General features: G+C 49.2%; 1 long non-coding RNA gene across 5 annotated transcripts; it reads left to right on the forward strand.

Moving 5' to 3' along the window:
* Positions 1 to 1,442: 1,442 nt before the first annotated feature.
* LOC125774348 (uncharacterized) lies at positions 1,443 to 32,849 on the forward strand. 5 transcript variants are annotated; one of them, XR_007420828.1, is made up of 3 exons: positions 1,443 to 1,485; positions 24,320 to 25,145; positions 32,454 to 32,849. It is a non-coding gene; the product is annotated as an uncharacterized LOC125774348 (long non-coding RNA). The 5 variants fall into 5 exon arrangements; XR_007420829.1 differs by lacking the exon at positions 1,443 to 1,485 and adding an exon at positions 1,681 to 1,723; XR_007420830.1 differs by lacking the exon at positions 1,443 to 1,485 and adding an exon at positions 4,019 to 4,061.
* Positions 32,850 to 56,959: the final 24,110 nt, after the last annotated feature.

The raw sequence follows: 56,959 nt of genomic DNA on the forward strand, positions 1-56,959 counted from the left end.
GGTGTCTTGGCTAATGTGTCTTGGCTAAGGTGTCTTGGCTAAGGTGTCTTGGCTAAGGTGTCTTGGCTAAGGTGTCTTGGCTAAGGTGTCTTGGCTAATGTGTCTCGGCTAAGGTGTCTGGGCTAAGGTGTCTTGGCTAAGGTGTCTTGGCTTAGGTGTCTTGGCTTAGGTGTCTTGGCTAAGGTGTCTTGGCTAAGGTGTCTTGGCTAAGGTGTCTTGGCTAAGGTGTCTTGGCTAAGGTGTCTTGGCTAATGTGTCTCGGCTAAGGTGTCTGGGCTAAGGTGTCTTGGCTAAGGTGTCTTGGCTAAGGTGTCTTGGCTAAGGTGTCTTGGCTAAGGTGTCTTGGCTAAGGTGTCTTGGCTAAGGTGTCTTGGCTAAGGTGTCTTGGCTAATGTGTCTCGGCTAAGGTGTCTGGGCTAAGGTGTCTTGGCTAAGGTGTCTTGGCTAAGGTGTCTTGGCTAAAGTGTCTTGGCTAAGGTGTCTTGGCTAAGGTGTCTTGGCTAAGGTGTCTTGGCTAAGGTGTCTTGGCTAAGGTGTCTTGGCTAATGTGTCTCGGCTAAAGTGTCTGGGCTAAGGTGTCTTGGCTAAGGTGTCTTGGCTTAGGTGTCTTGGCTAAGGTGTCTTGGCTAAGGTGTCTTGGCTAAGGTGTCTTGGCTAAGGTGTCTTGGCTAATGTGTCTTGGCTAAGGTGTCTTGGCTAAGGTGTCTTGGCTAAGGTGTCTTGGCTAATGTGTCTCGGCTAAGGTGTCTTGGCTAAGGTGTCTTGGCTAAGGTGTCTTGGCTAAGGTGTCTTGGCTAATGTGTCTCGGCTAAGGTGTCTTGGCTAAGGTGTCTTGGCTAAGGTGTCTTGGCTAAGGTGTCTGGGCTAAGGTGTCTCGGCTAAGGTGTCTGGGCTAAGGTGTCTTGGCTAAGGTGTCTTGGCTTAGGTGTCTTGGCTAAGGTGTCTTGGCTAAGGTGTCTTGGCTAAGGTGTCTTGGCTAAGGTGTCTTGGCTAAGGTGTCTTGGCTAATGTGTCTCGGCTAAGGTGTCTGGGCTAAGGTGTCTGGGCTAAGGTGTCTTGGCTAAGGTGTCTTGGCTAAGGTGTCTTGGCTAAGGTGTCTTGGCTAAGGTGTCTTGGCTAAGGTGTCTTGGCTAAGGTGTCTTGGCTAAGGTGTCTTGGCTAAGGTGTCTTGGCTTAGGTGTCTTGGCTAAGGTGTCTTGGCTAAGGTGTCTTGGCTAAGGTGTCTGGGCTAAGGTGTCTTGGCTAAGGTGTCTTGGCTAAGGTGTCTTGGCTAAGGTGTCTTGGCTAAGGTGTCTTGGCTAAGGTGTCTTGGCTAAGGTGTCTTGGCTAAGGTGTCTTGGCTAAGGTGTCTTGGCTTAGGTGTCTTGGCTAAGGTGTCTTGGCTAAGGTGTCTTGGCTAAGGTGTCTTGGCTAATGTGTCTCGGCTAAGGTGTCTGGGCTAAGGTGTCTTGGCTAAGGTGTCTTGGCTAAGGTGTCTTGGCTATGGTGTCTTGGCTAAGGTGTCTTGGCTAATGTGTCTTGGCTAAGGTGTCTTGGCTAAGGTGTCTTGGCTAAGGTGTCTTGGCTAAGGTGTCTTGGCTAATGTGTCTCGGCTAAGGTGTCTTGGCTAAGGTGTCTTGGCTAAGGTGTCTTGGCTAAGGTGTCTTGGCTAATGTGTCTCGGCTAAGGTGTCTGGGCTAAGGTGTCTTGGCTAAGGTGTCTTGGCTAAGGTGTCTTGGCTATGGTGTCTTGGCTAAGGTGTCTTGGCTAATGTGTCTTGGCTAAGGTGTCTTGGCTAAGGTGTCTTGGCTAAGGTGTCTTGGCTAATGTGTCTCGGCTAAGGTGTCTTGGCTAAGGTGTCTTGGCTTAGGTGTCTTGGCTAAGGTGTCTTGGCTAATGTGTCTCGGCTAAGGTGTCTGGGCTAAGGTGTCTTGGCTAATGTGTCTCGGCTAAGGTGTCTGGGCTAAGGTGTCTTGGCTAAGGTGTCTTGGCTAAGGTGTCTTGGCTAAGGTGTCTTGGCTAAGGTGTCTTGGCTAAGGTGTCTTGGCTAAGGTGTCTTGGCTAAGATGTCTTGGCTAAGGTGTCTTGGCTAAGGTGTCTTGGCTAAGGTGTCTTGGCTAAGGTGTCTTGGCTAAAGTGTCTTGGCTAAGGTGTCTTGGCTAAGGTGTCTTGGCTAAGGTGTCTTGGCTAAGGTGTCTTGGCTAAGGTGTCTTGGCTAATGTGTCTCGGCTAAGGTGTCTGGGCTAAGGTGTCTTGGCTAAGGTGTCTTGGCTAAGGTGTCTTGGCTAAGGTGTCTTGGCTAAGGTGTCTTGGCTAATGTGTCTTGGCTAAGGTGTCTTGGCTAATGTGTCTTGGCTAAGGTGTCTTGGCTAAGGTGTCTTGGCTAAGGTGTCTTGGCTAAGGTGTCTTGGCTAAGGTGTCTTGGCTAATGTGTCTCGGCTAAGGTGTCTTGGCTAAGGTGTCTTGGCTAAGGTGTCTTGGCTAAGGTGTCTTGGCTAAGGTGTCTTGGCTAAGGTGTCTTGGCTAAGGTGTCTTGGCTAATGTGTCTCGGCTAAGGTGTCTGGGCTAAGGTGTCTTGGCTAAGGTGTCTTGGCTAAGGTGTCTTGGCCAAGGTGTCTTGGCTAAGGTGTCTTGGCTAAGGTGTCTTGGCTAAGGTGTCTTGGCTAAGGTGTCTTGGCTAATGTGTCTCGGCTAAGGTGTCTGGGCTAAGGTGTCTTGGCTAAGGTGTCTTGGCTAAGGTGTCTTGGCTAAGGTGTCTTGGCTAAGGTGTCTCGGCTAAGGTGTCTGGGCTAAGGTGTCTTGGCTAAGGTGTCTTGGCTAAGGTGTCTTGGCTAAGGTGTCTTGGCTAAGGTGTCTTGGCTAAGGTGTCTTGGCTAAGGTGTCTTGGCTAAGATGTCTTGGCTAAGGTGTCTTGGCTAAGGTGTCTTGGCTAAGGTGTCTTGGCTAAAGTGTCTTGGCTAAGGTGTCTTGGCTAAAGTGTCTTGGCTAAGGTGTCTTGGCTAAGGTGTCTTGGCTAAGGTGTCTTGGCTAAGGTGTCTTGGCTAAGGTGTCTTGGCTAATGTGTCTCGGCTAAGGTGTCTGGGCTAAGGTGTCTTGGCTAAGGTGTCTTGGCTAAGGTGTCTTGGCTAAGGTGTCTTGGCTAAGGTGTCTTGGCTAATGTGTCTTGGCTAAGGTGTCTTGGCTAATGTGTCTTGGCTAAGGTGTCTTGGCTAAGGTGTCTTGGCTAAGGTGTCTTGGCTAAGGTGTCTTGGCTAAGGTGTCTTGGCTAAGGTGTCTTGGCTTAGGTGTCTTGGCTAAGGTGTCTTGGCTAAGGTGTCTTGGCTAAGGTGTCTTGGCTAAGGTGTCTTGGCTAAGGTGTCTTGGCTAATGTGTCTCGGCTAAGGTGTCTGGGCTAAGGTGTCTTGGCTAAGGTGTCTTGGCTAAGGTGTCTTGGCTAAGGTGTCTTGGCTAAGGTGTCTTGGCTAAGGTGTCTCGGCTAAGGTGTCTTGGCTAAGGTGTCTTGGCTAAGGTGTCTTGGCTAAAGTGTCTTGGCTAAGGTGTCTTGGCTAAGGTGTCTTGGCTAAGGTGTCTTGGCTAAGGTGTCTTGGCTAATGTGTCTCGGCTAAGGTGTCTGGGCTAAGGTGTCTTGGCTAAGGTGTCTTGGCTTAGGTGTCTTGGCTAAGGTGTCTTGGCTAAGGTGTCTTGGCTAAGGTGTCTTGGCTAAGGTGTCTTGGCTAAGGTGTCTTGGCTAATGTGTCTCGGCTAAGGTGTCTGGGCTAAGGTGTCTTGGCTAAGGTGTCTTGGCTAAGGTGTCTTGGCTAAGGTGTCTTGGCTAAGGTGTCTTGGCTAAGGTGTCTTGGCTAAGGTGTCTTGGCTAAGGTGTCTTGGCTTAGGTGTCTTGGCTAAGGTGTCTTGGCTAAGGTGTCTTGGCTAAGGTGTCTTGGCTAAGGTGTCTTGGCTAATGTGTCTCGGCTAAGGTGTCTGGGCTAAGGTGTCTTGGCTAAGGTGTCTTGGCTAAGGTGTCTTGGCTAATGTGTCTCGGCTAAGGTGTCTGGGCTAAGGTGTCTTGGCTAAGGTGTCTTGGCTAAGGTGTCTTGGCTATGGTGTCTTGGCTAAGGTGTCTTGGCTAATGTGTCTTGGCTAAGGTGTCTTGGCTAAGGTGTCTTGGCTAAGGTGTCTTGGCTAAGGTGTCTTGGCTAATGTGTCTCGGCTAAGGTGTCTTGGCTAAGGTGTCTTGGCTAAGGTGTCTTGGCTAAGGTGTCTTGGCTAATGTGTCTCGGCTAAGGTGTCTGGGCTAAGGTGTCTTGGCTAAGGTGTCTTGGCTAAGGTGTCTTGGCTATGGTGTCTTGGCTAAGGTGTCTTGGCTAATGTGTCTTGGCTAAGGTGTCTTGGCTAAGGTGTCTTGGCTAAGGTGTCTTGGCTAATGTGTCTCGGCTAAGGTGTCTTGGCTAAGGTGTCTTGGCTTAGGTGTCTTGGCTAAGGTGTCTTGACTAATGTGTCTCGGCTAAGGTGTCTGGGCTAAGGTGTCTTGGCTAATGTGTCTCGGCTAAGGTGTCTGGGCTAAGGTGTCTTGGCTAAGGTGTCTTGGCTAAGGTGTCTTGGCTAAGGTGTCTTGGCTAAGGTGTCTTGGCTAAGGTGTCTTGGCTAAGGTGTCTTGGCTAAGATGTCTTGGCTAAGGTGTCTTGGCTAAAGTGTCTTGGCTAAGGTGTCTTGGCTAAGGTGTCTTGGCTTAGGTGTCTTGGCTAAGGTGTCTTGGCTAATGTGTCTCGGCTAAGGTGTCTGGGCTAAGGTGTCTTGGCTAAGGTGTCTTGGCTAAGGTGTCTTGGCTAAGGTGTCTTGGCTAAGGTGTCTTGGCTAAGGTGTCTTGGCTAAGATGTCTTGGCTAAGGTGTCTTGGCTAAGGTGTCTTGGCTAAGGTGTCTTGGCTAAGGTGTCTTGGCTAAGGTGTCTTGGCTAAGATGTCTTGGCTAAGGTGTCTTGGCTAATGTGTCTCGGCTAAGGTGTCTTGGCTAATGTGTCTCGGCTAAGGTGTCTGGGCTAAGGTGTCTTGGCTAATGTGTCTCGGCTAAGGTGTCTGGGCTAAGGTGTCTTGGCTAAGGTGTCTTGGCTAAGGTGTCTTGGCTAAGGTGTCTGGGCTAAGGTGTCTTGGCTAAGGTGTCTTGGCTAAGGTGTCTTGGCTAAGGTGTCTTGGCTAAGGTGTCTTGGCTAAGGTGTCTTGGCTAAGGTGTCTTGGCTAAGGTGTCTTGGCTAAGATGTCTTGGCTAAGGTGTCTTGGCTAAGGTGTCTTGGCTAAGGTGTCTTGGCTAAGGTGTCTTGGCTAAGGTGTCTTGGCTAAAGTGTCTTGGCTAAGGTGTCTTGGCTAAGGTGTCTTGGCTAAGGTGTCTTGGCTAAGGTGTCTTGGCTAATGTGTCTTGGCTGAGGTGTCTGGGCTAAGGTGTCTTGGCTAAGGTGTCTTGGCTAAGGTGTCTTGGCTAATGTGTCTTGGCTAAGGTGTCTTGGCTAAGGTGTCTTGGCTAAGGTGTCTTGGCTAAGGTGTCTTGGCTAAGGTGTCTTGGCTAAGGTGTCTTGGCTAAGGTGTCTTGGCTAAGGTGTCTTGGCTAAGGTGTCTTGGCTAAGGTGTCTTGGCTAAGGTGTCTTGGCTAAGGTGTCTTGGCTAATGTGTCTTGGCTAAGGTGTCTTGGCTAAGGTGTCTTGGCTAAGGTGTCTTGGCTAATGTGTCTCGGCTAAGGTGTCTTGGCTAAGGTGTCTTGGCTTAGGTGTCTTGGCTAAGGTGTCTTGGCTAATGTGTCTCGGCTAAGGTGTCTGGGCTAAGGTGTCTTGGCTAAGGTGTCTTGGCTAAGGTGTCTTGGCTAAGGTGTCTTGGCTAAGGTGTCTTGGCTAAGGTGTCTTGGCTAAGGTGTCTTGGCTAATGTGTCTTGGCTAAGGTGTCTTGGCTAAGGTGTCTTGGCTAAGGTGTCTTGGCTAAGGTGTCTTGGCTAAGGTGTCTTGGCTAAGGTGTCTTGGCTATTGTGTCTCGGCTAAGGTGTCTTGGCTAAGGTGTCTTGGCTAAGGTGTCTTGGCTAAGGTGTCTTGGCTAAGGTGTCTTGGCTAAGGTGTCTTGGCTAAGGTGTCTTGGCTAAGGTGTCTTGGCTAAGGTGTCTTGGCTTAGGTGTCTTGGCTAAGGTGTCTTGGCTAAGGTGTCTTGGCTAAGGTGTCTTGGCTAAGGTGTCTTGGCTAAGGTGTCTTGGCTAATGTGTCTCGGCTAAGGTGTCTGGGCTAAGGTGTCTTGGCTAAGGTGTCTTGGCTAAGGTGTCTTGGCTAAGGTGTCTTGGCTAAGGTGTCTTGGCTAAGGTGTCTTGGCTAAGGTGTCTTGGCTAAGGTGTCTTGGCTAAGTTGTCTTGGCTAAGGTGTCTTGGCTAAGGTGTCTTGGCTAAGGTGTCTTGGCTTAGGTGTCTTGGCTAAGGTGTCTTGGCTAATGTGTCTCGGCTAAGGTGTCTGGGCTAAGGTGTCTTGGCTAAGGTGTCTTGGCTAAGGTGTCTTGGCTAAGGTGTCTTGGCTAAGGTGTCTTGGCTAAGGTGTCTTGGCTAAGGTGTCTTGGCTAAGGTGTCTTGGCTAAGGTGTCTTGGCTAAGGTGTCTTGGCTAAGGTGTCTTGGCTAAGGTGTCTTGGCTAAGGTGTCTTGGCTAAGATGTCTTGGCTAAGGTGTCTTGGCTAATGTGTCTCGGCTAAGGTGTCTTGGCTAATGTGTCTCGGCTAAGGTGTCTGGGCTAAGGTGTCTTGGCTAATGTGTCTCGGCTAAGGTGTCTGGGCTAAGGTGTCTTGGCTAAGGTGTCTTGGCTAAGGTGTCTTGGCTAAGGTGTCTGGGCTAAGGTGTCTTGGCTAAGGTGTCTTGGCTAAGGTGTCTTGGCTAAGGTGTCTTGGCTAAGGTGTCTTGGCTAAGGTGTCTTGGCTAAGGTGTCTTGGCTAAGATGTCTTGCCTAAGGTGTCTTGGCTAAGGTGTCTTGGCTAAGGTGTCTTGGCTAAGGTGTCTTGGCTAAGGTGTCTTGGCTAATGTGTCTTGGCTAAGGTGTCTTGGCTAAGGTGTCTTGGCTAAGGTGTCTTGGCTAAGGTGTCTTGGCTAAGGTGTCTTGGCTAATGTGTCTCGGCTAAGGTGTCTGGGCTAAGGTGTCTTGGCTAAGGTGTCTTGGCTAAGGTGTCTTGGCTAAGGTGTCTTGGCTAAGGTGTCTTGGCTAATGTGTCTTGGCTAAGGTGTCTTGGCTAATGTGTCTTGGCTAAGGTGTCTTGGCTAAGGTGTCTTGGCTAAGGTGTCTTGGCTAAGGTGTCTTGGCTAAGGTGTCTTGGCTATTGTGTCTCGGCTAAGGTGTCTTGGCTAAGGTGTCTTGGCTAAGGTGTCTTGGCTAAGGTGTCTTGGCTAAGGTGTCTTGGCTAAGGTGTCTTGGCTAAGGTGTCTTGGCTAGTGTGTCTCGGCTAAGGTGTCTTGGCTAAGGTGTCTTGGCTAAGGTGTCTTGGCTAAGGTGTCTTGGCTAAGTTGTCTTGGCTAAGGTGTCTTGGCTAAGGTGTCTTGGCTAAGGTGTCTTGGCTAAGGTGTCTTGGCTAATGTGTCTCGGCTAAGGTGTCTGGGCTAAGGTGTCTTGGCTAAGGTGTCTTGGCTAAGGTGTCTTGGCTAAGGTGTCTTGGCTAAGGTGTCTTGGCTAATGTGTCTTGGCTAAGGTGTCTTGGCTAATGTGTCTTGGCTAAGGTGTCTTGGCTAAGGTGTCTTGGCTAAGGTGTCTTGGCTAAGGTGTCTTGGCTAAGGTGTCTTGGCTAAGGTGTCTTGGCTAAGGTGTCTCGGCTAAGGTGTCTTGGCTAAGGTGTCTTGGCTAAGGTGTCTTGGCTAATGTGTCTTGGCTAAGGTGTCTTGGCTAAGGTGTCTTGGCTAAGGTGTCTTGGCTAATGTGTCTTGGCTAATGTGTCTCGGCAAAGGTGTCTTGGCTAATGTGTCTTGGCTAAGGTGTCTTGGCTAATGTGTTTCGGCAAAGGTGTCTTGGCTAAGGTGTCTTGGCTAAGGTGTCTTGGCTAAGGTGTCTTGGCTAAGGTGTCTTGGCTAATGTGTCTTGGCTAAGGTGTCTTGGCTAAGGTGTCTTGGCTAATGTGTCTTGGCTAAGGTGTCTTGGCTAATATGTCTCGGCTAAGGTGTCTTGGCTAAGGTGTCTTGGCTAATGTGTCTTGGCTAATGTGTCTTGGCTAAGGTGTCTTGGCTAAGGTGTCTTGGCTAAGGTGTCTTGGCTAATGTGTCTCGGCTAATGTGTCTCGGCTAAGGTGTCTTGGCTAAGGTGTCTTGGCTAAGGTGTCTTGGCTAAGGTGTCTTGGCTAAGGTGTCTTGGCTAATGTGTCTTGGCTAAGGTGTCTTGGCTAAGGTGTCTTGGCTAAGGTGTCTTGGCTAAGGTGTCTTGGCTAAGGTGTCTTGGCTAAGGTGTCTTGGCTAATGTGTCTTGGCTAAGGTGTCTTGGCTAAGGTGTCTTGGCTAATGTGTCTTGGCTAAGGTGTCTTGGCTAAGGTGTCTTGGCTAAGGTGTCTTGGCTAATGTGTCTCGGCTAATGTGTCTCGGCTAAGGTGTCTTGGCTAAGGTGTCTTGGCTAAGTTGTCTTGGCTAAGGTGTCTTGGCTAAGGTGTCTCGGCTAAGGTGTCTTGGCTAAGGTGTCTTGGCTAAGGTGTCTTGGCTAAGGTGTCTTGACTAAGGTGTCTTGGCTAATGTGTCTCGGCTAATGTGTCTTGGCTAATGTGTCTTGGCTAAGGTGTCTTGGCTAAGGTGTCTTGGCTAAGGTGTCTTGGCTAAGGTGTCTTGGCTAAGGTGTCTTGGCTAAGGTGTCTTGGCTAAGGTGTCTTGGCTAAGGTGTCTTGGCTAATGTGTCTTGGCTAATGTGTCTTGGCTAAGGTGTCTTGGCTAAGGTGTCTTGGCTAAGGTGTCTTGGCTAAGGTGTCTTGGCTAAGGTGTCTTGGCTAAGGTGTCTTGGCTAAGGTGTCTTGGCTAATGTGTCTCGGCTAAGGTGTCTTGGCTAAGGTGTCTTGGCTAATGTGTCTCGGCTAAAGTGTCTTGGCTAATGTGTCTTGGCTAAGGTGTCTTGGCTAAGGTGTCTTGGCTAAGGTGTCTTGGCTAAGGTGTCTTGGCTAATGTGTCTCGGCTAAGGTGTCTTGGCTAAGGTGTCTTGGCTAAGGTGTCTTGGCTAAGGTGTCTTGGCTAAGGTGTCTTGGCTAAGGTGTCTTGGCTAAGGTGTCTGGGCTAAGGTGTCTTGGCTAAGGTGTCTTGGCTAAGGTGTCTTGGCTAAGGTGTCTTGGCTAAGGTGTCTTGGCTAAGGTGTCTTGGCTAAGGTGTCTTGGCTAAGATGTCTTGCCTAAGGTGTCTTGGCTAAGGTGTCTTGGCTAAGGTGTCTTGGCTAAGGTGTCTTGGCTAAGGTGTCTTGGCTAAAGTGTCTTGGCTAAGGTGTCTTGGCTAAGGTGTCTTGGCTAAGGTGTCTTGGCTAAGGTGTCTTGGCTAAGGTGTCTTGGCTAATGTGTCTCGGCTAAGGTGTCTGGGCTAAGGTGTCTTGGCTAAGGTGTCTTGGCTAAGGTGTCTTGGCTAAGGTGTCTTGGCTAAGGTGTCTTGGCTAATGTGTCTTGGCTAAGGTGTCTTGGCTAATGTGTCTTGGCTAAGGTGTCTTGGCTAAGGTGTCTTGGCTAAGGTGTCTTGGCTAAGGTGTCTTGGCTAAGGTGTCTTGGCTATTGTGTCTCGGCTAAGGTGTCTTGGCTAAGGTGTCTTGGCTAAGGTGTCTTGGCTAAGGTGTCTTGGCTAAGGTGTCTTGGCTAAGGTGTCTTGGCTAAGGTGTCTTGGCTAGTGTGTCTCGGCTAAGGTGTCTTGGCTAAGGTGTCTTGGCTAAGGTGTCTTGGCTAAGGTGTCTTGGCTAAGTTGTCTTGGCTAAGGTGTCTTGGCTAAGGTGTCTTGGCTAAGGTGTCTTGGCTAAGGTGTCTTGGCTAATGTGTCTCGGCTAAGGTGTCTGGGCTAAGGTGTCTTGGCTAAGGTGTCTTGGCTAAGGTGTCTTGGCTAAGGTGTCTTGGCTAAGGTGTCTTGGCTAATGTGTCTTGGCTAAGGTGTCTTGGCTAATGTGTCTTGGCTAAGGTGTCTTGGCTAAGGTGTCTTGGCTAAGGTGTCTTGGCTAAGGTGTCTTGGCTAAGGTGTCTTGGCTAAGGTGTCTTGGCTAAGGTGTCTCGGCTAAGGTGTCTTGGCTAAGGTGTCTTGGCTAAGGTGTCTTGGCTAATGTGTCTTGGCTAAGGTGTCTTGGCTAATGTGTCTCGGCTAAGGTGTCTTGGCTAAGGTGTCTTGGCTAAGGTGTCTTGGCTAAGGTGTCTTGGCTAAGGTGTCTTGGCTAAGGTGTCTTGGCTAAGGTGTCTTGGCTAAGGTGTCTTGGCTAAGGTGTCTTGGCTAATGTGTCTTGGCTAAGGTGTCTTGGCTAAGGTGTCTTGGCTAATGTGTCTTGGCTAAGGTGTCTTGGCTAATGTGTCTCGGCTAAGGTGTCTTGGCTAAGGTGTCTTGGCTAATGTGTCTTGGCTAATGTGTCTTGGCTAAGGTGTCTTGGCTAAGGTGTCTTGGCTAAGGTGTCTTGGCTAATGTGTCTCGGCTAATGTGTCTCGGCTAAGGTGTCTTGGCTAAGGTGTCTTGGCTAAGGTGTCTTGGCTAAGGTGTCTTGGCTAAGGTGTCTTGGCTAATGTGTCTTGGCTAAGGTGTCTTGGCTAAGGTGTCTTGGCTAAGGTGTCTTGGCTAAGGTGTCTTGGCTAAGGTGTCTTGGCTAAGGTGTCTTGGCTAATGTGTCTTGGCTAAGGTGTCTTGGCTAAGGTGTCTTGGCTAATGTGTCTTGGCTAAGGTGTCTTGGCTAAGGTGTCTTGGCTAATGTGTCTCGGCTAATGTGTCTCGGCTAAGGTGTCTTGGCTAAGGTGTCTTGGCTAAGTTGTCTTGGCTAAGGTGTCTTGGCTAAGGTGTCTCGGCTAAGGTGTCTTGGCTAAGGTGTCTTGGCTAAGGTGTCTTGGCTAAGGTGTCTTGACTAAGGTGTCTTGGCTAATGTGTCTCGGCTAATGTGTCTTGGCTAATGTGTCTTGGCTAAGGTGTCTTGGCTAAGGTGTCTTGGCTAAGGTGTCTTGGCTAAGGTGTCTTGGCTAAGGTGTCTTGGCTAAGGTGTCTTGGCTAAGGTGTCTTGGCTAATGTGTCTTGGCTAATGTGTCTTGGCTAATGTGTCTCGGCTAAGGTGTCTTGGCTAAGGTGTCTTGGCTAAGGTGTCTTGGCTAAGGTGTCTTGGCTAAGGTGTCTTGGCTAAGGTGTCTTGGCTAAGGTGTCTTGGCTAATGTGTCTCGGCTAAGGTGTCTTGGCTAAGGTGTCTTGGCTAATGTGTCTCGGCTAAAGTGTCTTGGCTAATGTGTCTTGGCTAAGGTGTCTTGGCTAAGGTGTCTTGGCTAAGGTGTCTTGGCTAAGGTGTCTTGGCTAATGTGTCTCGGCTAAGGTGTCTTGGCTAAGGTGTCTTGGCTAAGGTGTCTTGGCTAAGGTGTTTTGGCTAAGGTGTCTTGGCTAATGTGTCTTGGCTAAGGTGTCTTGGCTAAGGTGTCTTGGCTAAGGTGTCTTGGCTAAGGTGTCTTGGCTAAGGTGTCTTGGCTAATGTGTCTTGGCTAAGGTGTCTTGGCTAAGGTGTCTTGGCTAAGGTGTCTTGGCTAATGTGTCTCGGCTAATGTGTCTCGGCTAAGGTGTCTTGGCTAAGGTGTCTTGGCTAAGGTGTCTTGGCTAAGGTGTCTTGGCTAAGGTGTCTTGGCTAAGGTGTCTTGGCTAATGTGTCTCGGCTAATGTGTCTTGGCTAAGGTGTCTTGGCTAATGTGTCTTGGCTAAGGTGTCTTGGCTAAGGTGTCTTGGCTAAGGTGTCTTGGCTAATGTGTCTCGGCTAAGGTGTCTTGGCTAAGGTGTCTTGGCTAATGTGTCTTGGCTGAGGTGTCTTGGCTAAGGTGTCTTGGCTAAGGTGTCGTGGCTAAGGTGTCTTGGCTAATGTGTCTCGGCTAAGGTGTCTTGGCTAAGGTGTCTTGGCTAAGGTGTCTTGGCTAATGTGTCTTGGCTAAGGTGTCTTGGCTAAGGTGTCTTGGCTAATGTGTCTCGGCTAAGGTGTCTGGGCTAAGGTGTCTTGGCTAAGGTGTCTTGGCTAAGGTGTCTTGGCTAAGGTGTCTTGGCTAAGGTGTCTTGGCTAAGGTGTCTTGGCTAATGTGTCTTGGCTAAGGTGTCTTGGCTAAGGTGTCTTGGCTAAGGTGTCTTGGCTAATGTGTCTTGGCTAAGGTGTCTTGGCTAAGGTGTCTTGGCTAAGGTGTCTTGGCTAATGTGTCTCGGCTAAGGTGTCTTGGCTAAGGTGTCTTGGCTAATGTGTCTTGGCTAATGTGTCTCGGCTAATGTGTCTTGGCTAAGGTGTCTTGGCTAATGTGTCTTGGCTAAGGTGTCTTGGCTAAGGTGTCTTGGCTAAGGTGTCTTGGCTAAGGTGTCTTGGCTAATGTGTCTCGGCTAATGTGTCTTGGCTAAGGTGTCTTGGCTAAGGTGTCTTGGCTAAGGTGTCTTGGCTAATGTGTCTTGGCTAAGGTGTCTTGGCTAAGGTGTCTTGGCTAATGTGTCTTGGCTAAGGTGTCTTGGCTAAGGTGTCTTGGCTAAGGTGTCTTGGCTAATGTGTCTCGGCTAAGGTGTCTTGGCTAAGGTGTCTTGGCTAATGTGTCTCGGCTAAGGTGTCTTGGCTAAGGTGTCTTGGCTAATGTGTCTTGGCTAATGTGTCTCGGCTAATGTGTCTTGGCTAAGGTGTCTTGGCTAATGTGTCTTGGCTAAGGTGTCTTGGCTAAGGTGTCTTGGCTAAGGTGTCTTGGCTAAGGTGTCTTGGCTAATGTGTCTCGGCTAATGTGTCTTGGCTAAGGTGTCTTGGCTAAGGTGTCTTGGCTAAGGTGTCTTGGCTAATGTGTCTTGGCTAAGGTGTCTTGGCTAAGGTGTCTTGGCTAAGGTGTCTTGGCTAATGTGTCTTGGCTAAGGTGTCTTGGCTAAGGTGTCTTGGCTAAGGTGTCTTGGCTAATGTGTGTTGGCTAAGGTGTCTTGGCTAAGGTGTCTTGGCTAAGGTGTCTTGGCTAATGTGTCTCGGCTAAGGTGTCTTGGCTAAGGTGTCTTGGCTAATGTGTCTTGGCTAATGTGTCTCGGCTAATGTGTCTTGGCTAAGGTGTCTTGGCTAATGTGTCTCGGCTAATGTGTCTTGGCTAAGGTGTCTTGGCTAAGGTGTCTTGGCTAAGGTGTCTTGGCTAATGTGTCTTGGCTAAGGTGTCTTGGCTAAGGTGTCTTGGCTAAGGTGTCTTGGCTAATGTGTCTTGGCTAAGGTGTCTTGGCTAAGGTGTCTTGGCTAAGGTGTCTTGGCTTATGTGTCTCGGCTAAGGTGTCTTGGCTAAGGTGTCTTGGCTAAGGTGTCTTGGCTAAGGTGTCTCGGCTAAGGTGTCTTGGCTAAGGTGTCTTGGCTAATGTGTCTTGGCTAAGGTGTCTTGGCTAATGTGTCTCGGCTAAGGTGTCTTGGCTAAGGTGTCTTGGCTAAGGTGTCTTGGCTAAGGTGTCTTGGCTAAGGTGTCTTGGCTAATGTGTCTCGGCTAAGGTGTCTTGGCTAAGGTGTCTTGGCTAAGGTGTCTTGGCTAAGGTGTCTTGGCTAAGGTGTCTTGGCTAAGGTGTCTTGGCTAAGGTGTCTTGGCTAAGGTGTCTTGGCTAAGGTGTCTTGGCTAATGTGTCTCGGCTAATGTGTCTTGGCTAAGGTGTCTTGGCTAATGTGTCTTGGCTAAGGTGTCTTGGCTAAGGTGTCTTGGCTAAGGTGTCTTGGCTAAGGTGTCTTGGCTAAGGTGTCTTGGCTAAGGTGTCTTGGCTAAGGTGTCTTGGCTAAGGTGTCTTGGCTAAGGTGTCTTGGCTAAGGTGTCTTGGCTAAGGTGTCTTGGCTAAGGTGTCTTGGCTAAGGTGTCTTGGCTAATGTGTCTTGGCTAAGGTGTCTTGGCTAAGGTGTCTTGGCTAAGGTGTCTTGGCTAATGTGTCTCGGCTAAGGTGTCTTGGCTAAGGTGTCTTGGCTTAGGTGTCTTGGCTAAGGTGTCTTGGCTAATGTGTCTCGGCTAAGGTGTCTGGGCTAAGGTGTCTTGGCTAAGGTGTCTTGGCTAAGGTGTCTTGGCTAAGGTGTCTTGGCTAAGGTGTCTTGGCTAAGGTGTCTTGGCTAAGGTGTCTTGGCTAATGTGTCTTGGCTAAGGTGTCTTGGCTAAGGTGTCTTGGCTAAGGTGTCTTGGCTAAGGTGTCTTGGCTAAGGTGTCTTGGCTAAGGTGTCTTGGCTATTGTGTCTCGGCTAAGGTGTCTTGGCTAAGGTGTCTTGGCTAAGGTGTCTTGGCTAAGGTGTCTTGGCTAAGGTGTCTTGGCTAAGGTGTCTTGGCTAAGGTGTCTTGGCTAAGGTGTCTTGGCTAAGGTGTCTTGGCTAAGGTGTCTTGGCTTAGGTGTCTTGGCTAAGGTGTCTTGGCTAAGGTGTCTTGGCTAAGGTGTCTTGGCTAAGGTGTCTTGGCTAAGGTGTCTTGGCTAATGTGTCTCGGCTAAGGTGTCTGGGCTAAGGTGTCTTGGCTAAGGTGTCTTGGCTAAGGTGTCTTGGCTAAGGTGTCTTGGCTAAGGTGTCTTGGCTAAGGTGTCTTGGCTAAGGTGTCTTGGCTAAGGTGTCTTGGCTAAGTTGTCTTGGCTAAGGTGTCTTGGCTAAGGTGTCTTGGCTAAGGTGTCTTGGCTTAGGTGTCTTGGCTAAGGTGTCTTGGCTAATGTGTCTCGGCTAAGGTGTCTGGGCTAAGGTGTCTTGGCTAAGGTGTCTTGGCTAAGGTGTCTTGGCTAAGGTGTCTTGGCTAAGGTGTCTTGGCTAAGGTGTCTTGGCTAAGGTGTCTTGGCTAAGATGTCTTGGCTAAGGTGTCTTGGCTAAGGTGTCTTGGCTAAGGTGTCTTGGCTAAGGTGTCTTGGCTAAGGTGTCTTGGCTAAGATGTCTTGGCTAAGGTGTCTTGGCTAATGTGTCTCGGCTAAGGTGTCTTGGCTAATGTGTCTCGGCTAAGGTGTCTGGGCTAAGGTGTCTTGGCTAATGTGTCTCGGCTAAGGTGTCTGGGCTAAGGTGTCTTGGCTAAGGTGTCTTGGCTAAGGTGTCTTGGCTAAGGTGTCTGGGCTAAGGTGTCTTGGCTAAGGTGTCTTGGCTAAGGTGTCTTGGCTAAGGTGTCTTGGCTAAGGTGTCTTGGCTAAGGTGTCTTGGCTAAGGTGTCTTGGCTAAGATGTCTTGCCTAAGGTGTCTTGGCTAAGGTGTCTTGGCTAAGGTGTCTTGGCTAAGGTGTCTTGGCTAAGGTGTCTTGGCTAATGTGTCTTGGCTAAGGTGTCTTGGCTAAGGTGTCTTGGCTAAGGTGTCTTGGCTAAGGTGTCTTGGCTAAGGTGTCTTGGCTAATGTGTCTCGGCTAAGGTGTCTGGGCTAAGGTGTCTTGGCTAAGGTGTCTTGGCTAAGGTGTCTTGGCTAAGGTGTCTTGGCTAAGGTGTCTTGGCTAATGTGTCTTGGCTAAGGTGTCTTGGCTAATGTGTCTTGGCTAAGGTGTCTTGGCTAAGGTGTCTTGGCTAAGGTGTCTTGGCTAAGGTGTCTTGGCTAAGGTGTCTTGGCTATTGTGTCTCGGCTAAGGTGTCTTGGCTAAGGTGTCTTGGCTAAGGTGTCTTGGCTAAGGTGTCTTGGCTAAGGTGTCTTGGCTAAGGTGTCTTGGCTAAGGTGTCTTGGCTAGTGTGTCTTGGCTAAGGTGTCTTGGCTAAGGTGTCTTGGCTAAGGTGTCTTGGCTAAGGTGTCTTGGCTAAGTTGTCTTGGCTAAGGTGTCTTGGCTAAGGTGTCTTGGCTAAGGTGTCTTGGCTAAGGTGTCTTGGCTAATGTGTCTCGGCTAAGGTGTCTGGGCTAAGGTGTCTTGGCTAAGGTGTCTTGGCTAAGGTGTCTTGGCTAAGGTGTCTTGGCTAAGGTGTCTTGGCTAATGTGTCTTGGCTAAGGTGTCTTGGCTAATGTGTCTTGGCTAAGGTGTCTTGGCTAAGGTGTCTTGGCTAAGGTGTCTTGGCTAAGGTGTCTTGGCTAAGGTGTCTTGGCTAAGGTGTCTTGGCTAAGGTGTCTCGGCTAAGGTGTCTTGGCTAAGGTGTCTTGGCTAAGGTGTCTTGGCTAATGTGTCTTGGCTAAGGTGTCTTGGCTAATGTGTCTCGGCTAAGGTGTCTTGGCTAAGGTGTCTTGGCTAAGGTGTCTTGGCTAAGGTGTCTTGGCTAAGGTGTCTTGGCTAAGGTGTCTTGGCTAAGGTGTCTTGGCTAAGGTGTCTTGGCTAAGGTGTCTTGGCTAATGTGTCTTGGCTAAGGTGTCTTGGCTAAGGTGTCTTGGCTAATGTGTCTTGGCTAAGGTGTCTTGGCTAATATGTCTCGGCTAAGGTGTCTTGGCTAAGGTGTCTTGGCTAATGTGTCTTGGCTAATGTGTCTTGGCTAAGGTGTCTTGGCTAAGGTGTCTTGGCTAAGGTGTCTTGGCTAATGTGTCTCGGCTAATGTGTCTCGGCTAAGGTGTCTTGGCTAAGGTGTCTTGGCTAAGGTGTCTTGGCTAAGGTGTCTTGGCTAAGGTGTCTTGGCTAATGTGTCTTGGCTAAGGTGTCTTGGCTAAGGTGTCTTGGCTAAGGTGTCTTGGCTAAGGTGTCTTGGCTAAGGTGTCTTGGCTAAGGTGTCTTGGCTAATGTGTCTTGGCTAAGGTGTCTTGGCTAAGGTGTCTTGGCTAATGTGTCTTGGCTAAGGTGTCTTGGCTAAGGTGTCTTGGCTAAGGTGTCTTGGCTAATGTGTCTCGGCTAATGTGTCTCGGCTAAGGTGTCTTGGCTAAGGTGTCTTGGCTAAGTTGTCTTGGCTAAGGTGTCTTGGCTAAGGTGTCTCGGCTAAGGTGTCTTGGCTAAGGTGTCTTGGCTAAGGTGTCTTGGCTAAGGTGTCTTGACTAAGGTGTCTTGGCTAATGTGTCTCGGCTAATGTGTCTTGGCTAATGTGTCTTGGCTAAGGTGTCTTGGCTAAGGTGTCTTGGCTAAGGTGTCTTGGCTAAGGTGTCTTGGCTAAGGTGTCTTGGCTAAGGTGTCTTGGCTAAGGTGTCTTGGCTAAGGTGTCTTGGCTAATGTGTCTTGGCTAATGTGTCTTGGCTAAGGTGTCTTGGCTAAGGTGTCTTGGCTAAGGTGTCTTGGCTAAGGTGTCTTGGCTAAGGTGTCTTGGCTAAGGTGTCTTGGCTAAGGTGTCTTGGCTAATGTGTCTCGGCTAAGGTGTCTTGGCTAAGGTGTCTTGGCTAATGTGTCTCGGCTAAAGTGTCTTGGCTAATGTGTCTTGGCTAAGGTGTCTTGGCTAAGGTGTCTTGGCTAAGGTGTCTTGGCTAAGGTGTCTTGGCTAATGTGTCTCGGCTAAGGTGTCTTGGCTAAGGTGTCTTGGCTAAGGTGTCTTGGCTAAGGTGTCTTGGCTAAGGTGTCTTGGCTAAGGTGTCTTGGCTAAGGTGTCTGGGCTAAGGTGTCTTGGCTAAGGTGTCTTGGCTAAGGTGTCTTGGCTAAGGTGTCTTGGCTAAGGTGTCTTGGCTAAGGTGTCTTGGCTAAGGTGTCTTGGCTAAGATGTCTTGCCTAAGGTGTCTTGGCTAAGGTGTCTTGGCTAAGGTGTCTTGGCTAAGGTGTCTTGGCTAAGGTGTCTTGGCTAAGGTGTCTTGGCTAAGGTGTCTTGGCTAAGGTGTCTTGGCTAAGGTGTCTTGGCTAAGGTGTCTTGGCTAAGGTGTCTTGGCTAATGTGTCTCGGCTAAGGTGTCTGGGCTAAGGTGTCTTGGCTAAGGTGTCTTGGCTAAGGTGTCTTGGCTAAGGTGTCTTGGCTAAGGTGTCTTGGCTAATGTGTCTTGGCTAAGGTGTCTTGGCTAATGTGTCTTGGCTAAGGTGTCTTGGCTAAGGTGTCTTGGCTAAGGTGTCTTGGCTAAGGTGTCTTGGCTAAGGTGTCTTGGCTATTGTGTCTCGGCTAAGGTGTCTTGGCTAAGGTGTCTTGGCTAAGGTGTCTTGGCTAAGGTGTCTTGGCTAAGGTGTCTTGGCTAAGGTGTCTTGGCTAAGGTGTCTTGGCTAGTGTGTCTCGGCTAAGGTGTCTTGGCTAAGGTGTCTTGGCTAAGGTGTCTTGGCTAAGGTGTCTTGGCTAAGTTGTCTTGGCTAAGGTGTCTTGGCTAAGGTGTCTTGGCTAAGGTGTCTTGGCTAAGGTGTCTTGGCTAATGTGTCTCGGCTAAGGTGTCTGGGCTAAGGTGTCTTGGCTAAGGTGTCTTGGCTAAGGTGTCTTGGCTAAGGTGTCTTGGCTAAGGTGTCTTGGCTAATGTGTCTTGGCTAAGGTGTCTTGGCTAATGTGTCTTGGCTAAGGTGTCTTGGCTAAGGTGTCTTGGCTAAGGTGTCTTGGCTAAGGTGTCTTGGCTAAGGTGTCTTGGCTAAGGTGTCTTGGCTAAGGTGTCTCGGCTAAGGTGTCTTGGCTAAGGTGTCTTGGCTAAGGTGTCTTGGCTAATGTGTCTTGGCTAAGGTGTCTTGGCTAATGTGTCTCGGCTAAGGTGTCTTGGCTAAGGTGTCTTGGCTAAGGTGTCTTGGCTAAGGTGTCTTGGCTAAGGTGTCTTGGCTAAGGTGTCTTGGCTAAGGTGTCTTGGCTAAGGTGTCTTGGCTAAGGTGTCTTGGCTAAGGTGTCTTGGCTAATGTGTCTTGGCTAAGGTGTCTTGGCTAAGGTGTCTTGGCTAATGTGTCTTGGCTAAGGTGTCTTGGCTAATGTGTCTCGGCTAAGGTGTCTTGGCTAAGGTGTCTTGGCTAATGTGTCTTGGCTAATGTGTCTTGGCTAAGGTGTCTTGGCTAAGGTGTCTTGGCTAAGGTGTCTTGGCTAATGTGTCTCGGCTAATGTGTCTCGGCTAAGGTGTCTTGGCTAAGGTGTCTTGGCTAAGGTGTCTTGGCTAAGGTGTCTTGGCTAAGGTGTCTTGGCTAATGTGTCTTGGCTAAGGTGTCTTGGCTAAGGTGTCTTGGCTAAGGTGTCTTGGCTAAGGTGTCTTGGCTAAGGTGTCTTGGCTAAGGTGTCTTGGCTAATGTGTCTTGGCTAAGGTGTCTTGGCTAAGGTGTCTTGGCTAATGTGTCTTGGCTAAGGTGTCTTGGCTAAGGTGTCTTGGCTAATGTGTCTCGGCTAATGTGTCTCGGCTAAGGTGTCTTGGCTAAGGTGTCTTGGCTAAGTTGTCTTGGCTAAGGTGTCTTGGCTAAGGTGTCTCGGCTAAGGTGTCTTGGCTAAGGTGTCTTGGCTAAGGTGTCTTGGCTAAGGTGTCTTGACTAAGGTGTCTTGGCTAATGTGTCTCGGCTAATGTGTCTTGGCTAATGTGTCTTGGCTAAGGTGTCTTGGCTAAGGTGTCTTGGCTAAGGTGTCTTGGCTAAGGTGTCTTGGCTAAGGTGTCTTGGCTAAGGTGTCTTGGCTAATGTGTCTTGGCTAATGTGTCTTGGCTAATGTGTCTTGGCTAAGGTGTCTTGGCTAAGGTGTCTTGGCTAAGGTGTCTTGGCTAAGGTGTCTTGGCTAAGGTGTCTTGGCTAAGGTGTCTTGGCTAAGGTGTCTTGGCTAATGTGTCTCGGCTAAGGTGTCTTGGCTAAGGTGTCTTGGCTAATGTGTCTCGGCTAAAGTGTCTTGGCTAATGTGTCTTGGCTAAGGTGTCTTGGCTAAGGTGTCTTGGCTAAGGTGTCTTGGCTAAGGTGTCTTGGCTAATGTGTCTCGGCTAAGGTGTCTTGGCTAAGGTGTCTTGGCTAAGGTGTCTTGGCTAAGGTGTTTTGGCTAAGGTGTCTTGGCTAATGTGTCTTGGCTAAGGTGTCTTGGCTAAGGTGTCTTGGCTAAGGTGTCTTGGCTAAGGTGTCTTGGCTAAGGTGTCTTGGCTAATGTGTCTTGGCTAAGGTGTCTTGGCTAAGGTGTCTTGGCTAAGGTGTCTTGGCTAATGTGTCTCGGCTAATGTGTCTCGGCTAAGGTGTCTTGGCTAAGGTGTCTTGGCTAAGGTGTCTTGGCTAAGGTGTCTTGGCTAAGGTGTCTTGGCTAAGGTGTCTTGGCTAATGTGTCTCGGCTAATGTGTCTTGGCTAAGGTGTCTTGGCTAATGTGTCTTGGCTAAGGTGTCTTGGCTAAGGTGTCTTGGCTAAGGTGTCTTGGCTAATGTGTCTCGGCTAAGGTGTCTTGGCTAAGGTGTCTTGGCTAATGTGTCTTGGCTGAGGTGTCTTGGCTAAGGTGTCTTGGCTAAGGTGTCGTGGCTAAGGTGTCTTGGCTAATGTGTCTCGGCTAAGGTGTCTTGGCTAAGGTGTCTTGGCTAAGGTGTCTTGGCTAATGTGTCTTGGCTAAGGTGTCTTGGCTAAGGTGTCTTGGCTAATGTGTCTCGGCTAAGGTGTCTGGGCTAAGGTGTCTTGGCTAAGGTGTCTTGGCTAAGGTGTCTTGGCTAAGGTGTCTTGGCTAAGGTGTCTTGGCTAAGGTGTCTTGGCTAAGGTGTCTTGGCTAATGTGTCTTGGCTAAGGTGTCTTGGCTAAGGTGTCTTGGCTAAGGTGTCTTGGCTAATGTGTCTTGGCTAAGGTGTCTTGGCTAAGGTGTCTTGGCTAAGGTGTCTTGGCTAATGTGTCTCGGCTAAGGTGTCTTGGCTAAGGTGTCTTGGCTAATGTGTCTTGGCTAATGTGTCTCGGCTAATGTGTCTTGGCTAAGGTGTCTTGGCTAATGTGTCTTGGCTAAGGTGTCTTGGCTAAGGTGTCTTGGCTAAGGTGTCTTGGCTAAGGTGTCTTGGCTAATGTGTCTCGGCTAATGTGTCTTGGCTAAGGTGTCTTGGCTAAGGTGTCTTGGCTAAGGTGTCTTGGCTAATGTGTCTTGGCTAAGGTGTCTTGGCTAAGGTGTCTTGGCTAATGTGTCTTGGCTAAGGTGTCTTGGCTAAGGTGTCTTGGCTAAGGTGTCTTGGCTAATGTGTCTCGGCTAAGGTGTCTTGGCTAAGGTGTCTTGGCTAATGTGTCTCGGCTAAGGTGTCTTGGCTAAGGTGTCTTGGCTAATGTGTCTTGGCTAATGTGTCTCGGCTAATGTGTCTTGGCTAAGGTGTCTTGGCTAATGTGTCTTGGCTAAGGTGTCTTGGCTAAGGTGTCTTGGCTAAGGTGTCTTGGCTAAGGTGTCTTGGCTAATGTGTCTCGGCTAATGTGTCTTGGCTAAGGTGTCTTGGCTAAGGTGTCTTGGCTAAGGTGTCTTGGCTAATGTGTCTTGGCTAAGGTGTCTTGGCTAAGGTGTCTTGGCTAAGGTGTCTTGGCTAATGTGTCTTGGCTAAGGTGTCTTGGCTAAGGTGTCTTGGCTAAGGTGTCTTGGCTAATGTGTGTTGGCTAAGGTGTCTTGGCTAAGGTGTCTTGGCTAAGGTGTCTTGGCTAATGTGTCTCGGCTAAGGTGTCTTGGCTAAGGTGTCTTGGCTAATGTGTCTTGGCTAATGTGTCTCGGCTAATGTGTCTTGGCTAAGGTGTCTTGGCTAATGTGTCTCGGCTAATGTGTCTTGGCTAAGGTGTCTTGGCTAAGGTGTCTTGGCTAAGGTGTCTTGGCTAATGTGTCTTGGCTAAGGTGTCTTGGCTAAGGTGTCTTGGCTAAGGTGTCTTGGCTAATGTGTCTTGGCTAAGGTGTCTTGGCTAAGGTGTCTTGGCTAAGGTGTCTTGGCTTATGTGTCTCGGCTAAGGTGTCTTGGCTAAGGTGTCTTGGCTAAGGTGTCTTGGCTAAGGTGTCTCGGCTAAGGTGTCTTGGCTAAGGTGTCTTGGCTAATGTGTCTTGGCTAAGGTGTCTTGGCTAATGTGTCTCGGCTAAGGTGTCTTGGCTAAGGTGTCTTGGCTAAGGTGTCTTGGCTAAGGTGTCTTGGCTAAGGTGTCTTGGCTAATGTGTCTCGGCTAAGGTGTCTTGGCTAAGGTGTCTTGGCTAAGGTGTCTTGGCTAAGGTGTCTTGGCTAAGGTGTCTTGGCTAAGGTGTCTTGGCTAAGGTGTCTTGGCTAAGGTGTCTTGGCTAAGGTGTCTTGGCTAATGTGTCTCGGCTAATGTGTCTTGGCTAAGGTGTCTTGGCTAATGTGTCTTGGCTAAGGTGTCTTGGCTAAGGTGTCTTGGCTAAGGTGTCTTGGCTAAGGTGTCTTGGCTAATGTGTCTCGGCTAAGGTGTCTTGGCTAAGGTGTCTTGGCTAAGGTGTCTTGGCTAAGGTGTCTTGGCTAAGGTGTCTTGGCTAAGGTGTCTTGGCTAATGTGTCTCGGCTAAGGTGTCTTGGCTAAGGTGTCTTGGCTAAGGTGTCTTGGCTAAGGTGTCTTGGCTAAGGTGTCTTGGCTAAGGTGTCTTGGCTAAGGTGTCTTGGCTAAGGTGTCTTGGCTAATGTGTCTTGGCTAATGTGTCTTGGCTAAGGTGTCTTGGCTAAGGTGTCTTGGCTAATGTGTCTTGGCTAAGGTGTCTTGGCTAAGGTGTCTTGGCTAAGGTGTCTTGGCTAATGTGTCTCGGCTAAGGTGTCTTGGCTAAGGTGTCTTGGCTAATGTGTCTCGGCTAAGGTGTCTTGGCTAAGGTGTCCTGGCTAATGTGTCTCGGCTAAAGTGTCTTGGCTAAGGTGTCTTGGCTAAGGTGTCTTGGCTAAGGTGTCTTGGCTAAGGTGTCTTGGCTAAGGTGTCTTGGCTAATGTGTCTCGGCTAAGGTGTCTTGGCTAAGGTGTCTTGGCTAAGGTGTCTTGGCTAAGGTGTCTTGGCTAAGGTGTCTTGGCTAAGGTGTCTTGGCTAATGTGTCTCGGCTAAGGTGTCTGGGCTAAGGTGTCTTGGCTAAGGTGTCTTGGCTAAGGTGTCTTGGCTAAGGTGTCTTGGCTAAGGTGTCTTGTCTAAGGTGTCTTGGCTAAGGTGTCTTGGCTAATGTGTCTTGGCTAAGGTGTCTTGGCTAAGGTGTCTTGGCTAAGGTGTCTTGGCTAATGTGTCTTGGCTAAGGTGTCTTGGCTAAGGTGTCTTGGCTAAGGTGTCTTGGCTAAGGTGTCTTGGCTAAAGTGTCTTGGCTAAGGTGTCTTGGCTAAGGTGTCTTGGCTAATGTGTCTTGGCTAAGGTGTCTTGGCTAAGGTGTCTTGGCTAAGGTGTCTTGGCTAAGGTGTCTTGGCTAAGGTGTCTTGGCTAATGTGTCTCGGCTAAGGTGTCTTGGCTAAGGTGTCTTGGCTAAGGTGTCTTGGCTAAGGTGTCTTGGCTAAGGTGTCTTGGCTAATGTGTCTTGGCTAATGTGTCTTGGCTAAGGTGTCTTGGCTAAGGTGTCTTGGCTAAGGTGTCTTGGCTAAGGTGTCTTGGCTAATGTGTCTCGGCTAATGTGTCTCGGCTAAGGTGTCTTGGCTAAGGTGTCTTGGCTAAGTTGTCTTGGCTAAGGTGTCTTGGCTAAGGTGTCTCGGCTAAGGTGTCTTGGCTAAGGTGTCTTGGCTAAGGTGTCTTGGCTAAGGTGTCTTGGCTAAGGTGTCTTGGCTAAGGTGTCTTGGCTAATGTGTCTCGGCTAATGTGTCTTGGCTAATGTGTCTTGGCTAAGGTGTCTTGGCTAAGGTGTCTTGGCTAAGGTGTCTTGGCTAAGGTGTCTTGGCTAATGTGTCTTGGCTAAGGTGTCTTGGCTAAGGTGTCTTGGCTAAGGTGTCTTGGCTAATGTGTCTTGGCTAAGGTGTCTTGGCTAAGGTGTCTTGGCTAAGGTGTCTTGGCTAATGTGTCTCGGCTAAGGTGTCTTGGCTAAGGTGTCTTGGCTAAGGTGTCTTGGCTAAGGTGTCTTGGCTAAGGTGTCTTGGCTAATGTGTCTTGGCTAAGGTGTCTTGACTAATGTGTCTCGGCTAAGGTGTCTTGGCTAAGGTGTCTTGGCTAAGGTGTCTTGGCTAAGGTGTCTTGGCTAAGGTGTCTCGGCTAAGGTGTCTTGGCTAAGGTGTCTTGGCTAATGTGTCTCGGCTAATGTGTCTTGGCTAAGGTGTCTTGGCTAATGTGTCTTGGCTAAGGTGTCTTGGCTAAGGTGTCTTGGCTAAGGTGTCTTGGCTAAGGTGTCTTGGCTAATGTGTCTCGGCTAATGTGTCTTGGCTAAGGTGTCTTGGCTAATGTGTCTTGGCTAAGGTGTCTTGGCTAAGGTGTCTTGGCTAAGGTGTCTTGGCTAAGGTGTCTTGGCTAAGGTGTCTTGGCTAATGTGTCTTGGCTAAGGTGTCTTGGCTAAGGTGTCTTGGCTAAGGTGTCTTGGCTAAGGTGTCTTGGCTAATGTGTCTCGGCTAATGTGTCTCGGCTAAGGTGTCTTGGCTAAGGTGTCTTGGCTAAGTTGTCTTGGCTAAGGTGTCTTGGCTAAGGTGTCTCGGCTAAGGTGTCTTGGCTATGGTGTCTTGGCTAAGGTGTCTTGGCTAAGGTGTCTTGGCTAAGGTGTCTTGGCTAAGGTGTCTTGGCTAATGTGTCTCGGCTAATGTGTCTTGGCTAATGTGTCTTGGCTAAGGTGTCTTGGCTAAGGTGTTTTGGCTAAGGTGTCTTGGCTAAGGTGTCTTGGCTAATGTGTCTTGGCTAAGGTGTCTTGGCTAAGGTGTCTTGGCTAAGGTGTCTTGGCTAAGGTGTCTTGGCTAATGTGTCTTGGCTAAGGTGTCTTGGCTAATGTGTCTCGGCTAAGGTGTCTTGGCTAAGGTGTCTTGGCTAAGGTGTCTTGGCTAATGTGTCTTGGCTAAGGTGTCTTGGCTAAGGTGTCTTGGCTAAGGTGTCTTGGCTAAGGTGTCTTGGCTAATGTGTCTCGGCTAAGGTGTCTTGGCTAAGGTGTCTTGGCTAATGTGTCTTGGCTAAGGTGTCTTGGCTAAGGTGTCTTGGCTAAGGTGTCTTGGCTAATGTGTCTCGGCTAAGGTGTCTGGGCTAAGGTGTCTTGGCTAAGGTGTCTTGGCTAAGGTGTCTTGGCTAAGGTGTCTTGGCTAAGGTGTCTTGGCTAAGGTGTCTTGGCTAAGGTGTCTTGGCTAAGGTGTCTTGGCTAATGTGTCTCGGCTAAGGTGTCTGGGCTAAGGTGTCTTGGCTAAGGTGTCTTGGCTAAGGTGTCTTGGCTAAGGTGTCTTGGCTAAGGTGTCTTGGCTAAGGTGTCTTGGCTAAGGTGTCTTGGCTAAGGTGTCTTGGCTAATGTGTCTTGGCTAAGGTGTCTTGGCTAAGGTGTCTTGGCTAATGTGTCTTGGCTAAGGTGTCTTGGCTAAGGTGTCTTGGCTAAGGTGTCTTGGCTAAGGTGTCTTGGCTAATGTGTCTCGGCTAAGGTGTCTGGGCTAAGGTGTCTTGGCTAAGGTGTCTTGGCTAAGGTGTCTTGGCTAAGGTGTCTTGGCTAAGGTGTCTTGGCTAAGGTGTCTTGGCTAAGGTGTCTTGGCTAATGTGTCTTGGCTAAGGTGTCTTGGCTAAGGTGTCTTGGCTAAGGTGTCTTGGCTAATGTGTCTCGGCTAAGGTGTCTTGGCTAAGGTGTCTTGGCTAAGGTGTCTTGGCTAAGGTGTCTTGGCTAAGGTGTCTTGGCTAAGGTGTCTTGGCTAATGTGTCTTGGCTAAGGTGTCTTGGCTAATGTGTCTTGGCTAAGGTGTCTTGGCTAATGTGTCTCGGCTAAGGTGTCTTGGCTAAGGTGTCTTGGCTAAGGTGTCTTGGCTAAGGTGTCTTGGCTAAGGTGTCTTGGCTAAGGTGTCTTGGCTAAGGTGTCTCGGCTAATGTGTCTCGGCTAATGTGTCTTGGCTAAGGTGTCTTGGCTAATGTGTCTTGGCTAAGGTGTCTTGGCTAAGGTGTCTTGGCTAAGGTGTCTTGGCTAAGGTGTCTTGGCTAATGTGTCTCGGCTAATGTGTCTTGGCTAAGGTGTCTTGGCTAATGTGTCTTGGCTAAGGTGTCTTGGCTAAGGTGTCTTGGCTAAGGTGTCTTGGCTAAGGTGTCTTGGCTAATGTGTCTTGGCTAAGGTGTCTTGGCTAAGGTGTCTTGGCTAAGGTGTCTTGGCTAAGGTGTCTTGGCTAAGGTGTCTTGGCTAAGTTGTCTTGGCTAAGGTGTCTTGGCTAAGGTGTCTCGGCTAAGGTGTCTTGGCTAAGGTGTCTTGGCTAAGGTGTCTTGGCTAAGGTGTCTTGGCTAAGGTGTCTTGGCTAAGGTGTCTTGGCTAATGTGTCTCGGCTAAGGTGTCTTGGCTAATGTGTCTTGGCTAAGGTGTCTTGGCTAAGGTGTCTTGGCTAAGGTGTCTTGGCTAAGGTGTCTTGGCTAAGGTGTCTTGGCTAAGGTGTCTTGGCTAAGGTGTCTTGGCTAAGGTGTCTTGGCTAATGTGTCTTGGCTAAGGTGTCTTGGCTAATGTGTCTCGGCTAAGGTGTCTTGGCTAAGGTGTCTTGGCTAAGGTGTCTTGGCTAAGGTGTCTTGGCTAAGGTGTCTTGGCTAAGGTGTCTTGGCTAAGGTGTCTTGGCTAATGTGTCTCGGCTAAGGTGTCTTGGCTAAGGTGTCTTGGCTAAGGTGTCTTGGCTAAGGTGTCTTGGCTAAGGTGTCTTGGCTAAGGTGTCTTGGCTAAGGTGTCTTGGCTAAGGTGTCTTGGCTAATGTGTCTCGGCTAATGTGTCTTGGCTAAGGTGTCTTGGCTAATGTGTCTTGGCTAAGGTGTCTTGGCTAAGGTGTCTTGGCTAAGGTGTCTTGGCTAAGGTGTCTTGGCTAAGGTGTCTTGGCTAAGGTGTCTTGGCTAATGTGTCTCGGCTAAGGTGTCTTGGCTAAGGTGTCTTGGCTAAGGTGTCTTGGCTAAGGTGTCTTGGCTAAAGTGTCTTGGCTAAGGTGTCTTGGCTAATGTGTCTCGGCTAAGGTGTCTTGGCTAAGGTGTCTTGGCTAAGGTGTCTTGGCTAAGGTGTCTTGGCTAAGGTGTCTTGGCTAAGGTGTCTTGGCTAAGGTGTCTTGGCTAATGTGTCTCGGCTAATGTGTCTTGGCTAAGGTGTCTTGGCTAATGTGTCTTGGCTAAGGTGTCTTGGCTAAGGTGTCTTGGCTAAGGTGTCTTGGCTAAGGTGTCTTGGCTAATGTGTCTCGGCTAAGGTGTCTTGGCTAAGGTGTCTTGGCTAAGGTGTCTTGGCTAAGGTGTCTTGGCTAAGGTGTCTTGGCTAAGGTGTCTTGGCTAATGTGTCTCGGCTAAGGTGTCTGGGCTAAGGTGTCTTTGCTAAGGTGTCTTGGCTAAGGTGTCTTGGCTAAGGTGTCTTGGCTAAGGTGTCTTGGCTAAGGTGTCTTGGCTAAGGTGTCTTGGCTAATGTGTCTTGGCTAAGGTGTCTTGGCTAAGGTGTCTTGGCTAAGGTGTCTTGGCTAATGTGTCTTGGCTAAGGTGTCTTGGCTAAGGTGTCTTGGCTAAGGTGTCTTGGCTAATGTGTCTCGGCTAAGGTGTCTTGGCTAAGGTGTCTTGGCTAATGTGTCTCGGCTAAGGTGTCTTGGCTAAGGTGTCTTGGCTAATGTGTCTCGGCTAAAGTGTCTTGGCTAAGGTGTCTTGGCTAAGGTGTCTTGGCTAAGGTGTCTTGGCTAAGGTGTCTTGGCTAAGGTGTCTTGGCTAATGTGTCTCGGCTAAGGTGTCTTGGCTAAGGTGTCTTGGCTAAGGTGTCTTGGCTAAGGTGTCTTGGCTAAGGTGTCTTGGCTAATGTGTCTCGGCTAATGTGTCTTGGCTAATGTGTCTTGGCTAAGGTGTCTTGGCTAAGGTGTCTTGGCTAAGGTGTCTTGGCTAAAGTGTCTTGGCTAAGGTGTCTTGGCTAAGGTGTCTTGGCTAATGTGTCTTGGCTAAGGTGTCTTGGCTAAGGTGTCTTGGCTAAGGTGTCTTGGCTAAGGTGTCTTGGCTAAGGTGTCTTGGCTAATGTGTCTCGGCTAAGGTGTCTTGGCTAAGGTGTCTTGGCTAAGGTGTCTTGGCTAAGGTGTCTTGGCTAAGGTGTCTTGGCTAAGGTGTCTTGGCTAATGTGTCTTGGCTAAGGTGTCTTGGCTAAGGTGTCTTGGCTAAGGTGTCTTGGCTAATGTGTCTCGGCTAATGTGTCTTGGCTAATGTGTCTTGGCTAAGGTGTCTTGGCTAAGGTGTCTTGGCTAAGGTGTCTTGGCTAATGTGTCTTGGCTAAGGTGTCTTGGCTAAGGTGTCTTGGCTAAGGTGTCTTGGCTAATGTGTCTCAGCTAAGGTGTCTTGGCTAAGGTGTCTTGGCTAAGGTGTCTTGGCTAATGTGTCTCGGCTAAGGTGTCTTGGCTAAGGTGTCTTGGCTAAGGTGTCTTGGCTAAGGTGTCTTGGTTAAGGTGTCTTGGCTAAGGTGTCTTGGCTAATGTGTCTTGGCTAAGGTGTCTTGGCTAAGGTGTCTCGGCTAAGGTGTCTTGGCTAAGGTGTCTTGGCTAAGGTGTCTTGGCTAAGGTGTCTTGGCTAAGGTGTCTTGGCTAAGGTGTCTTGGCTAAGGTGTCTTGGCTAATGTGTCTCGGCTAATGTGTCTTGGCTAATGTGTCTTGGCTAATGTGTCTTGGCTAAGGTGTCTTGGCTAATGTGTCTTGGCTAAGGTGTCTTGGCTAAGGTGTCTTGGCTAAGGTGTCTTGGCTAAGGTGTCTTGGCTAAGGTGTCTTGGCTAATGTGTCTCGGCTTAGGTGTCTGGGCTAAGGTGTCTTGGCTAAGGTGTCTTGGCTAAGGTGTCTTGGCTAAGGTGTCTTGGCTAAGGTGTCTTGGCTAAGGTGTCTTGGCTAATGTGTCTTGGCTAAGGTGTCTTGGCTAAGGTGTCTTGGCTAAGGTGTCTTGGCTAATGTGTCTTGGCTAATGTGTCTTGGCTAAGGTGTCTTGGCTAAGGTGTCTTGGCTAAAGTGTCTTGGCTAAGGTGTCTTGGCTAAGGTGTCTTGGCTAATGTGTCTTGGCTAAGGTGTCTTGGCTAAGGTGTCTTGGCTAAGGTGTCTTGGCTAAGGTGTCTTGGCTAAGGTGTCTTGGCTAATGTGTCTCGGCTAATGTGTCTTGGCTAAGGTGTCTTGGCTAAGGTGTCTTGGCTAAGGTGTCTTGGCTAAGGTGTCTTGGCTAATGTGTCTTGGCTAAGGTGTCTTGGCTAAGGTGTCTTGGCTAAGGTGTCTTGGCTAAGGTGTCTTGGCTAATGTGTCTCGGCTAATGTGTCTCGGCTAAGGTGTCTTGGCTAAGGTGTCTCGGCTAATGTGTCTTGGCTAAGGTGTCTTGGCTAAGGTGTCTTGGCTAAGGTGTCTTGGCTAAGGTGTCTTGGCTAATGTGTCTCGGCTAAGGTGTCTGGGCTAAGGTGTCTTGGCTAAGGTGTCTTGGCTAAGGTGTCTTGGCTAAGGTGTCTTGGCTAAGGTGTCTTGGCTAAGGTGTCTTGGCTAAGGTGTCTTGGCTAATGTGTCTTGGCTAAGGTGTCTTGGCTAAGGTGTCTTGGCTAAGGTGTCTTGGCTAATGTGTCTTGGCTAAGGTGTCTTGGCTAAGGTGTCTTGGCTAAGGTGTCTTGGCTAATGTGTCTCGGCTAAGGTGTCTTGGCTAAGGTGTCTTGGCTAATGTGTCTCGGCTAAGGTGTCTTGGCTAAGGTGTCTTGGCTAATGTGTCTCGGCTAAAGTGTCTTGGCTAAGGTGTCTTGGCTAAGGTGTCTTGGCTAAGGTGTCTTGGCTAAGGTGTCTTGGCTAAGGTTTCTTGGCTAAGATGTCTTGGCTAAGGTGTCTGGGCTAAGGTGTCTTAGCTAAGGTGTCTTGGCTAAGGTGTCTTGGCTAAGGTGTCTTGGCTAAGGTGTCTTGGCTAAGGTGTCTTGGCTAAGGTGTCTTGGCTAAAGTGTCTTGGCTAAGGTGTCTTGGCTAAGGTGTCTTGGCTAATGTGTCTTGGCTAAGGTGTCTTGGCTAAGGTGTCTTGGCTAAGGTGTCTTGGCTAAGGTGTCTTGGCTAATGTGTCTCGGCTAAGGTGTCTTGGCTAAGGTGTCTTGGCTAAGGTGTCTTGGCTAAGGTGTCTTGGCTAAGGTGTCTTGGCTAAGGTGTCTTGGCTAAGGTGTCTTGGCTAATGTGTCTCGGCTAATGTGTCTTGGCTAAGGTGTCTTGGCTAATGTGTCTTGGCTAAGGTGTCTTGGCTAAGGTGTCTTGGCTAAGGTGTCTTGGCTAATGTGTCTTGGCTAATGTGTCTCGGCTAAGGTGTCTTGGCTAAGGTGTCTTGGCTAATGTGTCTCGGCTAATGTGTCTTGGCTAATGTGTCTTGGCTAAGGTGTCTTGGCTAAGGTGTCTTGGCTAAGGTGTCTTGGCTAAGGTGTCTTGGCTAATGTGTCTTGGCTAAGGTGTCTTGGCTAAGGTGTCTTGGCTAAGGTGTCTTGGCTAATGTGTCTTGGCTAAGGTGTCTTGGCTAAGGTGTCTTGGCTAAGGTGTCTTGGCTAATGTGTCTCGGCTAAGGTGTCTTGGCTAAGGTGTCTTGGCTAAGGTGTCTTGGCTAAGGTGTCTTGGCTAATGTGTCTTGGCTAAGGTGTCTTGGCTAAGGTGTCTCGGCTAAGGTGTTTTGGCTAAGGTGTCTTGGCTAAGGTGTCTTGGCTAAGGTGTCTTGGCTAAGGTGTCTTGGCTAAGGTGTCTTGGCTAAGGTGTCTTGGCTAATGTGTCTCGGCTAATGTGTCTTGGCTAAGGTGTCTTGGCTAATGTGTCTTGGCTAAGGTGTCTTGGCTAAGGTGTCTTGGCTAAGGTGTCTTGGCTAATGTGTCTTGGCTAATGTGTCTCGGCTAATGTGTCTTGGCTAAGGTGTCTTGGCTAATGTGTCTCGGCTAATGTGTCTTGGCTAAGGTGTCTTGGCTAAGGTGTCTTGGCTAAGGTGTCTTGGCTAATGTGTCTTGGCTAATGTGTCTTGGCTAATGTGTCTCGGCTAATGTGTCTTGGCTAAGGTGTCTTGGCTAATGTGTCTCGGCTAATGTGTCTTGGCTAAGGTGTCTTGGCTAAGGTGTCTTGGCTAAGGTGTCTTGGCTAATGTGTCTTGGCTAAGGTGTCTTGGCTAAGGTGTCTTGGCTAAGGTGTCTTGGCTAATGTGTCTTGGCTAAGGTGTCTTGGCTAAGGTGTCTTGGCTAAGGTGTCTTGGCTAAGGTGTCTTGGCTAAGGTGTCTTGGCTAATGTGTCTTGGCTAAGGTGTCTTGGCTAATGTGTCTTGGCTAAGGTGTCTTGGCTAAGGTGTCTTGGCTAAGGTGTCTTGGCTAAGGTGTCTTGGCTAAGGTGTCTTGGCTAATGTGTCTTGGCTAAGGTGTCTTGGCTAAGGTGTCTTGGCTAAGGTGTCTTGGCTAATGTGTCTTGGCTAAGGTGTCTTGGCTAAGGTGTCTTGGCTAAGGTGTCTTGGCTAATGTGTCTCGGCTAAGGTGTCTTGGCTAAGGTGTCTTGGCTAAGGTGTCTTGGCTAAGGTGTCTTGGCTAATGTGTCTTGGCTAAGGTGTCTTGGCTAATGTGTCTCGGCTAAGGTGTCTCGGCTAAGGTGTCTTGGCTAAGGTGTCTTGGCTAAGGTGTCTTGGCTAAGGTGTCTTGGCTAAGGTGTCTTGGCTAAGGTGTCTTGGCTAAGGTGTCTTGGCTAAGGTGTCTTGGCTAATGTGTCTCGGCTAAGGTGTCTGGGCTAAGGTTTCTTGGCTAAGGTGTCTTGGCTAAGGTGTCTTGGCTAAGGTGTCTTGGCTAAGGTGTCTTGGCTAAGGTGTCTTGGCTAATGTGTCTTGGCTAAGGTGTCTTGGCTAAGGTGTCTTGGCTAAGGTATCTTGGCTAATGTGTCTTGGCTAAGGTGTCTTGGCTAAGGTGTCTTGGCTAAGGTGTCTCGGCTAAGGTGTCTTGGCTAAGGTGTCTTGGCTAATGTGTCTCGGCTAAGGTGTCTTGGCTAAGGTGTCTTGGCTAATGTGTCTCGGCTAAAGTGTCTTGGCTAAGGTGTCTTGGCTAAGGTGTCTTGGCTAAGGTGTCTTGGCTAAGGTGTCTTGGCTAAGGTTTCTTGGCTAAGGTGTCTTGGTTAAGGTGTCTTGGCTAAGGTGTCTTGGCTAATGTGTCTCGGCTAAGGTGTCTTGGCTAAGGTGTCTTGGCTAAAGTGTCTTGGCTAAGGTGTCTTGGCTAATGTGTCTTGGCTAAGGTGTCTTGGCTAAGGTGTCTTCTCTAAGGTGTCTTGGCTAAGGTGTCTTGGCTAAGGTGTCTTGGCTAAGGTGTCTTGGCTAATGTGTCTTGGCTAAGGTGTCTTGGCTAAGGTGTCTTGGCTAAGGTGTCTTGGCTAATGTGTCTCGGCTAAGGTGTCTTGGCTAAGGTGTCTTGGCTAAGGTGTCTTGGCTAAGGTGTCTTGGCTAAGGTGTCTTGGCTAATGTGTCTTGGCTAAGGTGTCTTGGCTAAGGTGTCTTGGCTAAGGTGTCTTGGCTAAGGTGTCTCGGCTAAGGTGTCTTGGCTAAGGTGTCTTGGCTAAGGTGTCTTGGCTAAGGTGTCTTGGCTAAGGTGTCTTGGCTAATGTGTCTCGGCTAATGTGTCTCGGCTAAGGTGTCTTGGCTAAGGTGTCTTGGCTAAGTTGTCTTGGCTAAGGTGTCTTGGCTAAGGTGTCTCGGCTAAGGTGTCTTGGCTAAGGTGTCTTGGCTAAGGTGTCTTGGCTAAGGTGTCTTGGCTAAGGTGTCTTGGCTAATGTGTCTCAGCTAAGGTGTCTTGGCTAAGGTGTCTTGGCTAAGGTGTCTTGGCTAAGGTGTCTTGGCTAAGGTGTCTTGGCTAATGTGTCTCGGCTAAGGTGTCTGGGCTAAGGTGTCTTGGCTAAGGTGTCTTGGCTAAGGTGTCTTGGCTAAGGTGTCTTGGCTAAGGTGTCTTGGCTAAGGTGTCTTGGCTAAGGTGTCTTGGCTAATGTGTCTTGGCTAAGGTGTCTTGGCTAAGGTGTCTTGGCTAAGGTGTCTTGGCTAATGTGTCTTGGCTAAGGTGTCTTGGCTAAGGTGTCTTGGCTAAGGTGTCTTGGCTAATGTGTCTCGGCTAAGGTGTCTTGGCTAAGGTGTCTTGGCTAATGTGTCTCGGCTAAGGTGTCTTGGCTAAGGTGTCTTGGCTAATGTGTCTCGGCTAAAGTGTCTTGGCTAAGGTGTCTTGGCTAAGGTGTCTTGGCTAAGGTGTCTTGGCTAAGGTGTCTTGGCTAAGGTTTCTTGGCTAAGATGTCTTGGCTAAGGTGTCTGGGCTAAGGTGTCTTGGCTAAGGTGTCTTGGCTAAGGTGTCTTGGCTAAGGTGTCTTGGCTAAGGTGTCTTGGCTAAGGTGTCTTGGCTAAGGTGTCTTGGCTAAAGTGTCTTGGCTAAGGTGTCTTGGCTAAGGTGTCTTGGCTAAGGTGTCTTGGCTAAGGTGTCTTGGCTAAGGTGTCTTGGCTAAGGTGTCTTGGCTAAGGTGTCTTGGCTAAGGTGTCTTGGCTAATGTGTCTCGGCTAAGGTGTCTTGGCTAAGGTGTCTTGGCTAAGGTGTCTTGGCTAAGGTGTCTTGGCTAAGGTGTCTTGGCTAAGGTGTCTTGGCTAAGGTGTCTTGGCTAAGGTGTCTTGGCTAATGTGTCTCGGCTAATGTGTCTTGGCTAAGGTGTCTTGGCTAATGTGTCTTGGCTAAGGTGTCTTGGCTAAGGTGTCTTGGCTAAGGTGTCTTGGCTAAGGTGTCTTGGCTAATGTGTCTCGGCTAAGGTGTCTTGGCTAAGGTGTCTTGGCTAAGGTGTCTTGGCTAAGGTGTCTTGGCTAAGGTGTCTTGGCTAAGGTGTCTTGGCTAATGTGTCTCGGCTAAGGTGTCTGGGCTAAGGTGTCTTGGCTAAGGTGTCTTGGCTAAGGTGTCTTGGCTAAGGTGTCTTGGCTAAGGTGTCTTGGCTAAGGTGTCTTGGCTAAGGTGTCTTGGCTAATGTGTCTTGGCTAAGGTGTCTTGGCTAAGGTGTCTTGGCTAAGGTGTCTTGGCTAATGTGTCTTGGCTAAGGTGTCTCGGCTAAGGTGTCTTGGCTAAGGTGTCTTGGCTAATGTGTCTCGGCTAAGGTGTCTTGGCTAAGGTGTCTTGGCTAATGTGTCTCGGCTAAAGTGTCTTGGCTAAGGTGTCTTGGCTAAGGTGTCTTGGCTAAGGTGTCTTGGCTAAGGTGTCTTGGCAAAGGTTTCTTGGCTAAGGTGTCTTGGCTAAGGTGTCTTGGCTAAGGTGTCTTGGCTAATGTGTCTCGGCTAAGGTGTCTTGGCTAAGGTGTCTTGGCTAAAGTGTCTTGGCTAAGGTGTCTTGGCTAATGTGTCTTGGCTAAGGTGTCTTGGCTAAGGTGTCTTGGCTAAGGTGTCTTGGCTAAGGTGTCTTGGCTAAGGTGTCTTGGCTAATGTGTCTTGGCTAAGGTGTCTTGGCTAAGGTGTCTTGGCTAAGGTGTCTTGGCTAATGTGTCTCGGCTAAGGTGTCTTGGCTAAGGTGTCTTGGCTAAGGTGTCTTGGCTAAGGTGTCTTGGCTAATGTGTCTTGGCTAAGGTGTCTTGGCTAAGGTGTCTTGGCTAAGGTGTCTTGGCTAAGGTGTCTTGGCTAATGTGTCTCGGCTAATGTGTCTCGGCTAAGGTGTCTTGGCTAAGGTGTCTTGGCTAAGTTGTCTTGGCTAAGGTGTCTTGGCTAAGGTGTCTTGGCTAAGGTGTCTCGGCTAAGGTGTCTTGGCTAAGGTGTCTTGGCTAAGGTGTCTTGGCTAAGGTGTCTTGGCTAAGGTGTCTTGGCTAATGTGTCTCGGCTAAGGTGTCTTGGCTAAGGTGTCATGGCTAATGTGTCTCGGCTAAGGTGTCTTGGCTAAGGTGTCTTGGCTAATGTGTCTCGGCTAAAGTGTCTTGGCTAAGGTGTCTTGGCTAAGGTGTCTTGGCTAAGGTGTCTTGGCTAAGGTGTCTTGGCTAAGGTTTCTTGGCTAAGGTGTCTTGGCTAAGGTGTCTTGGCTAAGGTGTCTTGGCTAATGTGTCTCGGCTAAGGTGTCTTGGCTAAGGTGTCTTGGCTAAAGTGTCTTGGCTAAGGTGTCTTGGCTAATGTGTCTTGGCTAAGGTGTCTTGGCTAAGGTGTCTTGGCTAAGGTGTCTTGGCTAAGGTGTCTTGGCTAATGTGTCTCGGCTAAGGTGTCTGGGCTAAGGTGTCTTGGCTAAGGTGTCTTGGCTAAGGTGTCTTGGCTAAGGTGTCTTGGCTAAGGTGTCTTGGCTAAGGTGTCTTGGCTAAGGTGTCTTGGCTAATGTGTCTTGGCTAAGGTGTCTTGGCTAAGGTGTCTTGGCTAAGGTGTCTTGGCTAATGTGTCTCGGCTAAGGTGTCTTGGCTAAGGTGTCTTGGCTAAGGTGTCTTGGCTAATGTGTCTTGGCTAAGGTGTCTTGGCTAAGGTGTCTTGGCTAAGGTGTCTTGGCTAAGGTATCTTGGCTAAGGTGTCTTGGCTAAGGTGTCTTGGCTAAGGTGTCTTGGCTAAGGTGTCTTGGCTAATGTGTCTCGGCTAATGTGTCTTGGCTAATGTGTCTCGGCTAAGGTGTCTTGGCTAAGGTGTCTTGGCTAAGGTGTCTTGGCTAAGGTGTCTTGGCTAATGTGTCTCGGCTAATGTGTCTTGGCTAATGTGTCTTGGCTAAGGTGTCTTGGCTAAGGTGTCTTGGCTAAGGTGTCTTGGCTAATGTGTCTCGGCTAAGGTGTCTTGGCTAAGGTGTCTTGGCTAAGTTGTCTTGGCTAAGGTGTCTTGGCTAAGGTGTCTCGGCTAAGGTGTCTTGGCTAAGGTGTCTTGGCTAAGGTGTCTTGGCTAAGGTGTCTTGGCTAAGGTGTCTTGGCTAAGGTGTCTTGGCTAATGTGTCTTGGCTAAGGTGTCTTGGCTAAGGTGTCTTGGCTAAGGTGTCTTGGCTAAGGTGTCTTGGCTAATGTGTCTTGGCTAAGGTGTCTTGGCTAAGGTGTCTTGGCTAAGGTGTCTTGGCTAATGTGTCTTGGCTAAGGTGTCTTGGCTAAGGTGTCTTGGCTAAGGTGTCTTGGCTAATGTGTCTCGGCTAAGGTGTCTTGGCTTAGGTGTCTTGGCTAAGGTGTCTTGGCTAAGGTGTCTTGGCTAAGGTGTCTTGGCTAAGGTGTCTTGGCTAATGTGTCTTGGCTAAGGTGTCTTGGCTAAGGTGTCTTGGCTAAGGTGTCTTGGCTAATGTGTCTCGGCTAAGGTGTCTTGGCTAAGGTGTCTTGGCTAAGGTGTCTTGGCTAAGGTGTCTTGGCTAAGGTGTCTTGGCTAAGGTATCTTGGCTAAGGTGTCTTGGCTAAGGTGTCTTGGCTAAGGTGTCTTGGCTAATGTGTCTCGGCTAATGTGTCTTGGCTAATGTGTCTCGGCTAAGGTGTCTTGGCTAAGGTGTCTTGGCTAAGGTGTCTTGGCTAAGGTGTCTTGGCTAATGTGTCTTGGCTAATGTGTCTTGGCTAATGTGTCTTGGCTAAGGTGTCTTGGCTAAGGTGTCTTGGCTAAGGTGTCTTGGCTAAGGTGTCTTGGCTAATGTGTCTCGGCTAAAGTGTCTTGGCTAATGTGTCTTGGCTAATTTGTCTTGGCTAAGGTGTCTTGGCTTATGTGTCTTGGCTACGGTGTCTTGGGTAATGTGTCTTGGGTAATGTGTCTTGGCTAAGGTGTCTTGGTTAAGGTGTCTTGGCTAAGGTGTCTTGGCTAATGTGTGTTGGCTAAGGTGTCTTGGCTAAGGTGTCTTGGCTAAGGTGTCTTGGCTAATGTGTCTCGGCTAAGGTGTCTTGGCTAAGGTGTCTTGGCTAATGTGTCTTGGCTAAGGTGTCTTGGCTAAGGTGTCTTGGCTAAGGTGTCTTGGCTAATGTGTCTTGGCTAAGGTGTCTTGGCTAAGGTGTCTTGGCTAAGGTGTCTTGGCTAATGTGTCTCGGCTAAGGTGTCTTGGCTAAGGTGTCTTGGCTAAGGTGTCTTGGCTAAGGTGTCTTGGCTAAGGTGTCTTGGCTAAGGTGTCTTGGCTAATGTGTCTTGGCTAAGGTGTCTTGGCTAAGGTGTCTTGGCTAAGGTGTCTTGGCTAAGGTGTCTTGGCTAATGTGTCTCGGCTAAGGTGTCTTGGCTAAGGTGTCTTGGCTAAGGTGTCTTGGCTAAGGTGTCTTGGCTAATGTGTCTCGGCTAATGTGTCTCGGCTAAGGTGTCTTGGCTAAGGTGTCTTGGCTAAGGTGTCTTGGCTAAGGTGTCTTGGCTAAGGTGTCTTGGCTAAGGTGTCTTGGCTAAGGTGTCTTGGCTAAGGTGTCTTGGCTAATGTGTCTCGGCTAAGGTGTCTTGGCTAATGTGTCTTGGCTAAGGTGTCTTGGCTAAGGTGTCTTGGCTAAGGTGTCTTGGCTAAGGTGTCTTGGCTAATGTGTCTTGGCTAAGGTGTCTTGGCTAATGTGTCTTGGCTAAGGTGTCTTGGCTAAGGTGTCTTGGCTAAGGTGTCATGGCTAATGTGTCTCGGCTAAGGTGTCTTGGCTAAGGTGTCTTGGCTAAGGTGTCTTGGCTAAGGTGTCTTGGCTAAGGTGTCTTGGCTAAGGTGTCTTGGCTAATGTGTCTTGGCTAAGGTGTCTTGGCTAAGGTGTCTTGGCTAAGGTGTCTTGGCTAAGGTGTCTTGGCTAATGTGTCTCGGCTAAGGTGTCTTGGCTAAGGTGTCTTGGCTAAGGTGTCTTGGCTAAGGTGTCTTGGCTAAGGTGTCTTGGCTAAGGTGTCTTGGCTAAGGTGTCTTGGCTAATGTGTCTCGGCTAATGTGTCTTGGCTAAGGTGTCTTGGCTAATGTGTCTTGGCTAAGGTGTCTTGGCTAAGGTGTCTTGGCTAAGGTGTCTTGGCTAAGGTGTCTTGGCTAATGTGTCTCGGCTAAGGTGTCTTGGCTAAGGTGTCTTGGCTAAGGTGTCTTGTCTAAGGTGTCTTGGCTAAGGTGTCTTGGCTAATGTGTCTCGGCTAAGGTGTCTGGGCTAAGGTGTCTTGGCTAAGGTGTCTTGGCTAAGGTGTCTTGGCTAAGGTGCCTTGGCTAAGGTGTCTTGGCTAAGGTGTCTTGGCTAAGGTGTCTTGGCTAATGTGTCTTGGCTAAGGTGTCTTGGCTAAGGTGTCTTGGCTAATGTGTCTCGGCTAAGGTGTCTTGGCTAAGGTGTCTTGGCTAATGTGTCTCGGCTAAGGTGTCTTGGCTAAGGTGTCTTGGCTAATGTGTCTCGGCTAAGGTGTCTTGGCTAAGGTGTCTTGGCTTAGGTGTCTTGGCTAAGGTGTCTTGGCTAAGGTGTCTTGGCTAAGGTGTCTTGGCTAAGGTGTCTTGGCTAAGGTGTCTTGGCTAATGTGTCTCGGCTAAGGTGTCTTGGCTAAGGTGTCTTGGCTAAGGTGTCTTGGCTAAGGTGTCTTGGCTAATGTGTCTTGGCTAAGGTGTCTTGGCTAAGGTGTCTTGGCTAATGTGTCTTGGCTAAGGTGTCTTGGCTAAGGTGTCTTGGCTAATGTGTCTTGGCTAAGGTGTCTTGGCTAAGGTGTCTTGGCTAAGGTGTCTTGGCTAATGTGTCTCGGCTAAGGTGTCTTGGCTAAGGTGTCTTGGCTAAGGTGTCTTGGCTAAGGTGTCTTGGCTAATGTGTCTTGGCTAAGGTGTCTTGGCTAAGGTGTCTTGGCTAAGGTGTCTTGGCTAATGTGTCTTGGCTAATGTGTCTCGGCTAATGTGTCTCGGCTAAGGTGTCTTGGCTAAGGTGTCTTGGCTAAGTTGTCTTGGCTAAGGTGTCTTGGCTAAGGTGTCTTGGCTAAGGTGTCTTGGCTAAGGTGTCTTGGCTAATGTGTCTCGGCTAATGTGTCTTGGCTAATGTGTCTTGGCTAAGGTGTCTTGGCTAAGGTGTCTTGGCTAAGGTGTCTTGGCTAAGGTGTCTTGGCTAAGGTGTCTTGGCTAAGGTGTCTTGGCTAAGGTGTCTTGGCTAAGGTGTCTTGGCTAATGTGTCTTGGCTAAGGTGTCTTGGCTAAGGTGTCTTGGCTAAGGTGTCTTGGCTAATGTGTCTCGGCTAAGGTGTCTTGGCTAAGGTGTCTTGGCTAATGTGTCTCGGCTAAGGTGTCTTGGCTAAGGTGTCTTGGCTAATGTGTCTTGGCTAAGGTGTCTTGGCTAAGGTGTCTTGGCTAAGGTGTCTTGGCTAAGGTGTCTTGGCTAATGTGTCTCGGCTAAGGTGTCTTGGCTAAGGTGTCTTGGCTAAGGTGTCTTGGCTAAGGTGTCTTGGCTAAGGTGTCTTGGCTAAGGTGTCTTGGCTAAGGTGTCTTGGCTAAGGTGTCTTGGCTAATGTGTCTCGGCTAATGTGTCTTGGCTAAGGTGTCTTGGCTAATGTGTCTTGGCTAAGGTGTCTTGGCTAAGGTGTCTTGGCTAAGGTGTCTTGGCTAATGTGTCTTGGCTAAGGTGTCTTGGCTTAGGTGTCTTGGCTAAGGTGTCTTGGCTAAGGTGTCTTGGCTAAGGTGTCTTGGCTAAGGTGTCTTGGCTAATGTGTCTCGGCTAAGGCGTCTTGGCTAAGGTGTCTTGGCTAAGGTGTCTTGGCTAAGGTGTCTTGGCTAAGGTGTCTTGGCTAAGGTGTCTTGGCTAAGGTGTCTTGGCTAAGGTGTCTTGGCTAATGTGTCTTGGCTAAGGTGTCTTGGCTAAGGTGTCTTGGCTAATGTGTCTCGGCTAAGGTGTCTTGGCTAAGGTGTCTTGGCTAATGTGTCTCGGCTAAGGTGTCTTGGCTAAAGTGTCTTGGCTAATGTGTCTCGGCTAAGGTGTCTTGGCTAAGGTGTCTTGGCTAAGGTGTCTTGGCTAAGGTGTCTTGGCTAAGGTGTCTTGGCTAAGGTGTCTTGGCTAAGGTGTCTTGGCTAATTTGTCTCGGCTAAGGTGTCTCGGCTAATGTGTCTTAGCTAATGTGTCTTGGCTAAGGTGTCTTGGCTAAGGTGTCTTGGCTAAGGTGTCTTGGCTAAGGTGTCTTGGCTAAGGTGTCTTGGCTAATGTGTCTTGGCTAAGGTGTCTTTTCTAAGGTGTCTTGGCTAAGGTGTCTTGGCTAAGGTGTCTTGGCTAATGTGTCTTGGCTAAGGTGTCTTGGCTAAGGTGTCTTGGCTAAGGTGTCTTGGCTAAGGTGTCTTGGCTAAGGTGTCTTGGCTAATGTGTCTCGGCTAATGTGTCTTGGCTAATGTGTCTTGGCTAAGGTGTCTTGGCTAAGGTGTCTTGGCTAAGGTGTCTTGGCTAATGTGTCTTGGCTAAGGTGTCTTGGCTAAGGTGTCTTGGCTAAGGTGTCTTGGCTAAGGTGTCTTGGCTAAGGTGTCTTGGCTAAGGTGTCTTGGCTAAGGTGTCTTGGCTAAGGTGTCTTGGCTAATGTGTCTCGGCTAATGTGTCTTGGCTAATGTGTCTTGGCTAAGGTGTCTTGGCTAAGGTGTCTTGGCTAATGTGTCTTGGCTAAGGTGTCTCGGCTAAGGTGTCTTGGCTAAGGTGTCTTGGCTAATGTGTCTTGGCTAAGGTGTCTTGGCTAAGGTGTCTTGGCTAAGGTGTCTTGGCTAAGGTGTCTTGGCTAATGTGTCTCGGCTAAGGTGTCTTGGCTAAGGTGTCTTGGCTAAGGTGTCTTGGCTAAGGCGTCTTGGCTAAGGTGTCTTGGCTAATGTGTCTTGGCTAAGGTGTCTTGGCTAAGGTGTCTTGGCTAAGGTGTCTTGGCTAATGTGTCTCGGCTAAGGTGTCTTGGCTAAGGTGTCTTGGCTAAGGTGTCTTGGCTAAGGTGTCTTGGCTAAGGTATCTTGGCTAAGGTGTCTTGGCTAAGGTGTCTTGGCTAAGGTGTCTTGGCTAATGTGTCTCGGCTAATGTGTCTTGGCTAATGTGTCTCGGCTAAGGTGTCTTGGCTAAGGTGTCTTGGCTAAGGTGTCTTGGCTAAGGTGTCTTGGCTAATGTGTCTCGGCTAATGTGTCTTGGCTAATGTGTCTCGGCTAAGGTGTCTTGGCTAAGGTGTCTTGGCTAAGGTGTCTTGGCTAAGGTGTCTTGGCTAATGTGTCTTGGCTAATGTGTCTTGGCTAATGTGTCTTGGCTAAGGTGTCTTGGCTAAGGTGTCTTGGCTAATGTGTCTCGGCTAAAGTGTCTTGGCTAATGTGTCTTGGCTAAGGTGTCTTGGCTAAGGTGTCTTGGCTAATGTGTCTTGGCTAAGGTGTCTTGGCTAAGGTGTCTTGGCTAAGGTGTCTTGGCTAATGTGTCTCGGCTAAGGTGTCTTGGCTAAGGTGTCTTGGCTAAGGTGTCTTGGCTAAGGTGTCTTGGCTAAGGTGTCTTGGCTAAGGTGTCTTGGCTAATGTGTCTTGGCTAAGGTGTCTTGGCTAAGGTGTCTTGGCTAATGTGTCTTGGCTAAGGTGTCTTGGCTAATGTGTCTCGGCTAAGGTGTCTTGGCTAATGTGTCTCGGCTAATGTGTCTTGGCTAAGGTGTCTTGGCTAAGGTGTCTTGGCTAAGGTGTCTTGGCTAAGGTATCTTGGCTAAGGTGTCTTGGCTAAGGTGTCTTGGCTAAGGTGTCTTGGCTAATGTGTCTCGGCTAATGTGTCTTGGCTAATGTGTCTCGGCTAAGGTGTCTTGGCTAAGGTGTCTTGGCTAAGGTGTCTTGGCTAAGGTGTCTTGGCTAAGGTATCTTGGCTAAGGTGTCTTGGCTAAGGTGTCTTGGCTAAGGTGTCTTGGCTAATGTGTCTCGGCTAATGTGTCTTGGCTAATGTGTCTCGGCTAAGGTGTCTTGGCTAAGGTGTCTTGGCTAAGGTGTCTTGGCTAAGGTGTCTTGGCTAATGTGTCTTGGCTAATGTGTCTTGGCTAATGTGTCTTGGCTAAGGTGTCTTGGCTAAGGTGTCTTGGCTAAGGTGTCTTGGCTAAGGTGTCTTGGCTAATGTGTCTCGGCTAAAGTGTCTTGGCTAATGTGTCTTGGCTAATTTGTCTTGGCTAAGGTGTCTTGGCTTATGTGTCTTGGCTACGGTGTCTTGGGTAATGTGTCTTGGGTAATGTGTCTTGGCTAAGGTGTCTTGGTTAAGGTGTCTTGGCTAAGGTGTCTTGGCTAATGTGTGTTGGCTAAGGTGTCTTGGCTAAGGTGTCTTGGCTAAGGTGTCTTGGCTAATGTGTCTCGGCTAAGGTGTCTTGGCTAAGGTGTCTTGGCTAATGTGTCTTGGCTAAGGTGTCTTGGCTAAGGTGTCTTGGCTAAGGTGTCTTGGCTAATGTGTCTTGGCTAAGGTGTCTTGGCTAAGGTGTCTTGGCTAAGGTGTCTTGGCTAATGTGTCTCGGCTAAGGTGTCTTGGCTAAGGTGTCTTGGCTAAGGTGTCTTGGCTAAGGTGTCTTGGCTAAGGTGTCTTGGCTAAGGTGTCTTGGCTAATGTGTCTTGGCTAAGGTGTCTTGGCTAAGGTGTCTTGGCTAAGGTGTCTTGGCTAAGGTGTCTTGGCTAATGTGTCTCGGCTAAGGTGTCTTGGCTAAGGTGTCTTGGCTAAGGTGTCTTGGCTAAGGTGTCTTGGCTAAGGTGTCTTGGCTAATGTGTCTCGGCTAATGTGTCTCGGCTAAGGTGTCTTGGCTAAGGTGTCTTGGCTAAGTTGTCTTGGCTAAGGTGTCTTGGCTAAGGTGTCTTGGCTAAGGTGTCTTGGCTAAGGTGTCTTGGCTAAGGTGTCTTGGCTAAGGTGTCTTGGCTAATGTGTCTCGGCTAATGTGTCTTGGCTAATGTGTCTTGGCTAAGGTGTCTTGGCTAAGGTGTCTTGGCTAAGGTGTCTTGGCTAATGTGTCTTGGCTAATGTGTCTTGGCTAAGGTGTCTTGGCTAATGTGTCTTGGCTAAGGTGTCTTGGCTAAGGTGTCTTGGCTAAGGTGTCATGGCTAATGTGTCTCGGCTAAGGTGTCTTGGCTAAGGTGTCTTGGCTAAGGTGTCTTGGCTAAGGTGTCTTGGCTAAGGTGTCTTGGCTAATGTGTCTTGGCTAAGGTGTCTTGGCTAAGGTGTCTTGGCTAAGGTGTCTTGGCTAAGGTGTCTTGGCTAATGTGTCTCGGCTAAGGTGTCTTGGCTAAGGTGTCTTGGCTAAGGTGTCTTGGCTAAGGTGTCTTGGCTAAGGTGTCTTGGCTAAGGTGTCTTGGCTAAGGTGTCTTGGCTAATGTGTCTCGGCTAATGTGTCTTGGCTAAGGTGTCTTGGCTAATGTGTCTTGGCTAAGGTGTCTTGGCTAAGGTGTCTTGGCTAAGGTGTCTTGGCTAAGGTGTCTTGGCTAATGTGTCTCGGCTAAGGTGTCTTGGCTAAGGTGTCTTGGCTAATGTGTCTTGTCTAAGGTGTCTTGGCTAAGGTGTCTTGGCTAATGTGTCTCGGCTAAGGTGTCTGGGCTAAGGTGTCTTGGCTAAGGTGTCTTGGCTAAGGTGTCTTGGCTAAGGTGCCTTGGCTAAGGTGTCTTGGCTAAGGTGTCTTGGCTAAGGTGTCTTGGCTAATGTGTCTTGGCTAAGGTGTCTTGGCTAAGGTGTCTTGGCTAATGTGTCTCGGCTAAGGTGTCTTGGCTAAGGTGTCTTGGCTAATGTGTCTCGGCTAAGGTGTCTTGGCTAAGGTGTCTTGGCTAATGTGTCTCGGCTAAGGTGTCTTGGCTAAGGTGTCTTGGCTTAGGTGTCTTGGCTAAGGTGTCTTGGCTAAGGTGTCTTGGCTAAGGTGTCTTGGCTAAGGTGTCTTGGCTAAGGTGTCTTGGCTAATGTGTCTCGGCTAAGGTGTCTTGGCTAATGTGTCTCGGCTAAGGTGTCTTGGCTAAGGTGTCTTGGCTAAGGTGTCTTGGCTAAGGTGTCTTGGCTAATGTGTCTTGGCTAAGGTGTCTTGGCTAAGGTGTCTTGGCTAATGTGTCTTGGCTAATGTGTCTTGGCTAAGGTGTCTTGGCTAAGGTGTCTTGGCTAAGGTGTCTTGGCTAATGTGTCTCGGCTAAGGTGTCTTGGCTAAGGTGTCTTGGCTAAGGTGTCTTGGCTAAGGTGTCTTGGCTAATGTGTCTTGGCTAAGGTGTCTTGGCTAAGGTGTCTTGGCTAAGGTGTCTTGGCTAATGTGTCTTGGCTAATGTGTCTCGGCTAATGTGTCTCGGCTAAGGTGTCTTGGCTAAGGTGTCTTGGCTAAGTTGTCTTGGCTAAGGTGTCTTGGCTAAGGTGTCTCGGCTAAGGTGTCTTGGCTAAGGTGTCTTGGCTAAGGTGTCTTGGCTAAGGTGTCTTGGCTAATGTGTCTCGGCTAATGTGTCTTGGCTAATGTGTCTTGGCTAAGGTGTCTTGGCTAAGGTGTCTTGGCTAAGGTGTCTTGGCTAAGGTGTCTTGGCTAAGGTGTCTTGGCTAAGGTGTCTTGGCTAAGGTGTCTTGGCTAATGTGTCTTGGCTAAGGTGTCTTGGCTAAGGTGTCTTGGCTAAGGTGTCTTGGCTAATGTGTCTCGGCTAAGGTGTCTTGGCTAAGGTGTCTTGGCTAAGGTGTCTTGGCTAATGTGTCTCGGCTAAGGTGTCTTGGCTAAGGTGTCTTGGCTAATGTGTCTTGGCTAAGGTGTCTTGGCTAAGGTGTCTTGGCTAAGGTGTCTTGGCTAAGGTGTCTTGGCTAATGTGTCTCGGCTAAGGTGTCTTGGCTAAGGTGTCTTGGCTAAGGTGTCTTGGCTAAGGTGTCTTGGCTAAGGTGTCTTGGCTAAGGTGTCTTGGCTAAGGTGTCTTGGCTAAGGTGTCTTGGCTAATGTGTCTCGGCTAATGTGTCTTGGCTAAGGTGTCTTGGCTAATGTGTCTTGGCTAAGGTGTCTTGGCTAAGGTGTCTTGGCTAAGGTGTCTTGGCTAATGTGTCTTGGCTAAGGTGTCTTGGCTTAGGTGTCTTGGCTAAGGTGTCTTGGCTAAGGTGTCTTGGCTAAGGTGTCTTGGCTAAGGTGTCTTGGCTAATGTGTCTCGGCTAAGGCGTCTTGGCTAAGGTGTCTTGGCTAAGGTGTCTTGGCTAAGGTGTCTTGGCTAAGGTGTCTTGGCTAAGGTGTCTTGGCTAAGGTGTCTTGGCTAATGTGTCTTGGCTAAGGTGTCTTGGCTAAGGTGTCTTGGCTAATGTGTCTCGGCTAAGGTGTCTTGGCTAAGGTGTCTTGGCTAATGTGTCTCGGCTAAGGTGTCTTGGCTAAAGTGTCTTGGCTAATGTGTCTCGGCTAAGGTGTCTTGGCTAAGGTGTCTTGGCTAAGGTGTCTTGGCTAAGGTGTCTTGGCTAAGGTGTCTTGGCTAAGGTGTCTTGGCTAAGGTGTCTTGGCTAATTTGTCTCGGCTAAGGTGTCTCGGCTAATGTGTCTTAGCTAATGTGTCTTGGCTAAGGTGTCTTGGCTAAGGTGTCTTGGCTAAGGTGTCTTGGCTAAGGTGTCTTGGCTAAGGTGTCTTGGCTAATGTGTCTTGGCTAAGGTGTCTTGGCTAAGGTGTCTTGGCTAAGGTGTCTTGGCTAAGGTGTCTTGGCTAATGTGTCTTGGCTAAGGTGTCTTGGCTAAGGTGTCTTGGCTAAGGTGTCTTGGCTAAGGTGTCTTGGCTAATGTGTCTCGGCTAATGTGTCTTGGCTAATGTGTCTTGGCTAAGGTGTCTTGGCTAAGGTGTCTTGGCTAAGGTGTCTTGGCTAATGTGTCTTGGCTAAGGTGTCTTGGCTAAGGTGTCTTGGCTAAGGTGTCTTGGCTAAGGTGTCTTGGCTAAGGTGTCTTGGCTAAGGTGTCTTGGCTAAGGTGTCTTGGCTAATGTGTCTCGGCTAATGTGTCTTGGCTAATGTGTCTTGGCTAAGGTGTCTTGGCTAAGGTGTCTTGGCTAAGGTGTCTTGGCTAAGGTGTCTTGGCTAATGTGTCTTGGCTAAGGTGTCTCGGCTAAGGTGTCTTGGCTAAGGTGTCTTGGCTAATGTGTCTTGGCTAAGGTGTCTTGGCTAAGGTGTCTTGGCTAAGGTGTCTTGGCTAAGGTGTCTTGGCTAATGTGTCTCGGCTAAGGTGTCTTGGCTAAGGTGTCTTGGCTAAGGTGTCTTGGCTAAGGTGTCTTGGCTAAGGTGTCTTGGCTAATGTGTCTTGGCTAAGGTGTCTTGGCTAAGGTGTCTTGGCTAAGGTGTCTTGGCTAATGTGTCTCGGCTAAGGTGTCTTGGCTAAGGTGTCTTGGCTAAGGTGTCTTGGCTAAGGTGTCTTGGCTAAGGTATCTTGGCTAAGGTGTCTTGGCTAAGGTGTCTTGGCTAAGGTGTCTTGGCTAATGTGTCTCGGCTAATGTGTCTTGGCTAATGTGTCTCGGCTAAGGTGTCTTGGCTAAGGTGTCTTGGCTAAGGTGTCTTGGCTAAGGTGTCTTGGCTAATGTGTCTTGGCTAATGTGTCTTGGCTAATGTGTCTTGGCTAAGGTGTCTTGGCTAAGGTGTCTTGGCTAAGGTGTCTTGGCTAAGGTGTCTTGGCTAATGTGTCTTGGCTAAGGTGTCTTGGCTAAGGTGTCTTGGCTAAGGTGTCTTGGCTAATGTGTCTTGGCTAATGTGTCTTGGCTAAGGTGTCTTGGCTAAGGTGTCTTGGCTAATGTGTCTCGGCTAAGGTGTCTTGGCTAAGGTGTCTTGGCTAAGGTGTCTTGGCTAATGTGTCTTGGCTAAGGTGTCTTGGCTAAGGTGTCTTGGCTAAGGTGTCTTGGCTAATGTGTCTCGGCTAAGGTGTCTTGGCTAAGGTGTCTTGGCTAAGGTGTCTTGGCTAATGTGTCTTGGCTAAGGTGTCTTGGCTAAGGTGTCTTGGCTAAGGTGTCTTGGCTAATGTGTCTTGGCTAAGGTGTCTTGGCTAAGGTGTCTTGGCTAAGGTGTCTTGGCTAATATGTCTCGGCTAAGGTGTCTTGGCTAAGGTGTCTTGGCTAAGGTGTCTTGGCTAAGGTGTCTTGGCTAAGGTGTCTTGGCTAATGTGTCTTGGCTAAGGTGTCTTGGCTAAGGTGTCTTGGCTAAGGTGTCTTGGCTAAGGTGTCTTGGCTAATGTGTCTCGGCTAAGGTGTCTTGGCTAAGGTGTCTTGGCTAAGGTGTCTTGGCTAAGGTGTCTTGGCTAAGGTGTCTTGGCTAAGGTGTCTTGGCTAATGTGTCTCGGCTAATGTGTCTCGGCTAAGGTGTCTTGGCTAAGGTGTCTTGGCTAAGTTGTCTTGGCTAAGGTGTCTTGGCTAAGGTGTCTCGGCTAAGGTGTCTTGGCTAAGGTGTCTTGGCTAAGGTGTCTTGGCTAAGGTGTCTTGGCTAAGGTGTCTTGGCTAATGTGTCTCGGCTAATGTGTCTTGGCTAATGTGTCTTGGCTAAGGTGTCTTGGCTAAGGTGTCTTGGCTAAGGTGTCTTGGCTAAGGTGTCTTGGCTAATGTGTCTTGGCTAAGGTGTCTTGGCTAAGGTGTCTTGGCTAATGTGTCTTGGCTAAGGTGTCTTGGCTAAGGTGTCTTGGCTAAGGTGTCTTGGCTAATGTGTCTCGGCTAAGGTGTCTTGGCTAAGGTGTCTTGGCTAAGGTGTCTTGGCTAAGGTGTCTTGGCTAAGGTGTCTTGGCTAAGGTGTCTTGGCTAATGTGTCTTGGCTAAGGTGTCTTGGCTAAGGTGTCTTGGCTAATGTGTCTTGGCTAAGGTGTCTTGGCTAATGTGTCTCGGCTAAGGTGTCTTGGCTAAGGTGTCTTGGCTAAGGTGTCTTGGCTAAGGTGTCTTGGCTAAGGTGTCTTGGCTAAGGTGTCTTGGCTAAGGTGTCTTGGCTAATGTGTCTCGGCTAATGTGTCTTGGCTAAGGTGTCTTGGCTAATGTGTCTTGGCTAAGGTGTCTTGGCTAAGGTGTCTTGGCTAAGGTGTCTTGGCTAAGGTGTCTTGGCTAATGTGTCTCGGCTAAGGTGTCTTGGCTAAGGTGTCTTGGCTAAGGTGTCTTGTCTAAGGTGTCTTGGCTAAGGTGTCTTGGCTAATGTGTCTCGGCTAAGGTGTCTGGGCTAAGGTGTCTTGGCTAAGGTGTCTTGGCTAAGGTGTCTTGGCTAAGGTGTCTTGGCTAAGGTGTCTTGGCTAATGTGTCTTGGCTAAGGTGTCTTGGCTAAGGTGTCTTGGCTAAGGTGTCTTGGCTAAGGTGTCTTGGCTAATGTGTCTTGGCTAAGGTGTCTTGGCTAAGGTGTCTTGGCTAATGTGTCTCGGCTAAGGTGTCTTGGCTAAGGTGTCTTGGCTAATGTGTCTCGGCTAAGGTGTCTTGGCTAAGGTGTCTTGGCTAATGTGTCTCGGCTAAAGTGTCTTGGCTAAGGTGTCTTGGCTAAGGTGTCTTGGCTAAGGTGTCTTGGCTAAGATGTCTTGGCTAAGGTGTCTTGGCTAAGGTGTCTTGGCTAAGGTGTCTTGGCTAATGTGTCTCGGCTAAGGTGTCTTGGCTAAGGTGTCTTGGCTAAGGTGTCTTGGCTAAGGTGTCTTGGCTAATGTGTCTTGGCTAAGGTGTCTTGGCTAAGGTGTCTTGGCTAAGGTGTCTTGGCTAAGGTGTCTTGGCTAAGGTGTCTTGGCTAATGTGTCTTGGCTAAGGTGTCTTGGCTAAGGTGTCTTGGCTAAGGTGTCTTGGCTAATGTGTCTCGGCTAAGGTGTCTTGGCTAAGGTGTCTTGGCTATGGTGTCTTGGCTAAGGTGTCTTGGCTAAGGTGTCTTGGCTAAAGTGTCTTGGCTAAGGTGTCTTGGCTAAGGTGTCTTGGCTAAGGTGTCTTGGCTAATGTGTCTTGGCTAATGTGTCTCGGCTAATGTGTCTCGGCTAAGGTGTCTTGGCTAAGGTGTCTTGGCTAAGTTGTCTTGGCTAAGGTGTCTTGGCTAAGGTGTCTCGGCTAAGGTGTCTTGGCTAAGGTGTCTTGGCTAATGTGTCTCGGCTAATGTGTCTTGGCTAATGTGTCTTGGCTAAGGTGTCTTGGCTAAGGTGTCTTGGCTAAGGTGTCTTGGCTAAGGTGTCTTGGCTAAGGTGTCTTGGCTAAGGTGTCTTGGCTAATGTGTCTTGGCTAAGGTGTCTTGGCTAAGGTGTCTTGGCTAAGGTGTCTTGGCTGATGTGTCTCGGCTAAGGTGTCTTGGCTAAGGTGTCTTGGCTAAGGTGTCTTGGCTAATGTGTCTCGGCTAAGGTGTCTTGGCTAAGGTGTCTTGGCTAATGTGTCTTGGCTAAGGTGTCTTGGCTAAGGTGTCTTGGCTAAGGTGTCTTGGCTAAGGTGTCTTGGCTAATGTGTCTCGGCTAAGGTGTCTTGGCTAAGGTGTCTTGGCTAAGGTGTCTTGGCTAAGGTGTCTTGGCTAAGGTGTCTTGGCTAAGGTGTCTTGGCTAAGGTGTCTTGGCTAAGGTGTCTTGGCTAATGTGTCTCGGCTAATGTGTCTTGGCTAAGGTGTCTTGGCTAATGTGTCTTGGCTAAGGTGTCTTGGCTAAGGTGTCTTGGCTAAGGTGTCTTGGCTAATGTGTCTTGGCTAAGGTGTCTTGGCTTAGGTGTCTTGGCTAAGGTGTCTTGGCTAAGGTGTCTTGGCTAAGGTGTCTTGGCTAAGGTGTCTTGGCTAATGTGTCTCGGCTAAGGCGTCTTGGCTAAGGTGTCTTGGCTAAGGTGTCTTGGCTAAGGTGTCTTGGCTAAGGTGTCTTGGCTAAGGTGTCTTGGCTAAGGTGTCTTGGCTAATGTGTCTTGGCTAAGGTGTCTTGGCTAAGGTGTCTTGGCTAATGTGTCTCGGCTAAGGTGTCTTGGCTAAAGTGTCTTGGCTAATGTGTCTCGGCTAAGGTGTCTTGGCTAAAGTGTCTTGGCTAATGTGTCTCGGCTAAGGTGTCTTGGCTAAGGTGTCTTGGCTAAGGTGTCTTGGCTAAGGTGTCTTGGCTAAGGTGTCTTGGCTAAGGTGTCTTGGCTAATTTGTCTCGGCTAAGGTGTCTCGGCTAATGTGTCTTAGCTAATGTGTCTTGGCTAAGGTGTCTTGGCTAAGGTGTCTTGGCTAAGGTGTCTTGGCTAATGTGTCTTGGCTAATGTGTCTCAGCTAAGGTGTCTTGGCTAATGTGTCTTGGCTAATGTGTCTTGGCTAAGGTGTCTTGGCTATGGTGTCTTGGCTAAGGTGTCTTGGCTAAGGTGTCTTGGCTAAGGTGTCTTGGCTAATGTGTCTCAGCTAAGGTGTCTTGGCTAAGGTGTCTTGGCTAAGGTGTCTTGGCTAAGGTGTCTTGGCTAAGGTGTCTTGGCTAAGGTGTCTTGGCTAAAGTGTCTTGGCTAAGGTGTCTTGGCTAAGGTGTCTTGGCTAAGGTGTCTTGGCTAAGGTGTCTTGGCTAAGGTGTCTTGGCTAATGTGTCTCGGCTAAGGTGTCTGGGCTAAGGTGTCTTGGCTAAGGTGTCTTGGCTAAGGTGTCTCGGCTAAGGTGTCTTGGCTAAGGTGTCTTGGCTAAGGTGTCTTGGCTAAGGTGTCTTGGCTAAGGTGTCTTGGCTAAGGTGTCTTGGCTAATGTGTCTTGGCTAAGGTGTCTTGGCTAATGTGTCTCGGCTAATGTGTCTTGGCTAATGTGTCTTGGCTAAGGTGTCTTGGCTATGGTGTCTTGGCTAAGGTGTCTTGGCTAAGGTGTCTTGGCTAAGGTGTCTTGGCTAATGTGTCTCAGCTAAGGTGTCTTGGCTAATGTGTCTCGGCTAAGGTGTCTTGGCTAAGGTGTCTTGGCTAAGGTGTCTTGGCTAAGGTGTCTTGGCTAAGGTGTCTTGGCTATGGTGTCTTGGCTAAGGTGTCTTGGCTAATGTGTCTTGGCTAAGGTGTCTTGGCTAAGGTGTCTTGGCTAAGGTGTCTTGGCTAAGGTGTCTGGGCTAAGGTGTCTTGGCTAAGGTGTCTTGGCTAAGGTGTCTCGGCTAAGGTGTCTTGGCTAAGGTGTCTTGGCTAATGTGTCTCGGCTAATGTGTCTTGGCTAAGGTGTGTCTTGGCTAATGTGTCTTGGCTAATGTGTCTTGGCTAAGGTGTCTTGGCTAAGGTGTCTTGGCTAAGGTGTCTTGGCTAAGGTGTCTTGGCTAAGGTGTCTTGGCTAAGGTGTCTTGGCTAATGTGTCTCGGCTAAGGTGTCTTGGCTGAGGTGTCTTGGCTAAGGTGTCTTGGCTAAGGTGTCTTGGCTAAGGTGTCTTGGCTAAGGTGTCTTGGCTAAGGTGTCTTGGCTAAGGTGTCTTGGCTAATGTGTCTTGGCTAAGGTGTCTTGGCTAAGGTGTCTTGGCTAATGTGTCTTGGCTAAGGTGTCTTGGCTAAGGTGTCTTGGCTAATGTGTCTCAGCTAAGGTGTCTTGGCTAAAGTGTCTTGGCTAATATGTCTCGGCTAAGGGGTCTTGGCTAAAGTGTCTTGGCTAATGTGTCTCGGCTAAGGTGTCTTGGCTAAGGTGTCTTGGCTAATGTGTCTCGGCTAAGGTGTCTCGGCTAAGGTGTCTTGGCTAATGTATCTTGGCTAATGTGTCTTGGCTAAGGTGTCTTGGCTAAGGTGTCTTGGCTAAGGTGTCTTGGCTAAGGTGTCTTGGCTAAGGTGTCTTGGCTAATGTGTCTTGGCTAAGGTGTCTTGGCTAAGGTGTCTTGGCTAAGGTGTCTTGGCTAATGTGTCTCGGCTAAGGTGTCTTGGCTAAGGTGTCTTGGCTAAGGTGTCTTGGCTTAGGTGTCTTGGCTAAGGTGTCTTGGCTAAGGTGTCTTGGCTAATGTGTCTTGGCTAAGGTGTCTTGGCTAAGGTGTCTTGGCTAATGTGTCTTGGCTAAGGTGTCTTGGCTAATGTGTCTCGGCTAATGTGTCTTGGCTAATGTGTCTTGGCTAAGGTGTCTTGGCTAAGGTGTCTTGGCTAAGGTGTCTTGGCTAAGGTGTCTTGGCTAAGGTGTCTTGGCTAATGTGTCTTGGCTAAGGTGTCTTGGCTTAAGTGTCTTGGCTAATGTGTCTCGGCTAAGGTGTCTTGGCTAAGGTGTCTTGGCTAAGGTGTCTTGGCTAAGGTGTCTTGGCTAAGGTGTCTTGGCTAGTGTGTCTTGGCTAGTGTGTCTCGGCTAAGGTGTCTTGGCTAAGGTGTCTTGGCTAAGGTGTCTTGGCTAAGGTGTCTTGGCTAAGGTGTCTTGGCTAAGGTGTCTTGGCTAATGTGTCTCGGCTAAGGTGTCTGGGCTAAGGTGTCTTGGCTAAGGTGTCTTGGCTAAGGTGTCTTGGCTAAGGTGTCTTGGCTAAGGTGTCTTGGCTAAGGTGTCTTGGCTAAGGTGTCTTGGCTAAGGTGTCTTGGCTAAGGTGTCTTGGCTAAGGTGTCTTGGCTAATGTGTCTTGGCTAAGGTGTCTTGGCTAAGGTGTCTTGGCTAAGGTGTCTTGGCTAATGTGTCTTGGCTAAGGTGTCTTGGCTAAGGTGTCTTGGCTAATGTGTCTCGGCTAAGGTGTCTTGGCTAAGGTGTCTTGGCTAAGGTGTCTTGGCTAAGGTGTCTTGGCTAAGGTGTCTTGGCTAAGGTGTCTTGGCTAAGGTGTCTTGGCTAAGGTGTCTTGGCTAATGTGTCTTGGCTAAGGTGTCTTGGCTAAGGTGTCTTGGCTAAGGTGTCTTGGCTAATGTGTCTCGGCTAAGGTGTCTTGGCTAAGGTGTCTTGGCTAAGGTGTCTTGGCTAAGGTGTCTTGGCTAAGGTGTCTTGGCTAAGGTGTCTTGGCTAATGTGTCTTGGCTAAGGTGTCTTGGCTAAGGTGTCTTGGCTAATGTGTCTTGGCTAAGGTGTCTCGGCTAAGGTGTCTTGGCTAAGGTGTCTTGGCTAAGGTGTCTTGGCTAAGGTGTCTTGGCTAATGTGTCTTGGCTAAGGTGTCTTGGCTAAGGTGTCTTGGCTAATGTGTCTCGGCTAAGGTGTCTTGGCTAAGGTGTCTTGGCTAAGGTGTCTTGGCTAAGGTGTCTTGGCTAAGGTGTCTTGGCTAATGTGTCTTGGCTAAGGTGTCTTGGCTAAGGTGTCTTGGCTAATGTGTCTTGGCTAAGGTGTCTTGGCTAAGGTGTCTTGGCTAAGGTGTCTTGGCTAATGTGTCTCGGCTAAGGTGTCTTGGCTAAGGTGTCTTGGCTAAGGTGTCTTGGCTAAGGTGTCTTGGCTAAGGTGTCTTGGCTAAGGTGTCTTGGCTAAGGTGTCTTGGCTAATGTGTCTTGGCTAAGGTGTCTTGGCTAATGTGTCTTGGCTAAGGTGTCTTGGCTAAGGTGTCTTGGCTAAGGTGTCTTGGCTAATGTGTCTCGGCTAAGGTGTCTTGGCTAAAGTGTCTTGGCTAATGTGTCTCGGCTAAGGTGTCTTGGCTAAGGTGTCTTGGCTAATGTGTCTCAGCTAAGGTGTCTTGGCTAAGGTGTCTTGGCTAAGGTGTCTTGGCTAAGGTGTCTTGGCTAAGGTGTCTTGGCTAAGGTGTCTTGGCTAAGGTGTCTTGGCTAATGTGTCTCGGCTAAGGTGTCTTGGCTAAGGTGTCTCGGCTAAGGTGTCTTGGCTAAGGTGTCTTGGCTAATGTGTCTTGGCTAATTTGTCTTGGCTATGGTGTCTTGGCTAATGTGTCTCGGCTAAGGTGTCTTGGCTAAGGTGTCTTGGCTAAGGTGTCTTGGCTAAGGTGTCTTGGCTAATGTGTCTTGGCTAAGGTGTCTTGGCTAAGGTGTCTTGGCTAATGTGTCTTGGCTAAGGTGTCTTGGCTAAGGTGTCTTGGCTAAGGTGTCTTGGCTAATGTGTCTCGGCTAAGGTGTCTTGGCTAAGGTGTCTTGGCTAAGGTGTCTTGGCTAATGTGTCTCGGCTAAGGTGTCTTGGCTAAGGTGTCTTGGCTAAGGTGTCTTGGCTAAGGTGTCTTGGCTAAGGTGTCTTGGCTAAGGTGTCTTGGCTAATGTGTCTTGGCTAAGGTGTCTTGGCTAAGGTGTCTTGGCTAATGTGTCTCGGCTAAGGTGTCTTGGCTAAAGTGTCTTGGCTAATGTGTCTCGGCTAATGTGTCTTGGCTAAGGTGTCTTGGCTAAGGTGTCTTGGCTAAGGTGTCTTGGCTAAGGTGTCTTGGCTAAGGTGTCTTGGCTAATGTATCTCGGCTAAGGTGTCTTGGCTAAGGTGTCTTGGCTAATGTGTCTTGGCTAAGGTGTCTTGGCTAAGGTGTCTTTGCTAAGGTGTCTTGGCTAAGGTGTCTTGGCTAAGGTGTCTTGGCTAATGTGTCTTGGCTAATGTGTCTTGGCTAAGGTGTCTTGGCTAATGTGTCTTGGCTAAGGTGTCTTGGCTTATGTGTCTTTTCTAAGGTGTCTTGGCTAAGGTGTCTTGGCTAAGGTGTCTTGGCTAATGTGTCTCGGCTAAGGTGTCTTGGCTAAGGTGTCTTGGCTAAGGTGTCTCGGCTAAAGTGTCTTGGCTAAGGTGTCTTGGCTAAGGTGTCTTGGCTAAGGTGTCTTGGCTAAGGTGTCTTGGCTAATGTGTCTCGGCTAAGGTGTCTTGGCTAAGGTGTCTTGGCTAAGGTGTCTTGGCTAAGGTGTCTTGGCTAATGTGTCTTGGCTAAGGTGTCTTGGCTAAGGTGTCTTGGCTAATGTGTCTCGGCTAAGGTGTCTTGGCTAAAGTGTCTTGGCTAATGTGTCTCGGCTAAGGTGTCTTGGCTAAGGTGTCTTGGCTAAGGTGTCTTGGCTAAGGTGTCTTGGCTAAGGTGTCTTGGCTAATGTATCTCGGCTAAGGTGTCTTGGCTAAGGTGTCTCGGCTAAGGTGTCTTGGCTAAGGTGTCTTGGATAAGGTGTCTTGGCTAAGGTGTCTTGGCTAAGGTGTCTTGGCTAATGTGTCTTGGCTAAGGTGTCTTGGCTAAGGTGTCTTGGCTAATGTGTCTTGGCTAAGGTGTCTTGGCTAAGGTGTCTTGGCTAAGGTGTCTTGGCTAATGTGTCTCGGCTAAGGTGTCTTGGCTAAGGTGTCTTGGCTAATGTGTCTTGGCTAAGGTGTCTCGGCTAAGGTGTCTTGGCTAATGTGTCTTGGCTAAGGTGTCTTGGCTAATGTGTCTCGGCTAAGGTGTCTTGGCTAAGGTGTCTTGGCTAAGGTGTCTTGGCTAATGTGTCTCGGCTAAGGTGTCTGGGCTAAGGTGTCTTGGCTAAGGTGTCTTGGCTAAGGTGTCTTGGCTAAGGTGTCTTGGCTAAGGTGTCTTGGCTAAGGTGTCTTGGCTAAGGTGTCTTGGCTAATGTGTCTTGGCTAAGGTGTCTTGGCTAAGGTGTCTTGGCTAAGGTGTCTTGGCTAATGTGTCTTGGCTAAGGTGTCTTGGCTAAGGTGTCTTGGCTAATGTGTCTCGGCTAAGGTGTCTTGGCTAAGGTGTCTTGGCTAAGGTGTCTTGGCTAAGGTGTCTTGGCTAAGGTGTCTTGGCTAAGGTGTCTTGGCTAAGGTGTCTTGGCTAATGTGTCTTGGCTAAGGTGTCTTGGCTAAGGTGTCTTGGCTAAGGTGTCTTGGCTAATGTGTCTCGGCTAAGGTGTCTTGGCTAAGGTGTCTTGGCTAAGGTGTCTTGGCTAAGGTGTCTTGGCTAAGGTGTCTTGGCTAAGGTGTCTTGGCTAATGTGTCTTGGCTAAGGTGTCTTGGCTAAGGTGTCTTGGCTAAGGTGTCTTGGCTAAGGTGTCTCGGCTAAGGTGTCTTGGCTAAGGTGTCTTGGCTAAGGTGTCTTGGCTAAGGTGTCTTGGCTAATGTGTCTTGGCTAAGGTGTCTTGGCTAAGGTGTCTTGGCTAATGTGTCTCGGCTAAGGTGTCTTGGCTAAGGTGTCTTGGCTAAGGTGTCTTGGCTAAGGTGTCTTGGCTAAGGTGTCTTGGCTAATGTGTCTTGGCTAAGGTGTCTTGGCTAAGGTGTCTTGGCTAATGTGTCTTGGCTAAGGTGTCTTGGCTAAGGTGTCTTGGCTAAGGTGTCTTGGCTAATGTGTCTCGGCTAAGGTGTCTTGGCTAAGGTGTCTTGGCTAAGGTGTCTTGGCTAAGGTGTCTTGGCTAATGTGTCTCGGCTAAGGTGTCTTGGCTAAGGTGTCTTGGCTAAGGTGTCTTGGCTAAGGTGTCTTGGCTAAGGTGTCTTGGCTAATGTGTCTTGGCTAAGGTGTCTTGGCTAAGGTGTCTTGGCTAATGTGTCTCGGCTAAGGTGTCTTGGCTAAAGTGTCTTGGCTAATGTGTCTCGGCTAAGGTGTCTTGGCTAAGGTGTCTTGGCTAATGTGTCTCAGCTAAGGTGTCTTGGCTAAGGTGTCTTGGCTAAGGTGTCTTGGCTAAGGTGTCTTGGCTAAGGTGTCTTGGCTAAGGTGTCTTGGCTAAGGTGTCTTGGCTAATGTGTCTCGGCTAAGGTGTCTTGGCTAAGGTGTCTCGGCTAAGGTGTCTTGGCTAAGGTGTCTTGGCTAATGTGTCTTGGCTAAGGTGTCTTGGCTATGGTGTCTTGGCTAATGTGTCTCGGCTAAGGTGTCTTGGCTAAGGTGTCTTGGCTAAGGTGTCTTGGCTAAGGTGTCTTGGCTAATGTGTCTTGGCTAAGGTGTCTTGGCTAAGGTGTCTTGGCTAATGTGTCTTGGCTAAGGTGTCTTGGCTAAGGTGTCTTGGCTAAGGTGTCTTGGCTAATGTGTCTCGGCTAAGGTGTCTTGGCTAAGGTGTCTTGGCTAAGGTGTCTTGGCTAATGTGTCTCGGCTAAGGTGTCTTGGCTAAGGTGTCTTGGCTAAGGTGTCTTGGCTAAGGTGTCTTGGCTAAGGTGTCTTGGCTAAGGTGTCTTGGCTAATGTGTCTTGGCTAAGGTGTCTTGGCTAAGGTGTCTTGGCTAATGTGTCTCGGCTAAGGTGTCTTGGCTAAAGTGTCTTGGCTAATGTGTCTCGGCTAAGGTGTCTTGGCTAAGGTGTCTTGGCTAAGGTGTCTTGGCTAAGGTGTCTTGGCTAAGGTGTCTTGGCTAAGGTGTCTTGGCTAATGTATCTCGGCTAAGGTGTCTTGGCTAAGGTGTCTTGGCTAAGGTGTCTTGGCTAAGGTGTCTTGGCTAAGGTGTCTTTGCTAAGGTGTCTTGGCTAAGGTGTCTTGGCTAAGGTGTCTTGGCTAATGTGTCTTGGCTAATGTGTCTTGGCTAAGGTGTCTTGGCTAATGTGTCTTGGCTAAGGTGTCTTGGCTTATGTGTCTTTTCTAAGGTGTCTTGGCTAAGGTGTCTTGGCTAAGGTGTCTTGGCTAATGTGTCTCGGCTAAGGTGTCTTGGCTAAGGTGTCTTGGCTAAGGTGTCTCGGCTAAAGTGTCTTGGCTAAGGTGTCTTGGCTAAGGTGTCTTGGCTAAGGTGTCTTGGCTAAGGTGTCTTGGCTAATGTGTCTCGGCTAAGGTGTCTTGGCTAAGGTGTCTTGGCTAAGGTGTCTTGGCTAAGGTGTCTTGGCTAATGTGTCTTGGCTAAGGTGT

Source organism: Anopheles funestus, unplaced genomic scaffold (assembly GCF_943734845.2).
Source record: "Anopheles funestus unplaced genomic scaffold, idAnoFuneDA-416_04 scaffold_94_ctg1, whole genome shotgun sequence".
NCBI lineage: Eukaryota > Metazoa > Arthropoda > Insecta > Diptera > Culicidae > Anopheles > Anopheles funestus.